The sequence below is a fragment of the Tympanuchus pallidicinctus genome, unplaced genomic scaffold, assembly GCF_026119805.1.
Source record: "Tympanuchus pallidicinctus isolate F22 unplaced genomic scaffold, pur_lepc_1.0 scaffold5, whole genome shotgun sequence".
Classification (NCBI taxonomy): domain Eukaryota; kingdom Metazoa; phylum Chordata; class Aves; order Galliformes; family Phasianidae; genus Tympanuchus; species Tympanuchus pallidicinctus.
The window spans coordinates 51382260-51454348 of NW_026294769.1; positions in this window are offsets into that span (position 1 = coordinate 51382260).

Sequence of the window (72089 nt, forward strand, 5' to 3'; positions counted from 1 at the left end):
TGATTTCACTGTATGTGAGAGTGAGTATACTATTATAATGAATACAGTTGAACATTTAAAATGATTTGTCATGGAAAGTAAAGTTGGATAGCCTCTTTTTTTTTTTTTTTTTTTTTTTTTTTTTTTTTTTAATACATTTAAAGATGCTCACATTATTTAAGTCTAAAATATTTTCAGGGAGTTCTTTCACTTCTCAGATGTCTGCCTGAGCCTTCTTTCACTAGACTTCTTGTAATCTAAGAAATACAAGAAAACTTCATAAATAAGGGGGGAAAAAAAAAGGCATAAAGCTCATTCTAATGAAACGGGAGAACACTTTTCATTTGATGTCATTGTGAATCAAACATCGCCCTTAACTGTGCTTTTTCTGTTACATAGAAGAAACAAAAAGCAAATAGACATTTAAAAAAGACTTAAAATCCAGCTGTTGCTCAGCTTCAGACATTGATATAGATGAATTATGCTATCTAACTGCAAAGAATTGTAACAGTAGGCTGAAAAAGAAATCCTATTCAAAACTGAACCTTCTCATAATTCAGGAACACAGAAGAATTTGAATGCCTTTGACTGTAAAGAATGCATAAGAGAACTTCTATTGGAGGGATGAGAATTACATTTAGTGGATCACAAAAGTTTCTTCTTTTTTTGGAATGCAACTGTAGCATCAGAGTAAGAATATAGCAGTTACAACACTCTGTAATTTGATTTCATGGGTAAAATTTTAAAACAGGATTATGTTCATAGACTAGAGAAGTCTTCAAAAGATGCCCTGCTGGAGGTACTCAAAGTCCACCTGGGCACTTTCCTTTATAACATGTTGTAGGGAAGCTGTGTTAGTGGAGGAATTGGACCAGATGATCTCCAGAGGTTCTATCCAACCTCCATGATTCTATTTGCTTTTTTTTTCTTACCCGTTCTCTGATTTTCCTCCCTCTTTTATTTCTGAGTTCTCTATGGTTGAGATCAGGCAGAAGCAGTATGATGAAGACCTGGAATAGGCCCATTCTGGGTAGGAAGTTTGTCCTTAGCCATCCTCATTAACATCAGCCAGCAGATATCCTTGTTATCACGTGATCTAGTGGCTTCTGGAGCCCTCATTTGTGTTGACAGCTGAGCAAGAAACAAGGAATATGTGGAAAACAGGAAGTGTTTGTCCCCAATGCTCAATATGAATTAACAAAGCTTTAAGCTATTTGTATCTCTGATATAGGGAATAGATAGCAGCTTGTTCAAAAATTTTTGTACCAGCCTCAGAAGCGCTAAGTTGTTCTGCCTCACTATGCTTTGATACCTGTTTTTATCCGAGTGTAATATTAATGAAATGACCTGGGTTGTGTCTGAAAATCATCAGCTGAAACACATCATCCATGGAAAACATAAAAAAAAAAAAATTACCTTATGGTTTGATTAAACACCCTGTTCATATTTACAAGACTAAATCAGGACTATATGCAAATAATTCTATTAATATAAACAGGAATCCTATAGTATATTACCAATATTTTTTCACTCAGAAAAATAACATGCTTTGAGTTCAGTGGAAGGCTTTCCATAGCAGAAACTAAAAAAGGTGAATCTTCATACTGTCACAGATATATTTATACAGTGCCTTTAACTTACCTAATAACACAGCAGGAAATCTCTCAACATCCTGAGCGTGTTAATACACAACTTCTTAGAAGGCCATATTTTCAGCCAACAAAAATAATATTCTGAGCTACTTCACTGAGACTGACCTCTTTCAAAATCACAAGACAAAACCTATCATTTTTTTCCATTTTCTAAAACTGAAAAAAATGTAACATTTTAGCTATGACGTTGTTTCCCCTCCCCAGTCACTCTACAGTGCTGACAACCAAGATGCTTATCGTGCTATTAATATCAGACCTACATACGCAGGGCAACTTGGGGGTTGTTTTGATTCAAATTCTGAGAAGACAAATGTGCTGAGAGTAGAAAAATTAAACTGGAAATAAGACAGAGCTTTTAAATGTTGAGGATGGGTAATCCTTCAGTACAGTATATCAAAACATACACTGTGTTTTCCAAAACTAGGCATTCTTTGTTTAAAAATAGATTTATTCTTAAGAGTAGATTAATGCTATGCCATAGATTATTAGGTTTGTTCATTTAAAAACAAGGTATGAACAATTATTTTCACTCTACAGACTACTAGGTGAAAATACATTGTCTACATACTTTTTCAGTAGTCGGTAAAATTAAGAATCCCAGAGTTCCAGGAAGACCGATGTTGGAAGAGACTTCAGTAGCTTCAGCAGGGACACTCAGAGCAGGGGGCACAAACCCATACCCAGGCAGCTTCTGAAGGTCTCCAAGAAAGAGACCTCACATCCTCAGGGCAACTTCTGCCAGTGCACCACTGCACCACACAGAAGTACTGCTTGATGCTCAAAGAGCAACTTCTGTTCTTCAGTTTGTGCCTATTGCCTCAGGTAAGGCTTTTTTTCTTTTTTCTTTGCATTCATTGCCCCTCCCTTCTGAGTGAAAGTCCTGCTTAGCCGCAATTGAAAAAGCTACAGGTGATTAACGATAAATAGCTACCACCTTTTTGTCATTCCTAATAAGGATAGCAGGAAGGATAAACATCTGCTTATCATATCATTAATTATTGTTTCTATTATTATTACTACATATACTTTGAACTTCTGCACTGTTCTTCATACTGTAAAAACAAATAAAGACAGTCGTTGTTCTTGGGAATTAATGATCTGAAAATAACCCACTAGTGGATAAGTTTCTGCCAGGTGGGAGCAGAAAAACTTTGGAAAAGGTAGCATAAAATTGTTCTCTGCCACTTCTGGATCAATGAATTGCACATTTCTTGAGTCTTAAAATCACGTGCAGATGCTTGTAATAGAAAGAGGGAGATTAACTTAGTTTAAAATATATATATATATACATGATGGCTTTGTCTGACAAGGTATTCTGGAAGACTTGCAATGGAAAAAAGTTGAGGACTACTCTTGTTAATTTTGTTTTATGTCAAGAACAAATAAAAAAACGTAATATTCCTTGTGTTCAACTTCTTTGCTTTTTGCGTGCTACATTATAAAAAGGTACGGGATTTCCTTTAGAGATTTCACTTACTTTTAGCATTCTCTTTTTATTCCACTTTAATTTTGTTGACCTTTTGTATGAATTTTCTATGAACTTTCTTCTAAGAAGGGGGATGTAAATATAAGGGGAATCAATCAACATAAACACAACGGTAATTTTTCCATAAGAAATCTTGAAATGTCACAGATGACTAACATTTCCATTTAACTTGGCACAGCATCTGCATTTTTGTCTATTTTGACTTTCTGGCTGTAACTACTGCTAAAATTCTTCTTGAAGTAAAAAAAAAAAAATATGAATAACAATTGTTATAGATCATGGAGAACTTAAAAGTACGCAAATATAAATATTGAAAATATTCTATATACTGTGCCTCTAATTCTAATTCTAACAACCCTCCTCTAAATCATCTCCCTGAGCACCACATCCAAACAGTTTTTAAACATTCAGGGGTGGTGACTCAACCACCTCCCTGGTGGTTTGCTTTCATTCAACAAGTGCATTCCAGGCACTAAGATTAAATTTGGTGCCATGTTTCATTTCACAGTAATAAAGATGACAGGTAAAAACTCCAGCCACAATATATCCTAATCATTATTACTATTTTTAAATAAATAAACATACACCATGGAAATTATTTTGTATTTGCTTTTACCTTTTATCACTTCTCTATTTACTTCATGTAACAATGGTATAAAAACACAATAAATTTTATATAGCAGGATTTTACAGCCATCTTTAATAAGCGTAAGACAAAAAATATGCACGTTTTTTTCATTATAAATACCCAAATGACCCAAACAGAGGTATTAATAATAGTTCTGACCGAATTGATGAATTATTAGAACATAATTTTCCTTTTGTCCTTGACACTACTGCTAGAACAAGTCATTAAGATTTCAATATTTAAAAAGCAGAATATGAATGGAAAACTGAACAGTTTTGTCAGTTCAATTATTCATCTATTCACTATAAGGAATGGAAAAACATTTAAACAAGAGCTTTTTCCCTTAAATTTTATATGGATTGAAAGTGGGCTCATTAAAGATCCATTATAGTACAGTAAGGCCATAGGAATAAGGCTGTATTGCTTTACAACGTATTGAGTATGACAGATTTGGAGGTATAGGGAAAGACTGCATTCCTCGTGGTCCTACTTGATATGATTGTCTCTTTGATATGAATTCATCATAGTTTTTGAGGTTAAGTTCAGGGAGATGAGGCACTGAATTATGCACTCGTGTAAAGAGGCTATGCCATGATTTTGTGAGAAGCTGAGAATAAATGTATAGCATTTGTGGGCAGGAGACAGGCAGAATGAATCTGAATGATGCACAGCCCAAAAAGAAATAATGGGGAGATTTTCAGAAGAATGAAGAATTTTTTATGAAAGTACATGAGAATATATGGAGGAATTCAAGGAAGAACTGGACCGTCCCATAAGCATAAGCAAGGAAAAATGCAATTGCTACCTGCCTCTCTGCCTGAAATTAGTTGAGATTCCTGGACTTGAGCAAAGCCTTTGACACAGTCCCCCACCACATCCTTATCTCCAAATTGTAGGGATGTGGATTTGATGGGTGGACCTCTTGAAGAATAAGAAATTGGTTAAAAGGCTGCAGACAGAGAGTGGTCATCAATGGCTCCATGTCCAGGTGGAGGCCAGTAACAAGCGGCGTCCCCCAGGGGTCTGTCTTAGGATCGGTGCTCTTCAACATCTTTATCAATGACATCGATGATGGAATCGAGTGCACCCTCAGCAAGTTTGCTGACGACACCAAGCTGAGTGGTGTGGTTGACATGGTAGAGGGAAGGGGTGCCATTCAGAGGCACCTTGAGAAGCTAGAAAGGAGGGTCCAGGTGAATCTAATGAAGTTCAATACAGCAAAGTGCAAGGTTTTGCACTTGGGCCAGAGGAATCCCAGGCATCCATACTAGATGGAGCAGACCTTGAGAGCAGCCCTGTGGAGAAGGACTTGGGGATCTTGATAGATGAAAAACTTAACATGAGCCAGCAGTGTGCCCTTGCGGCTTGGAAGGCAAATGGTATCCTGGACTTCATCAGAAGAGGGGTGGCCAGCAGGGACAGGGAGGTGATTGTCCCCCTCTACTCTGTTCTTGTGAGGCCCCATCTGGAATACTGTGTCCAGTTGTGGAGTCCCTAGTACAAGAAAGACAGGGAGCTGTTGGAGAGGGTCCAGAGGAGAGCCACGAAGATGATCAGGGGACTGGAGCACCTCCCCTATGAAGACAGGCTGAGGGAGCTGGGCTTGTTTGGCCTGGAGAAAAGAAGGCTGTGGAGTGACCCCTCATTGCAGCCTTTCAATACCTAAAAGGAGCCTACAAACAGGAGGGGAATCAACTCTTTGAAGGGGTAGATAATAGCAGGACAAGGGGAAGTGTTTTAAATTGAGGGAGGGGAGATTTAGGTTGGATGTCAGGGGGAAGTTCTTTGCAGAGAGAGTGGCGAGGTGCTGGAACAGGCTGCCCAGAGAGATTGTGGATGCCCTGTCCCTGGAGATATTCAAGGCCAGATTGGATGGGGCCCTGGGCAGCCTGTTCTAGTATTAACTGGGGAGGTTGCTGGCCCTGCATATGGCAGGGGGGTTGGAGATTCATGATTCTTGTGGTCCTTTCCAACCCTGGCCATTGTTTGATTCTGTGATTCTGTGATAATGCTGCAGTTTTCTCATAAAAGGTTCTATTCTAAGCTTATATCACCCTTTAGAAAAAGTGAGATGTACAGTCAAACCAGGCTGAAACACAGTGGTGTCTTTACATCCCCAAGTAGAAGAAAGTGATCAGCTGTAAAGAAATAAAATCCAAGAACTGTCTCTCTCCTCCACAGAAACAAGACATAAGCATATTTTTGTCTTTCACAAAGTGTGGGCATTTCAGCATGTCCCACAGTTTAGAAATATTAGGAACTATTAGAAATATTATGTAATTTGTTCATAATGGAAGTGAACATAAATCAATACTCTCAAGTAAAATGACTTTGTAGATGTGGGGTGGGAGAGAGAATTTTCCTTCCTCTAGAAAAAAAAGAACAAGATATGGAGCCTGAATTACAGGCCGCTTTTCTCAGACTGTTCAAGTTTGAAGTTCAAAAGGGATGATGCTGCATCCCACACTGCCTCTCCTGCAATCTGTTTCTGCAAGGACCATCCATCTGCTAGGTTTAAATAGACTTCCAGTTGCTTATGTGTTTGTTCACAGATGTAGGTAGGAGGTTTGACTGTAGGTTTCTAAAACTCGAATTCAAGATTATGAGACATTTGCAAACATACCTGCATAGAGCAGAGTCTTATCTGTGTGCTGGGAAATGCTCTATTGTTTGATTTGCAGTCAAATCCACTGACTTGCAGTTAGTTCCATTTAAATTGGAACATGGTGCTGATATATATATAAAATTAAATTTGCACAATATTGTATCAATTTAGACAAGAACTGTAAAGTATAGAATGAATGAAAACATCACCAGAAAATCTTTACATACAAAATAGAACTTATGTGACCCTATTTCTTAACTATGGAAGGTAAAGCTACTGAAAATGACATTATGATATTAACTGATTCCCAAGTAGATCAATTTATATATTTTTAACGGTGAATTGAATATAACTCTTTTTAAGAAAATTACTGCAACAATTTGATTACACTTGATAATTGTTTATAATTCTTGAAGGCTTTCCTCAATAATATTCCTTTCCTCTAAAAGTATGTTCTTGATAGTGGAAAGCATGAAATACACCAGAGACAGTATAGAACAAAATGCACGACTATCTTGTTTTGGCAGGAAGACACTTTGTAGGAAGATGTTACTATGACATTTAACAAAATATAAAGTGGGACTTTCTCCTTACTCCACCAAATGCAATAGATCATTAGACTATACTACATAAACAAAATTTGAGTTCACTTGCATAATTGAAAACATTTTGGGACAAGGCTACTGATGTTATGGTTGTGTGTTTTTGCTTTTTTTTTTTTTTTTTTTTTTTTTCCTGCTGCTGTTGTTTTTACTCTTCATTATTTCTTCTATGCGTAATTTGGCTTGGAAAAATTACTTGATTGATGAATCATGAGTCCCTCATATGGGACTGAATGTATGGACATATGGATAATTCCTGTCTTTATTTCCTAAAGATATGTTTCAATATGTCTAAGTAAAAATTTGTCATTTTATAACGAAAGAACAGGATCTCAATTATATGTGTAGTTTTTCATCATATCCAGAGTGATTCAGCTACAGAGCAAGTCCTACTGGCCCCATGTCCCTTGTGTGCAATCTTGTTCCCTGACACTGTTATAGAAGATAAGGCAAATGAAACGAAAAGAGAGGTTTGTCTCATGTGACTCTGAATGTGCCCTACACAGCGACTTGCAAAAACTACATCCAGAATGCAGAGCCCGGCAACCCAGACTGCTTTGGTCAGTGCAATATAAACATACAAATTAGAGGATAAATATCAGCTTTTGCTAACATTTTGTTATGATGGTCTCCATCTTGGTGATGTTGATTGTTCCTTTCTCCATTTTTATCCCAATGAAATTCCCTTTATATGAGTTCAGATAATCTAGAATCTAGATCCCAACCTTGCCAGGTACTGAACATATTTTAGAAATGCATGGTCTATCCCATTTGTGGATTAAAGAAGGAAAAGTATACATGTAAAATTTATTTATAGCTAAATGCTGCTGATAGCTGTCTCTGAGAAGAACCAAGAAGTCTTTCAATTGACATTTCTTTTATGCCAGCACTGAATTTACTTTAGCTACAAAGGATTTCTGAGCATTCCAGGTTGCTGGGTACCTGTGTACAGACAGGTTTAATTTAAATTAATTTAATTTAAAAATTTAAAAAATAAAACAAACAACAGATAATGGATTTCACTAAAAGACAAGCTTTTACCTTGTGTGCAACAAATAAAATTGAGGTATATTCTTGGATTGTAACTCTTTTTACATATTTTGGACATCTGGATCAAGAAGTGATCTGAATCAATGAAATAAGTCCTTATGTTCACAAGAATTGATGGAAGAGATTGTGCTTCTTTAGTGAAGCTATGCTTTTAGTGTCAAAGAATATAGGAATTTTCTTTTTGAGAGCTCTTCTCTTATCTATTTAATTGGCTTTTTAAGTGACAAGTACAAAACAAAGTGTATTGTCTTTAACTAATTGGTAGAAGATGATTCCAAACATATTCATAACCTAAATTGTTTCATATTATCAAATGAATTTTACTTGTACATGATTTCAAAGGGCTTAATTTGCTTTTACAAGAAAAAATAGGCACAATTAGAACAGATCAAACAATAAAATCCTTTGGTAAAATGCCTGAATAAGTCAGCAGAATAATTATGTGATTGCTTTCAGAAGTCAGACTCCCTTCAAAGACCTGTTTGCAAGTATAGAGATGATTTGTATTGGTGCAGTAAGAATATATTTGAAGCATTTTTGAACAAGCAACTAATCGCATCCAAGCACAGACACTTGAGACACTGACTGCATGAGCAATGGGTATTCTTCTGCCTTCACAACAGATCATTTGCAAAAAAGGTGATGAAGATTTTCCTGACTTCCATGAATTTACTACGCACCATAGAAGATGCCTAATTTTGCTGTAAATCAAAAAATGAAACTGGAAGGGGAAAGTAATTTCCAGTATTTTAATGATTCAATGAATAGATTTGCTATTAACCAACTCGAACAGTCAGTATTTTTCAGGGTGCTTTGAGATGGATAACTCAGAATCTAAAGGGGAATAGAATGCCTCACATGTGTGCACCAAGCATCCTAGTTAACATGCAGCTAGGACGTTCATTGTATGAGCAGAACAGCTGTGTAGACCAGCTACTGTGCAGTAAATTCCCACCCTGGCACTCCAACTTTTCAGTGTAGATACATTCAGGCATTTCAATGAAATGCTTGCTTTTATTGCCATTAACATGAGTTACAGCTCATGTTACAACTCTTCAGCCTGTCCTGTTTTTTATTGTTCCAAGATAGTCTAGATGTAGAAAGTAGACATAGTCAGCATTAAAGGATGATCCCACTATGAAATGTGTCTCTGCAAGAGTATTTGAAGTTCAGTGTCTGTGATGTTCTCTATGCTCTTGGATCTACTACTTTTAGCTGAAAAATAAAAAAGTTTATTCCATATACCACCCACGAGTATTCAGCTTGAATTTTTAAGAGTAGCTGCTGCTTTCTGTTTCCAACATATCTCACGGTAAAGATTCCACAAAATAAATTCTCCTTTGAGTTATGTTGATGACATGTGAATCAGAATACTACCACTGACTGTTTTGCTATGTGAAAAGCAGCAATATGGTAGAAAAATAGGAGTGTACCGTTGTTGCTTAAGTAGCCAGACATGGTTTCCAGCAAGAGCTAAGCATCTGTCAGTGTCAGGCACATTTTAAGAACAAAGATGCTAACATTCTTAACTTATTGTAAATTGCCATGATTGTTTCAGCTAATCTCTGTCAACATCAAACTCTGAATCACACCTATATGCTATCTGGTGAAACAATCAGCATCCATTTCATTCTCAATTTACTGCTGCAATACAACAAATAGAAACGTGGTAAAGTTTGAGTTGTAAGGGACATTTAAGGATCATCTTTATCATAGTCCTACACCCTTTTCACAGGAAGAATAGCTTCACTGTTCTTTAGGCAATCAGTATCAGGACTAGGTGCTGCTGCAAAAATGTTATCATTCATAGAAGTTTTTGAAAATCAGAGAAATGAGTCACTTTGACAAATAGAATTAAATTATTTTTTATAAGGAAAAACTGCCTTCCAGTACAAAAGGAGAAAAGATGTTGACAAAGAATGCTGCATTTCGGAACTTATTATAAGTCTGAATCTTAATGGCATAGAGAGTAGAAATCACTCTGTCATGAGAAAGATTTTGAGAAGATCACCATGGAGCACATCTGTTCTGAATCACAGAATTGCAGAATTGTAGGGGTCTGAAGGGATGTCTAGAGATCATGTCCAACCCCTCTACTCAGAGGTAAGCATCCAGACAGGTCTTGAGTATTGCCAGAGGACACTCCACAGATTCTCTAGGCATCTTGTTCCAGTGGGATCCCACTCCCACAATAAAGTTCTTGTATCAGTATAGAACTTAAAGAGTTTCAATTTGTTCTTTCTCTTGCTCTGTTCCTGCATGCCGCTGAATATGTCCAACCCCACTAACTTGATTTCCACACTTTAGATATTTATAAACAGTCATGAAATTCCTAGTCAGTCTTCTCGTCTACAGACTGAAGAGTCACAAGTCTCTCAACTTTTCACCATAAGGGGGATGCTCCAGGCCCCTAATCATCCTTGTGTCCTTCCGCTGGACTCTCTCGCTGTTTTTCTTGAACTGAAGAGCCTAGAACTGAAAACAATGCTCCAGATGTGGCTTCACCTGCGCAGAGTAGAGGGGGACGATCATCTCTCTCAAACATCTGGCCATGCTCTTTTTAATGTGCCCTAGGATACAATTGACCTTCTTTGCCACAAGGCTACACTTCTGGCTCATGGCCAACCAGATGTCCACTAGGACTTCCAGATCTCTTCTGTAGAGCTCATCTTCAGCAAGTCACTCTCTAACCTGATGCATGCAGTTTATTCCGCCCCAGCTGCAAGACTCTACACTTGCTCTTGTTAAACCTCATCAGGCTTTTCTCTGCCAAACTCTTCAGCCTGTCCAGGACTTGCTGAATGACAGCACAGCCTTCTAGTTGTCAGCAACTATCTCCAGCTTCGTATCATCTACAAACTTGGTGTGAGTGGACTCCATCCCTTCATCCAGGTCACTGATGAAGATATTAAACAAGATTGGACCCAATACCAGCTCCTGAACACTGCTAATTACAGACCTCCAATCAGGCTCTGTACCTCTGAAGACAACCCTCTGAGCTCTGTCAATCAGCCAGATCTCAATCCACCTCACTGTCCACTTATCTATTCCACACTTCCTAGATTTCATTACAAGGATGCTACAAGAAAGACAGTTTGAAAGGCCTTACCAAAGTCAAAGTATACAACATCCACTGCTCTCCTGAGAGAAGTTTTAAAGGGCTTAGGTGACTTCTACCTCTTAACATACATTTTTCTAGCTGTTATCTGAAAAAGACTACAGAAATCTAAAAGATATTCAGGCAGAATTGGAGGGGCTATAGCATAAGCTTTACAAGTTTCTAATGACTTTGAATTTTTTTTAGGGAACGTTGCTGGTACTGTTATTAAATTAACGTTTACCCCCACAAAATGATAACAAATTTATGAAACTGCATTTAGAAAGGAATATTCAGAACCATATTAGTATTTCTATATCAACTTTCTAATCTTTTCTTCCTTATATGTCAGTTCACAGGGGAGAAGGGACAGAGATCCGGCTCCTGATTTTCATATTTGTTCTATTACTTTTATGTGAAGGTTCAGTTCCTGAAATTATTACTATTTTAATTTAAAAATGAATATTTATTTATTTGCTTATATTTAAGTGATTACTAATCCAAGGATGTACACAATTTATACTCATGTACTATCTTTCATTGTATATTTCTCTGATGTGATAAAGAATATAAAAGAAGTTGTTAGACAATAAATCAATTTATAGAATTAGTTATTAAATTAATATGAAACTATTTTCTTTCCCCAGCGTATGTTATGAAATTTGGGGTGCCTATTAGCATTGAAATATGGTAGCGGAAAACAGATAGTGTTTGATAGATAGCTAGTCTTGTCTGGAAACACTAGCTAAAGTAAAATATAGTTTTCTGTATTTGTACATTTACAAAGTGTATGTTTATGAATTGTATATTTATAAAATGGCTTCAATTTCAAAATATTCAAGAAGAAATAAAAAATCACAGACCTTCCTGTAAAGATTCTTTCTGCACATTTGTGTACAGCTGATTGAAAACACTTAGCTTGTCACTTCAAGGAAACAGAAGCCCCTGTGATTATACTTATCTTTCAAATTATTAATAAACATCATCAACAGATACTTTGGCCTACAAAAATGCCTACATTACTCAATAGAAATTGTGGGATTTTGTGGATATATATAGATGGCATTAAGATGTCTGAAGTGGTACTTTTTATTATGACATGGCAAATTATGGAGGTTAAATACAAAATATAAGTTGTTCATTTGGCAATGAAAGAAAAAAAAAAAAAAACGACCATGCAGCATCATGTTTCTTCCACAAGGTTTGGTAACTGACAATCTGGAAATAGGTTACCACCTATACTCATTTTATTCTTCACGCCAAAATTGTTCCATCTTTACTAACAAATGCCTTGTGAAGGCACTGGAAAACTGTACTAAAAAACATGGGGTAAATATAAGCAGGCATTTTAAGATGTTCCAAAAGTGTTCTTGAATGTCCTCCTTGTAAGCAATTTCAGGTTCATGATAATCTTCATGACAGAATTGGGCTAAGCAAAGTTGATTATAGAGATTGCAATCAGATCAAGTTGAGTTTCAAAGAAGGACTGACATAACTCTTACAAAACAATTTGCTGAAGATTCCAAGGATTCTGTTTTTCATGGGAAACATAGTTGTATCTACTGTCTATGGTGGCAGAAGGGACAGGAGACCCCACTTGCATCCCAGGAAGGATGCAGCTTTTGCAGATCAGTGCACAATGGAATCCAAAACTGAAAGTTGGTAGCTGGCTGCATACAGTGAAGGGAAGGAAATCAGGACTGCAAATAGTTCAGAGGTGCAAATGGCCCTTGAGTAACACAGTCAAGTATGTGAAACTGTGTCCATGAAGTAGCAATCAGGGAGGCAATAGTTTCTTTCTTTTCTTTTGTTTCTTTCAGATTCTCAGACTGAAAACTCAGCAGTCTTTTCTATGAAAAATGACAAGTGAAAAAGAGATCTATTATGCTTAGTTGTTTCTAACTCTTGATCTAGACAGCTCTGACTCATTCTATTCTCGTATGTACTGTGCATAAAACCACTGCATACTGGCTGAACGCTGCCATAAACTTGCAGTCACTGCAATCATCTTCAATCAATTTTTACTGTGCTTACTGCATTGATATTGAAATGCAAACAAACTTAACATGTGTTATTAAAAAACAAGTTCAGTGTAAATTAAACACCTACACTTTAAACACTCTTGTGAGATCAGACTATGGCCATTTTCTTTGGGTGTGTAGACTCAGTGCTCTATCTTCAGGGACTGGTTACTACTTAAATAATAGTTGAAATTTAGACCTTTTTAAATGTGACTTGTTATGTTCAACATTGTTGGTTAGAGATAAACCTTATTTTCTGGGCATTTTTTAATATTGTGTAAATTTTGGGACAAATCCTCAAATGCAATGGGCTAAATAATGGAAGTACATTGTCTTTACAGGTATAGATCTATATATAAACATCCAATTTAAACTAATAAAGAATGTGTGATTTTGAAATTCTCTATGAATATGCTCACAGAACTATGTGTGTACATTTATCTGTTTATACCCGTAAAAGAGATATTTTATATGCTTCTTGTATAGGTATTACATATGTATACATCTGTGTGTATGTATAAATACATAAACATACATTCATGTATGTGTACACGTGTATGTATATGCACATTTGCATGGTTATCCTGTTCCCTATCCTAAAAAAAGAGACTGTATGGATCCTCAGATATTTAATTTAAAAACTGGAAATGCAACCACATATTCATCAGAAGAATTAAAGTTCAGATTAGAAGAATGATTTTTTTGATTTTAAGATATGTCTTTTTGTCAGTTTTGTGACTACAAATGTTCTGTTTACAATTTGCTTTTAAACTGGGAAAGTCTGTTCAAACATCTGGTACTTCATGCATGCACAAAGTACTTGGAAGGGCTACATAATATGACCTCAGACCATACAGCTATTACAGATACTCGATTCAATGTTTCAACGTCTGTTGTAAGATTTCACCAGCAGTGCTGCTTTGTTGCTATTGTTAGAGAGTAAACATTACCTGAATTTGAAAGGAATTGAATTTGTTTCAGACGGTCTTTTGTGCTGGTAACTTATAAATTAAGCGGTGTTTTATTTCTGAATAATTTCAGTGGTTCATATATTCTCATGATAAACCAGGTTCTATTAACCTTATACAAATCAAATAATCTTTCAATTTACAAGGAACTCAGGTGACATAAGCAAGATCTTCATGCAGCCAGACACAATTTCATTGGTATAGAGACCACAGGCTCTTGTGTAACTTGTAGGTGGAATAAAGAGAGTGAAAGATTCCTGTATTTTCCTAATCTTGTTCTGCAGTCCATCTTGTCCATTGAATAACAACATCAAAGTATCATAGAATCATCTGAGTTGGAAAAGACCTTTAAAGGTCATTTGGTTCAGTTTGCCTGCAAAGAACAGGAACACCTACAGCTAAATCAGAGTCCATTCTGACCTTGAAAATCTCCAGAAATGGGGCATCCATCATCCTATCACCATCATTCTGGAAAACATCATTTTGGCTTTCTTTAGTCCTGCAATCTATACAGTATCTCCAGTTTCACATGTCTAGGTATCCGATTCTTACAGACTTCTGCATAATTCATCTAGCAAACAGTACCATTCTTTCCCTAACCAGAAACCTCCCCAAAGATTCTACTTATCTGGTGTTTAAATGACAGAAATATATTTTTTCATTATCACTACAAAACATTCCTTTACTGAATTTTCCATAATGTTATTTCATAGACAGTTTTGCTGATTACTATTGTGAGTACATTACTTTTCTCCTCAATTTCCTATAGTTCCACATCATTACAACAAACATTTTTTTTTTGCCTTTGTTTCCAAGTTTCTTCATGATCCTTCTTCACCTTGAGCCTTACTTCTTACAGCTTGAGATCTTGAGAGGCTGATTCTTGTGTCTGTCTAACCCACAGCAATATCTTCCACCATTCCTGTGATTTTCAGACCACACTTTTCTGCTTTGTCTTTCAGTGTCCTCCATGCTTTAAAATACTTCGTATGGATATGATGTTACCCTCCCCAAGTCCTTGTTATAGAACTTAACACAGCCGGGTGGTTTGCAGAAAATCCTCATGACAACAGTGTTTCAGAGTACTCTTCCCTTATTTCTTATCCCATTGAACACTATTGTTTAATGGCTTCTTTGTCTCACTTTGTCAGTATCCTTGACCTTCTTCACAGAAACCAGAAGTAAGCACAATTTTTCTGTTTCATGTGCAGCACCAAGCACAGAAATCTCTACTCTTTAACTGGAATTCCAGGGGTATGACACAGTAGAGACTATAAATTTTAAAAACAATTTCTTGAAAGTGAAAGGAAAATTAACTCCTGATGCATGTAGAGAAAATACCATTTTGCTGACATGTTTTATGAATCACACAGCCACTGAGTTTATTTCTGCATCCTGAGCTGCTTAAGTCTTTTCAAACAGATTTGTTTCTGAGGCTAATTGAGCAGATGCTCTTTTTTCAGCTAAAATTAAAAAATATCTTTCATGTACTTGAGTTTCTCAATTCACTGTAAAAGCCTCACAATAATCTATTTGTCAAATTTACATTTCACAAACTAATTTCTTAGTTAAAAAAATAACATCTTACCAATTTACTGCATATAATAGCTTGTTAGTTTATTCTTTTAAACTTTCTAGAGTACCACACATGACTCTGTAACTCTAGAAGCAAGAGTCTCAAATTATTTATTATTAACATCTTCATGTTAATTTTTCACTTTTTGCAAATTTATACAAAATTAAAACTTTAAAATTTTCCTCTTGAATTTTACTGTTGAGTAACCAAATATATAGAGAAAAATGGAAGCTTAGCTGGCAGCCAAGTTAAACTACAGCAGATTGACAACAAATTGAAACTACTTATACAAGAAGACTTGAAAATATTCTGACATCTTTTCTCTTTCCCACTTCATTTCTTTCTTCATCTCCTGATTCCTATAAAAACTTTCCAGAAAGCAGAAAGATTATCAGAATATCCGGATTGTTGTGCCTAAGTGAAGCTGTGATTCTGTAGCACATATCTAAGAATTATCCAATTTTTTTTGTTTGTTTGTTTTTAGTGCTTGTTTCTCATTTGCTTTATTTCTGGTTTTGCTTCAGTTTTTTAAATGGAAGACAGTGATTAATGCCACTGCACTGTACTTGCCATGCACAACAATATATTTTCAGCTCAGGAGTAGCCAGATAACATTTTATATTTAAAAATAAATTTAAAAAAAACCCACAATTTAAACTGTGTTTAAATTCAACACAGTAGCAGTTCCAAAATTCTTCTGTTCTTAAATTCCTGAAGGTTTTCATTGGATATAAAGGTAGTTTCAGAAGCTGTGGCCTTATTTTCATCTTTATGTATGACTGACCACAGAAGATTGTGGCAAACAAACTAACAAGCAGCACATCAAAGATCTGAATATATTTACACAGAATCACTTTAGTGCTAAATAGCTTTTTTGACAGATTGTATGCAAACTACAGGACTTACCTGGTGTAGGGAACCTGCTTTGGCAGGGGGGTTGGACTCGATGACCTCTGGAGGTCCCTTCCAACCCCTACAATTCTGTGATTCTGTGATTCTGTGACTTGCAGATCAAGACTTCTCCCTGTTTTGTGACTTTAAACATTTTCCATCTCTTCTTCTATTCACCAGAGTACATCTGGATGCCATTTTTTTCTTTTGGCATGAAAGTAACAGCATTATCTTTACTTTCTTGCTTGGTATGAACTAAGCTGACATTTATTTGCTATGGCCTTGTGCACCCTACTATTTGTGCTGTAGCAAGTGAAAGCACTGAAAACAAGTGTAAAGAAAAACATACATCAGAAAACAGATATTATTTTTTTTTGTCTTTAATGTAGTTTATACCAGGCAAGTTTGAAATACTTCACTGTAAAGTAAAGCAGCACACTGCCAATAGCTCAGCCTCTTGATAATGTCTCTCAATAGGAATACAGATTAATTAAAAAAAATAAAATGGATTTAAATACAGTAGATTTGGGGTTTTAATTTCATTTCTACTCTCACCCATCTTTTTCCTAATAATTCTTCCTTTTTCTGGTTTGTATTTCTTTCTCTGCTATCTAAACTATATTTCTTATAGTCCAAAGTCCTGCAATGCTCCATGACAAGAGGCTTGCTAACAAGACTCTCAGGAAAAAATATCACAATAGTAAAATCATAGGATCTTTGTTGTTCTTGTTGCTGTGCATGTGTCTTCTGACAGAATAGTTAGTCTCAGAAAAAAAAAAAAAAAGTTGACTTTACATAGTTGAAATGATGAATATTAATATTAATTGAATGGAAATTTATTTATTTATGACATAGTTTACCCTTCTTACCCATTTCCTCATAATCTGTCTGCTAGGGGTAGCCTCAGTAGTTGTTCTCAAGTTCCACTGCTGCTGTTTTCCTGCATTTTACATCTCAATTTCAAACCAGAGATCCCAGAGCTTCTAAGCATCATATGCATCATTTGACTAATTTTATCAGTTTCTATACTAGAGCACTTCAGATCTTCTCTCTATATTCTGAGGACTTGAAGATCAGTTCTTGCAGACATTGCTGACTCTTGAGCTTACTGGCCAGCCAATGAAATTAAGCAGCTTGGATGTCCACAAGATCATAGTTCCACAAGATCAATAGTTTCATTTGGGTGCCATATAAACTCCTTTCTTGAGCCTTGCATTTCAGTCGTTTTCAAGGGTCAAAAAATAGTGACAACGGTGACTCCCTCTTCCTCACTTTCATGTAAGAGACACGGAGTCTCTTACTTTTCTCAGTTGCCTTTCTCAGTGATGGTGGTTTTTGGGAGGGCCCCTCGCCTGGATCTTCCTCTACTTCCTTCACTTCCTCTTACCATTTTAGATTTGAAAACATTTCCATTTCTGGCCTTCACAGGGGCAACTGGCATTGATAATGGTACTTCCTGTGATTGGTTGGGTTTGACTAGGAGGTTTCCCCTTTGGTTTGGATCTCAGTTTGGAAACTCTCTCTCTCCAGAATATTATTATATATAGCTCGGTAAGCACAAGCCAAGCCCCAGATAAGTAATTCCTCCTCAGATCTTTTTGAGCTATACCATCCCTTACACAAATGCTCACTTAGTTTCTCAGGATTCCACAGGTGTTCAAGTGTAAAATCCCATGACAATGGGGGTCCCCACGCTTCTAATCTCTTTCCTAAACCTCTTCATATTCCTTGCCACTCAACATTCTCTGGTTTAGGGAAAAGTTTCCTCCACATAATATAAAATACCATTGCAGAGAATACATTCAGAGAGACTGATAACACAATCCCTAACCTGGCATCCCGAACATGCATAAGAAACTGAGAAGAGCACCTGGAAATCAGTCCAAACATCACACTGTCAGTTACAGAACTTGTCACAGAACTGCATTTAGCCTATGTACCAAAATGCATATAATAATTTATTGTAATTAGAGATTGCCATAACATATGTTTTTCTTCAAATGCTGTTGTGGTAGGTAACTAGACAAAAAAAAAAAAAAAAAAAAAAAAGTTTGCTTTCCCTATCCTCTTACTTTCACTACAGAGCAGAGAGGTCACCTGGACAGTTCAGGTTTCTACCTCTTTATTATTTGTAAAGGATTTAAACCACTCTTAGATCACGAGTTGAAAGATAACAGTAGATGTAAGATGTTAGTGATATCCAAACACATGCACAAATGGACAGAAAGACAGCTTTGAACAGTGAGCATCTTTTAACATGTGCAGGAAGAAAGCTCTGCAACATGACACTGAGAGACAACTAATGTAGTTGAAAGTTATATTCCTACAAAATCTCTTCTGCATGAGGGAGTTACACGTGAGAAGAAGTGTTGCATTGTCCTACAGTCAAAGGATTTATAAAGTAATTTATCAAATGCAAGTTTTGTGTGCATTTAAGTCAGATTTAATTTGTGCAAGGTGATCTTGTATTTGTTACTACTCACCTTCCTTATTAAATGGTTGCAATTCCTAATTTGTAAATAATAAAAAGCCTTTTTACAAGTACATTATGCAAATTATTTCTACGTCTACCTGGCTTTCAGGGAGATTCCTATGATCAGTCATTTTCAACTTTCATATATAATTTACTTAGAGAAGATCACATTTATTCTCTCGCAAAATGGTAATGGCTGTAAGAACAGCATTTCACCCCCAAACACACCAAAAAGGGACAATAATTTGAACTTTATTGGTGAACAACTTTATTTAGAAAAACCCATTGATTAGTTGTTTGCAATTGTTATCTTTTTTCTTGCATTCTTGTTAGACTTCCTTATTTCTTCAGGAGAAAGGACTGTTCTTTGAAAGCTCTGGAAGTTGAATATAGAACCTGAGTTTTGAGGGAAGTGCTAAAGGAAAAACTAGTGTGATTGCACAGGGGACATGCAAAAGGATGAAGAAAAAATAAAAATCCCCTCCAAGTTTTGGCTACATCTGAACTGAAATCTGGAAATCTAAACTATCTAAACTAATAAGGAAAGAAGAGAGGATTGGGCAGCATTGGCATTACACTCTTGTGTGTGAGTTTAGCTTAGTTCAAAAAGGATATTATCAGTTGGACACATTTATTTGTGTAATATTCCCAGACAAATTTCCAGGGCAGCATCCTTGCAAGAGCAGGCTAATTCATTCTACCTCAACAAGTGCTTTTTCTCATCACAAGGATGCCTTCCTTGAACACAGACATGTCAAAATAGTTTTATTTTTCTACATAATAAACTGCACTCTACACATATCCTGCTGTTTTCAGAAATCTACAGGGCATTTGAACTGTATACTGATGAAAATAATCTAGGCAGCTGGGGAATCACTCACAGAAAATTTCAATGAAGGTATTAAACACGTGGATGGATGCTTTTTCTTAACTGCACCAGAGCACTCAAACTAAGATATTTCTCAGTGGACAAAGACAATGTTTCTGTCAGTTCTGTACATGATAAAAACTCTTATTGGACTAAACATTTCAAAAAATAGCATCACTGTCCATCAGAATATTTCAAAAAGTTTTATCCCTCAGATTCTATATAAAGGTATTACTTTATTGTAACTTTCTGTCTTAAATCTGTACTATGACTGAAAACTAAAACTGAACTGAAGCTTACCTAATTGATGCACAGCATCATGTTTAACTTATCTAATTGATGCACTTCTATAAAGGCATGAATAATTCACATAGTAATTTGTTTCATCAGAAATAAAATATTCTAACTCTTCCTATGAAAACTATAAAATTAATGAAAAAATACATGTTTAATCAAAAAACAATATACATGGAAAATAGTTTTAACAGAAAATGCTGATCAATCTTAATTATCCTTTGCTCATGCTGAATCATGATCATGGATAATTAAGATAATTAAATGTGCTAAGTAGGCATATTGCCTCACAGACCCAGGCAATACGGAAAAAAATGCTACAACCAAGTATGTTATTTTTATTAACAACATTAGTAACATTACTAACAACTGGCTCTGAAGCTCAGTTATCTTTAGTAATTTCCCAGCTCAACAAATTTCCCCATAGAAATGAGTTTTGCTGTCCAAAGTTCAATATGGAGTGTTAATTAATGACAAACTACTTTTTAATGTATCTAGTACTTGATGTGTTGCTGATTCTTTGCTTAAAATTCAAATCCTTTCTCACATTTGAAATTGGCCATCTGAACTCAACTAAAAAAGACATTCTAAATACCAGATACTTCTGGAAGAATTTTGCAGGATCAGAATTTCCATATCTAGGTACAGGGAAAATAAAAACGCTTGCCTGAATTCTAATTAAGATTTAGATATGTATATATATATACATTACAAATTTTACATTTTGCTTTGCTAGTTAGAAAACTAGAAAAACTGTAATCCACAAAGCAGGAAGCTTTGTGGTTGTAGAAATAGTCTGGGATCCCAATGCTACGCCTCCAGCATTTTCTCAAGAAACTCATGGATGTTTCTTATTTTTAAGCAACTCAGACTCTGGCACACATTAAATGATAGGTGGGGTCTTATAAAAGATAAATATATTGATCTTTATGCAACATTCCTCTAAATAAATACAGAATGAAGAATTGCAGGTGGAAACTGATATTTCTGTATTCAGTGCAGAAGTCATAATGGTGTGTTGTAAATAATGCATGGCAGTACACACTGAATGAGAAGGAAAACATTTTTTAATACTACAATTTCTCATTCAGTTCTACTATTCATTGTACGCCTTGAGTGAATCAGGAGCTCTGTGGAAAGAGCAATATGCAATCTTGAAATCTGTGTTAGTAAACACTGGGAGTATTAAAGTTGACCAGATCATCTAAATGAAGTTGACTCACATCCACCCACCATTCATTACAGGGAAAGCAAGCATACGCTTCTTTGATGTATAAATATCTTAAGTGTTCTCTTGTATAATTGACTGCAATCTGACAGCCACCCTAGTAAGATTTTGTTTCTCTTCTAATATGTTGAATGAAAGAAGCAACAAGGATTCTCTTCACTGATTAGCAAAATATGTATTCAGAAGTTTGAATAACCTCAATGTCCTCTGAAATGCTATTGATACTTCACTCTATCTACTAAGAACACTTTACACGTGAGTGTCTAGAATCATACTTGGTGGTGTTTTTTTGGGGGTTTTTTTTTGTTTTTTTTTGGCATTATTTTGACAAATATGACAGGATTTCCTCTTTTGCATCTACCAACAAGTGGATTCAATTTTTAACAGAAGTTCTTAATTCTTAAATATATGCATTTGCAATTTTTTATGAGATTTCTTTCCATCTCTATTACTTCAGTCTCATTCTTTTCTTCTGTGACATCCTTATTGACATTCCCTCTCTTGTGCACTGTTCATTCCTGAAGATGAATAAATTAAATAGTTTATTTTTTACTGTGCAGTTTTAAAACAAAACCTTATATTATCTATATGAACCAATAAGTTCTACATTCTATTGCAAGTATCTTCTTAACATATATATTTCAATCTGCAATCTAAAAATAACCCAATAATTTTACAAAAAACAAACACCGGATAAGCCTGGAACAACATATCATAAGTAAATACAGACTTTGTCTTATTCTTTGACTTTCTTACACTGGGAAAAATCCTCTCCCCCCAAGTTCGCTGTGGGGATCCTTGGTGTGTTTTATGGTGAAACAATGCCTTGTCCCCTTTGTCTTTGTTTATTACACAGTAAAAAACATGCAGCATGCTTTACCCTCTACATTTTGTGTGGTAATAAATATAGATCAGTTCATTTTATATTTCAATGCAAGTCATTCTAAATCTAATGTTGTCACTGATATTCTGAGATTGTTATCTTGTTTTATTAATTACTCTCAACTGTTTTATATACCATACATAAACTTCAGTGGTGATTACTTAACATGAAAATTCTGTACAAATAGACCCACAGGCTGGAGATGCAACAATACAAAAGTACATTTTGACAAAAAGTCTGTAAAAGAGAACATAACTTTCATTTCTTCATGCAACAAATCACTATGTAGAAGGCCAAACTTGTATCTTTGTTGTCATTTCCAGAAATAGAATGGCAATAGCTTTTTAAAATAGCTGTAAAGTGGCTGTGTAAATTATAAAATAATTTCATGGAGAGGATTTATTTTCCTCTACACAAGAAAAAGTGGTAGGAAAGAAAGCTCAGTTATAATTTTTGGAAGTTTTTCTCATTTACTGGAAGTGCTAGAAAATGTGCACTTTGTCTCTTTCTGAAGTCCTGACTCAAATCGAATCAACTTGAAGTGAAATGCTAAACCCAAACTGCTTGTTTCTGATTCTATCTTCAGTAATACTAATTTTATGGTGTTGGGAAAAGCTGGATCACTCACTGTCATTGTAGTTCAGGCTCATATTGCTGCTCAACCTTAAATACTACAGACCTCCAGAATTTTGCCACTATCTCTCTGCAGAGCTCACTTGTAGCAAAACTGACATGAGGTATGTCAGTATTCAGAAGCTTCCATGCAAAGTTTAGTAACTTAGGTTAACTATTGCCAGAAGTGAGTTGAGACATAGGGATAGGTAGTGTTATGGAAAACTCTTCCGGCACTCCTTCTGCTAATATGGACACACAAGATGATATATAATGACAGTTGAATCTCTGCAATTGCGTTCATGCTCTGTGCTTTTAGCTTATGCCATTTCTGGGGTAATGGTACCTTGGTTTAGATCATCCAGTCCAACTGTCCACTTATCAGCAATAGTACTCACTAGACCATGTCCCTCAACATAGCATCCTCATGTTCCTTGAACACCAGCAGGGTCAGTGACTCCACACTTCCCTGGGCAGCCCATTCCAGTGCCTGACCACTCTTTCTGAAAAGTAGTATTTCCTAATGTTCAGTCTAAATCTCCCCTGGCGCAGCTTGAAGCCATTCCCTCCAGTCCTATCACCAGTTACACAAGAGAAGAGGCCGACCCCCAGCTCACTACAACCTCCCTTCAGGTAGTTACAGAGAGCAATGAGGTCTCCCCTGAGCCTCCTCTTCTCCAGACTGAACAATCCCAGCTCCTTCAGCTGCTCCTCATAAGACCTGTGTTCCAGACCCCTCATCAGCTTTGTTGCCTTTCTTTGAACCCACTCCAGGGCCTCAATGTCTTTCTTGCAGTGAGGGGCCCAAAACTGGACACAGTGCTCAAGGTGCTGCCTCACCAGAGTCGAGTACAGGGGGACAGTCAGTGCCCTGTTCCTACTGGCAACACCATTCCTGATGCAAGCCAAGATGCCATTGGCTTTCTTGGCCGTCTTCTGGGCACACTGCTGGCTCATGTTCAGCCAAGAATGAATGATTAAGGGAATGAGTAGTAACTTATTGAGCCCCAGCAATTTGGTAGGTATGAAAACTTTTTTCCTATTTGAAAAACAGAAATAATATTTCCTCTCAGTTCCTATGAGGACACTGGGAGGATTAAAGTTTGCGCATGGCTTAAAAATGTAAACTACTACATAAAATGAATCAAGCATTAAAACGATGCTACGATGCCCTTTGGAAAAGATAAGTGAACATGTTCAGCCTGCCAGAGAAAACAAAGCAGTCATGCACAGCACAAATATTTCCTCTCCAAGCTGTGAAAGTATGGTCTGGATCTCTAAATACTAAGAAGTTGACAGAAGGGTCAAATCTGTAAAGTATGCAAGAATAAGCAAGAGAAGCAATCATAATACTTGTTGTCTAATTAGGGTATGTGTCTTTGATAAGTGTATGCGTGCATGTATGTCTAGTTGTATGATGTTTTTTGTGAATTTTAGACAAATTATCTGGCAGACAGATTGATATTACTGTGGAGGTAAACCTAACTTCACAGTGATTCTATGAACAGCAAGACTTATTTGTCATTTATCAAAGTTTAATATATTCAGTCTGTCTCAAAAAGAACAATAGCTAGGAAAAGGGAATGAGGAATAAGAGAAGAGTCTAGAAAACTGATCCTTTGCTTTTCAAAGTGTCCCAGCTTTACTCTACTTGCTCTGTTAAAAATGAAATGATCAAATGACTGGAAGTGCAACCTCCTTTGAGAGTTGCCTGGCAAGTGCTGTGTGATCACTATCTTTTGTGCTGTTAGAGCAGCAGTCTGTTCTGTGCTCTATCTGGACTCTCATTATCACTCATATGTCAAACCTGCTGCTGCAAAATGAGCAGGGGTGGAGGTCAGCTTGTAAAGTAGCAAGCAGCAGAAGCTAAGAGATGTGCTCTCCTCTGAGGCAGTTGTCAGTTCTCCTTCTCTAATGCCATTAATCCGCTCCCTAGGACTAAATAAGTCCGAATATTACTTCTTTGTACTCTGGTCAGTCCACATAGATGATAAAGAAAATCTTTTCTTTTGGCCATTTTCCTGCGATTCCTCAGGAATTGTTGGGAACCTGTGATTGAGGGATGACAAATTCAGAAGATTTATGTCACAGAGTAACTTTCCTATTTTTAAGAATCAAGCAGAAAAAAAGAAACTTATGTCTGGCACTTGTCACAGTCTGCCAAGGTAGCTTCACATGCTGGCATTAAACTCATATTTTCAAACTACAGAAGGGAAGAGCTCAGTATATCAACTAATCAGTTCTTTTGTGTAAGGGGGAAATGTTTTTTTTACCAAAGAACTTATGTTGACCAAAATGCTGTTTAGTCCCAGTGGAGGACACCTAGGAATAAATTTGCTTTAGGAAAACTATTGTCATCTATTTTTTGTCATTACAGTCCTGGTCTCTTCCTCTCAGGGAGTTCCACAATGGTTAAGCTATTTCAAGCTTTCTATAAATTCTATAAATTTCTATAAATTCTAATCCAAAGACTGAAATCACCACTATCTCAGAGCTTGATTTTGTTATAAACAAATACAAATATCAGTAGAAGATTAGATGTATTAATGGTTTGCGAGGAAAAAACCTCATAATACCAATCAAAGCCTTGTTATTTTTACTGAAATAAAATATAACCACCAGAAAACTGAAAAACGATTGAAAGAAGAAATAATTTGAATCTCAAGAGCTGCATCAGGAGCTGAGATCTTTTGTCTGAAGAATGTTTGTCTCCAGACTTTCCAAAGCCTTTTTGTCTGAAATTTCTCTCACGGACATAATGCTGATTCAATTGCTTTTCAAATTCCTTATGATTTCACCAAATTTTTGAAGAAAATGTTTTGTAATAAAAATGAGGGCCCTTGTATTTCGTCGGGACCTTGGTCTTGTGTAGGCCAAAGATGCAGGCTACATGAATTTCATTTTCAATCTACAGAAAGAATAATAATGGTGGGGTTTTTTAGCATGCTTTTAGTCAAACAGTTAACTGGGAATTAAGCAAACCTGTGTGCAGTTACTTCAGTTGTCTAAATGAAGTCAGATTATTAGATGGTCAAGATAATAAACTCTTCCACATGTCCTATTTCTAACTTTTGAAAAGAACAAGGAATCATTCTGTCTACTATTTTCTCACATTACTTAATAATCCTCATGTTTTAGTCCAAAAATCTGTATCATGTTTATCCAAAATTACCAGATAAAGTAAAATAACTTTTTACAGATAAGTTGAATCTTGTTAACAGTGCAATTTGATGAAACTTCGTTTGATCATGACATCATAATGTAAAATGTCTTTTCCTTTTTCTCCTTTTGAACCAAAATATATTAAATTTTCATGTCTTGCTTAGATTAATGATTATTTACATAGCAGATAATGAATAAATAAGAAGGAATTGGCACTGAGAATTAGAGAAGCAGAATGTGATATGCTTATTCCTCTGACTAATGTGAAAGATAACTAGGGACATTGGCGAGATAAAAGTAATAAGTTCACTTCCTATAGCTTGACTCTTGTACTTGACCAGTACTCGATGTCCATTCAAATCACCATTTTTATCTCAACACTGAGAGAAATCGTGGTAGGTATTGAGAGGTACTGAGCACCTAATGCAGGTAGCGTTTAGCCAGTTCCCCTTCTTTCAGCCAGTGATAATTTCAGTCTGTAACTCCAAACATAATGGCAGAGAAAGCACAAGCGCTGTTCCTATTGGATTTAGGAAATTTTGTCCCTCATCTTCTGAGGAATATTCATACTATCATTATTAGACTAGATATTAGGAAGGAATTCTTCACTCTGAAGGTGGTGTGACACTGGAACAGGTTGTGCAGTGAGGCTGTGGATGCCCCCTTCCCTGGAAGCATTCAAGACCAGGCTGGATGAGGCTGTGAGCAACCTGGTCTAGAGGGAGATGTCCCTGCCAATAGCAGAGGGTTGGAACTAGATGATCTTAAAGGTCCCTTTCAACCCAAACCATTCTGTGATTATATGAGTCTATGATTCTATGATTTCCATGACCTCATGGATATTATTTCATCACCTAAGACTGGAGACACTCATGGCAGGGTCTGGGGCCATACTGCTATTAGGGTTCAGGATTTGTGGTTGAGGTAAAATTCTCTTGATTTGAAGTTTTTCATCATAGAACAGATTTCTTCATAAAAATTTCACAAACTTATGGTGATGCCAGTTACAATTTGTCTGAGATTTTTTTTGGATACAGGATAGATTTTATGAGAAAATCTTCATAGATTAATTGCCCCAGAGGAAATTGACACTTAGCGCTTTCACTTTATATATAGTAGCTAAGTTTAAGTCCTTTTTTCCCAAGAAACAGATTTGAAACTACAATTTTCGTATGTAATGTGAGTATTGGCTCCTCTGAAATTGACCCTGCTTCTTTTTCTTCCCACAAACTCTTGAAAGCCTGTTTTGTTCATGTCAGTATCTGAAAACAAATGCCTGAACATATATCATAAGATGGAAATCTTGTTTTCTATCCAGCAGTACTCAATACTTCACAGAGAAGAACAGACATTCATCTTTATTTTTTTGTGTATAAATTGAGAATGAGACACATTAAAGAATCGTTTTTCTGGAGACCTCTGTGAAACTTCGTGTTGCCAACAGAGATAGTTATTGTCCACAAGAATCATTCTCCACAGAAAAGAAGTGAGACAGGTAATAAACTGACTTTATTCTGTATCATTTATTTTATGTAAGTAAAGACCTCTGTTAGAACAGCTATCTCTGATGTACTCAAGTATATAACATATCCTAGTAAATTATTCAGCAGAAATAAGTGAATGTGGCTCCTTAAGTTGTACCATTTTGTACCCAGTTGACAACTGTCCCCTGTGCCTTACTGATCTTCTTGGTTTAGTTTAGATACTCTGTATATCACTAAATTCAGGTGTGATGGGGCATCTTAAAACTCATGGAGAATGATGGTAGCAAACTTAGTCTGAAAGGAATAGCTGATTGTCAGAACTTCAAAGGGCAACTTCCCAATTTCACCAGCCTGAAAATGGTCTTTATACAGTTGTAGAAACTTGGGCTTTTGTGAAACGCATATAAATTAATTCAATCAACCATTTTTCTGTTTCTTTTTCATTTCTCTAAATTAATGGGTCCTTTATTTATTTTTATATTATCTTTTAAATGTTTCTCTTGCTCAAAAAAAAAAAAAAAAAAAAAAAAAAAAATCATAACTATACATCTGTTAGAACAGATCTGCCTCAGCAAACAGATCAAAGATTAATAAAGACTACTGAGACACCTGAAAATTGAATCTCTGCAATAGTATACTTTATGAATAACAAAAGTGATCTTTGAGGTAATCTAAGTACACTGTTCGTCTTCCTATGCAAGACCGGTTAAAGAACAATAGGAAGAACTAAAGATATTTCACACTAAAGTGGTAACTGACAGCTGACATCATTATTTTTCTGAGTGAGAGCTCTTCTGACATTCCCTTGCGTTTTCCTCTATGATAAAGTTTTGATAGGAGAAATGTTAATTAAAGATCATAAATCACACTCTAGTGACTTGAAATTGAGTTAAATCCTTGTCTTAGAAATACTGAAAAAAACTGTATTTCCTCTAAATAACCTTTTTTTTTAAAGTATTTGCATTTATTTATCATCAACAGGGTTTTAATTTCTGCAGGATTGATGGGAAAACCTGAATTTAATTATAAAATAAATTCTTAAAATGAATGTGTTAGGTGTGATATGGTAATATTCACAGCCCAAAATATGTAATAAGAGGGAGTCGATCTTCCATAGTCAACCATAACACCACGTTGCTCTCTTACCTACAAGAATATATTTTACATCTAAAGAAAAAAACTATGGATGTGGATCTTGTGAATCATTCTACCACACTGTTGTAATACTTGTTTTGTTTTGTTTTCACTCTATGTGAAAATATTAAAGGCAAAATAGTCAAACAAAGAATTGTGATTTAATGACATTTCTGGTCAAAGACAACTTTCAAGAAGTTTGGGTCTAGCAGCCACTGAGATCCCAGCAAGTAATGTCATTCAGCACAAACTCACTATTGAGAATACACAACACAGCCATTAAAAATGAAGATAATATTAAAATAATAGACTCCAATGTAGTGACTGTAGTTAAGCAATTGTTTTTATTGACTGAATTTGTGGATTTACCTCAGCTCACTGATATAAATCACTTTAATTATCTTTGTTACTCTCTACCATCTAAATGCTCTCCAAATACTTCTCTAGTTATGGTGCAGTTCTGTTGCTTACTGTAGTATTACAAATTTGCCCAGTGATGTTCTTCTGCGTATTCTGAATCATCCATAAGAAAAACATAACTGAGTCTTAAGGGTTTTGATATTTTGATTTTTATTGAAACAATTAATGAAACTACAATCTAACCTTTATGGTAAAATTTCACTGGGTTTCTTGTGTCTATTCTACTTGGTAAAGCAAAACCGATCTTGATCAAACACGAATGAGTCACCAGAATTAAAATTTTGGAGGACAGCTATGAGTAAAAAATTAATAATGAACAGGAAAATGTTCCTATTGATATTATTTATTAATTGTTGATATTTCATGGCTCTCTATCCTCTTGAAAAGGTACAAATATGTGGTATTTTCAGGAAAAAAATGACTAGTGTAATAATGTCTCAATACAGCTCTTTTGTAACTGTTATGTACTTCAAATATGAAACATTCACAGGACCACTTCTGTGGTTTTTGTGGGGGAAGATGTCACTGCAAGCAAGTCGGCAAAGAGTTTATCAGACTGCCTGATAGACCCCATCACTGTGAAACCTTGGGAATCTGGAGTGTAACACAGAGCAAAAGGTATCTGTTTGCTTCTAAGGGTAAACAGGAGGTTCTATTTGTATGCATTGTTAACCTTATCACACTTAAGAAACCTTTCATCCTTTATCACTGTTGTTTGGGAGAAGCTAGGCCAATTAACTGATTAGGGGGACAGGAATTCCTGGCTTGTAAGTGAATGGTATATAAGATGTATGTTGAACACAATAAAGCAGAACTATTCGGAGAACTATTCTGATGTTACAAGAAACTGTGAGAGCTCTCTAACTCAACTGAGCGCTGACAGGTTTTAAATTGCTGCTGCATTTTGCAAGAAGAGTCCATTTTCTATGGAGTAAAAGTAGCTATTGAAATTCTTGATGTTACAAAACTTTTAGACTATAATTTTCCACCTCTGCTAGTCACAGATTGTCATGAAAAATATGGGAATCAGAGAAAAAATTCCTTTCTATTTTTGTTATGACCAGTGCTAGTGATATGCCATCTCTAAGGAACTTCTAATGATCTGAAAACTTTTCTTTGGGTAGTGCATTGCTATTGTATAACCGTGTTCACACACACACAAAAAATGAATGACTAACTTCAGGTCATTTTTTTTGCCAAATGGAGGTAGATTTTACCAGGAATTGTTGATTGGTACTTGAAATTATTGCTGCATGAGGAAACCTGGGGTACTCCTGGGCTCACTGACTAACGGGAATGTGCACTGTCAAATAAAGGATATTTGATGATGGCTGTTCACAGAATTGTGTGAATAATGATTTTTGGGATGTTATGAGGCCAAGAAAAAACATTTACTTTAAGAATGCTGAAGTGAAACAGTAAAGGCGAAAAAGCACCTTATTCTGGACCAAAGCTGTTTATCATATGAAATGCAGGTCTGTGATTTGTCTGTGTCGCATTTCTTCTCCCACTCAAATTTATCTTTTCCAGAAAGTAGATTTTCTGATAGAAAAAAAAAAACAACATAGTTTTGGTTACTAACACTCAGTACTGCTCCAGTCAGGAAAGTCTTTATTTATTGGCAATCCCCACACATTAGTTATAGGTACAGCTACATGTAGTTCTTCTTAAGTTAGTGAAGATTACAGATTTTACACATATGTTTCTGAGGGTGTTTTTGCTAACTCAATGTTTGTATAGTAATTCACCTTTTTAATAATGCTCTCCACATTTCTCTGTAATGAAAATATGAACTCAACTAGAAGTTCATAAAAAGTTGTTTTTGCTAGCTCAGTAGGTCTATTTAGTCAAAATATAAAAATGCATTCAGTAAAGCCACCCATGTTTCCAATAAGTCATTTGAAAATAGTTTATTAAAAATAGTTTTGGTGTGTTTCTTGTGTTCTTCAAGGCAACTATGAGGTCTGCAGGAGAAACCTATAACAAACAATGCTTTAGAGAGTGCCATCTATCCTCAAGAGGCCCTGTTAAGTTTTAGGCTTATGTAGACAGCTCCATTAGATGCCTTGATTATCTCTTTGCGATTACTTAACAATCTGAATCTGCTCTTATTCATACATTCATTCTTTCCAAACAAATTCAGTTTTCTCATCCCTTGTTTTAACAATTTGCAGCCTGAATCTGAAAAGAACAGCCAACAGTTTTCACAGTTGATCTCTTCTCTTAAATTTACTTCTATCTCCAAAGACATTTCCAGGTTGCCCCTCCACTTTTACTTGTGTTTGCAACTCTCTACCATTCATTTTCAGTCAGAGAAATGCATTTTTCTCTCTCTCTCTCTAAAATACTGAGTCACATCTTCCTTTCAGATTTTTACTTTAAGACATTCACACTTTTTTTTTGTTTTATGATTTACATTGGATAGAATATTATTATATTTCATTTCAATTATGCTATATAAGAATAAATGGCGCTGCAGATACAGAATTTGCAAGGGGATGCAAACACTGATGCCCTTTTCAGCTTTCAGTAGGGAAGAATCTAAAGTAATTTTTTTTATTATTTTTATTTTTAAAGTGCTCTGAATGCTTCTATCAGGATGTTAATGGAAGTATGCTCATACTAATAACTTTAACTGAACTTTAATTATTTAAATCTCTTTGTGAATATGAAATTGTAAATATAAATAAACATAAAATGGTTGTCCTGAATTTTTATCAGATCCTTTTTGCATTTATTAAAACATTAACAGCATATGGCCATCAGTCATAAGTGTAAGTGGGTGTGGAAGGTCAAAAAAAGGTCAATTTTTATGACAGGCAAGGGCTTATTTAACATTTAATATGTGCTCTTTAAAAATACTGTATTTTTTTTCAACTATCACATAAACAAGCTGATCTCAAATAAAGTTCTTTTTTCAGGTGCCATTTGCCACATTTTATGAAATGAGTGTTTTATAGATAAACTTCTCTAAAGATAGAATCATATGTCTTTAGCACGCATTAAAGGACTTTCACTGGCTGTGATTGATGGAGAAGGTGCTTTAGAAAAACTAGAATATGAAGACTCATTGCCTCCAAAGATCTCCATCTTTTATGAAATCTCTTATTTCGTATCTAATCTGATGTCAGTATACTACTTCAGGTGAAATCCAGTGGTTCAGCTGATGTTTAATCTTATTTGTGTTTTGCCACTTGAGTATCTTGCACACCACTATGTACTTTGGAGAATTTTTTTTCAGCCTGAATTCTTTCAATGATTTGTTACACTGCTTTTCAAGACCTAGAATTTCTTTAGCTGCTGCAAGAAACCTTCAGCTATGCACAGCCCTGGACAATGTATAAAATAGCAATTTAAGACTATTCCAACACTGTGAAAGCAAACTGTTCTGGATGATCTCCAGCTGACCAGGGACTGATTCTTTAGCAATGGAAACAATTGTTGCTTAGACTACAGATGGTGAACTACAGGAAACACTGCTCATTTCCAGTTCTCCACAGGAGTCACCAGTGAGCAACAACAAAACAAAGCTTTAGAATTTTGGATATAATGTAATGTTAGTGCATGCATACTGTGTGTGCATATTTAACTGAAAAGCAATGCACAAGTGTCCCTGCTAGTCCTCTGCAGGATCTAGAGTACAACATAGGAACAAAGCAAATTTTGGAGTTTGGCAGGACAGAAAGCTTTAATGGCTGGTAAAAATGTGTTCTAAAGAAAGTATCAGTTGTTGATGACTCTTAAGATTGACTGACAAGGAATTTGCTCAGTTCAGGAATAAGAAAAAAAGACTACTTTGTAGCAATATATTAAAAAGACAAATAGGCTTGCAGAAATGATACCATACATCTTCGCAAATCTTCCTTTTCCTCTATGCCCCCTCTCCCTTCAACAACTTGGTCAGTTTGAGCTCTTGTTTCATTTTGAGATCTTCACAGTTATCATTTTTACCTAAATTATGCTTGCAGGTCATGAGAGTTTTATGATTTCCATAAACACAGCATATTATGTTCCACCAGGCTGAGTGACCTTGCACTTAGATTAAAGAAAAACAAGGAAATAAGACAGAAATAAGTGAGCTCCACATGACAGAGAAAGCACAGTGTTTGTCAGTCATTTTGACAGCAGCTGTCATAAGCCAGTCTGCCCTAAATAAGAAGGATAACACTCCTCCCACAAAAAATGAGCAGAGAACAGCATGAGCATTTCACTTCAAAATTCTATTGTTGTAATTAAAAAAATAAAATAAAATAAAAAATAAAAACAGGAAAAAACAATACAAAGTTGATACAGAAAAGGTCATCTATTGTAGAGAAATGCCCAGTGGAATACAAGGAATCACTCAGTGTGAAAGCTGTAATGGCCCAGTAGCTCCAGACAGTAAGCCTACAGTGCTGTGAGGTGAGAGAAAAGAAAAAGCAAGACAGAAGAAATGTTTAAGATTACAGAAGTATGATGGAGATGTGTCAAACAGAGCAATGTTTGTATCACTTCTTCATTACAGCTATCGAGGGATTAAAAAAGGAATTTGATCTGTACTTTCTGCTTTGAGACATTAGAAAGAGCCCTTAAATTTCTTCTGGCATGGCGTATCTTCACATTTTTACAATTACAGTATCTAAGTTTGTTTTGTTTTATTTTCTACAGGACCCATGAAATCTCCCTATATCTACTGATCTTAATTTTCATACTCCTTAAGTTAGAATCTAAGTGTAATTTAATCACAACAAACTCTTAAAATCATGGTAATCATTTGCAGGCACTCATTACAAAACCATCTAATTGACTGTGGAATTAATATTTATGAGTCCGTTTCAGATTTTATCCTGATTAGAACTACTCTGTGAGGTTAGAAAAACTGAAACTCAGAAGTCTTCTAAATAGAAGATTGAGAAATCACTCAAATCCAAAGTTTAAATCATGCAGAATTAGCATTCAAAATGAACACGAGACAACAAAAAAAGGACAGTTTGGATAGAAAAGTCAGTACTGATTAATGAAGAAAGTTAGATTTTTTATTTGAAAAATACAGGGCTAAAATGAAAATTACCAAACTTCCACCTGAGTCAGACCTTGAAAAGGAAATAAAAACATTTAGAAAAGAGCAAGGAAAGATTTCATTGAAAACAGATTCATTGTCCATAGGATAGTTATAAAGAAAATTAAGGATAATCTGAATCTGGTCCCAAAGATAAATGAACATTTTCCCCCCCCAAAAAAAAAAAAAAAAAAAAAAGGCTTAGGTGATCATAATAGAGGCAAGTAGCTGCTACTTTGACATAGTGAGAAAATTTCCAGTCCACTTCACATAGTTTTCTGGTTTGTTAATTATCAGTGCCATGTGACTACACAAAAGGGAATGTGATGTTTACATTTAAGAGGAAGTCATGTTCTATTAAACTACAGGCTCATTTCATAGAATCATAGAATCACAGAATCATAGATGCATAGAATGGTTTGGGTTGGAAGGAATTTGAGATCACTTAGTTCCAACCCTCCTTGCTATACACAGGGGCACCTCCCTCCAGACCAGGTTGCTCAATGCAGTCTGGCCTTAAATGCTTCCAGGGATTGGGCACCCCCAACCTCTCTAAGCAACACGTTCCAGTGTCTCACCACCTTCACAGTAAAGAATTTCATCCTAATATCTAGTCTAAATCTATCCTCTTCCAGTTTAAAACCATTTTCTCTCATCCTGTCATTACATGCCCTTATGAAAAGTCCCTCTCCACTTTTCCTGTAGGCCCCTTCACGTATTGGAAGGCTGCTGTAAGATCCCCTCAGAGCCTTCTCCTTCCTAGGCTGAGTAACCTCAGTTTTTCAGGTGCTTCTGCCATCTGATCATTTTTGTGGCAGTGACAGGACTGTGTCAAAGGCATTGCTCATTTCCAGGTAGATGACATCTGTTGCTCTTTCTTTTTCACTGAGGCTGTAACTGCTATGATCACAATAATAAAAATGGATTTACAAAGTGCTTTACAGATGATAATAAAGATAGGATTAAAAGTCCACAGGATTATGCTGAAACATGAATTTTTGCTTTGTGAGAAATAATGGATTGCCTGTTTTTAAAGAATAATATTGCAGTAAGACTAATTTGCTTCGAAGGAGTCTTTGATGTAGCATTGCATGGACATTTATTTATTATGCTCTAGACAGGTAGGATGGGCAAGAAATTGGTTAAAGTGGAAAAGAGACACTTGGTTACATTGAAAGAGGAATTATCAGGCTAAAGAAAGATTACTACAGGAGTTCCTCATGGAACAACCTTGAGATTGGTCTGATTTAATATTTTCATTTATTATCTTGGCACACACAAACATTCTAACACATTTTCTGATGACTCAAAGTTATTAGACTTTATCAGTGTAAAGGTGATTTGAAAGAATTTAGGAGACTCAAAGGACTTGGATGACCCTGAAAGCTCAAGCAACAGTAACAGGATAAAGATAGTAGTACAAAGTGCAAAGTCATGAACTTGCAGACTAATGATAAAGGACTTTTCTATGAAGTGGAAGATTATCAGTGGAGAATGACAGCAAGAAAAGAAGAAAAAAAAAAAAAAAGTAACTTGGTTAATCAAGGAGAGAAAAATTATCAGCCACTGTACAGTCTGTGTGAAAAATGGATGTAATCTTTAGCAATAGTATGGAAGTTTCTAACAGAGGTATGAAGAACTCTACCAGAACGTATAACTATGTCTGATACTAAAGAACGTATAACTGATTTTAAAGAAAGTTCAGTTTAAGGTTAATCTTCAGATCTAAAGAAGGGAAGATCTGTACGTTGATGGCAAATCTGCCTTATCAAAAGACCGAACTAATTTAACAAGTTAACTTCAGTGAGACTAAGAAGACGTGGCACTCACGTCCAGCAGTAGAGATACGTTTGAGCTGATGTTTATATCAACCAAAATCTACTACCATTATAAGCCAGCAGGGTGCGCTTGCAGCCCAGAAGGGCAGTTGTAGCCTGGGCTATGCCAACAAACGAATGGCCGGCAGGGTGAGGGAGGTGATTGTTCTCCTCTGCTCTCTAGAGATCCAATCTGGAGTATCACATCCAGGCCTGGGCCACTCAGTATAGAAAGGATGCTGTTAGAGCAAGACCAGAGGAGGCCACAGAGATGATCCAAAGACTAAAACATCTCTCCTACAAAGATAGGCTGGGGAAGCTGCAGTTGTTGAGCCTGCAGAAGAAAAGGCTCCTGGAAGAGTTCCCTGTGGTCTTCTAATACTGAAATGGAACTTACAATCAGGAGGGAGATAATGATAGGGCAAGGGGGAACAGCTTTGAACTATAAGAGGGGAGAAAGATTAGATATTAGGGGAAAATTTTTCACTGAGGGAGTGATGAAGCATTGGCACAGGCTGCCCAGAGAAGTTGTGAATGCCCCATCCCTGGAGGTGTTCAAGCTCAGGTTGGATGGTACCTTGGGCATCCTGATCTAGTGCCAGATTTAGTGGCTGTCAACCCTGCCATTGGCAATGGTTCAAAATTTATAATCTTTAGGGTCCTTTTCAACTCGAGCCAATTATGATACTGTATGTCTGTGATCAGAGAAAAGATTTTCTATATTATTCTCACAAATTTAACTGTTTTTAAAATTTAACTATGTAGTTTAAAGATGCCACTAAATAAGTGATTGGAAAAAAAATAAGCCTTTATTACATATAACAATGGTGGACTGGATGCAGCAAAAATGTTTTCAGTTATGTGTTTGTCATATGATCAGGAACTATTGGAAAATCAATCTTCAAAGGGGTCACTTCAAGAGAAACTGTAGCTGATAAATATACAGCACTGACAGTCTATTTGTAAAATTACCCTAATCAAATGCTTCTCAACATTTGTAACATCTTTTCAGTATGAAATGAATAGATTTTGATTGCTTACTCTGTAATTTTCTGCACAAGTGCATCTGAAGTTTCTGAGAGCAAGATATAGTGAAACAGACACAGAGAAACTGGCAACTGTTTGTTTTGTGTTAAGGAAGCATTCAGCACAGTGGATGCATGGGATTTCATTGCTGAAATCTGGATTCACAATTTGCTCTTCCAAAGCTGAACTTATTTTTCTCACTCTCTAAATTGTAACATACCTTAGCACAGGTATCCATGTCTCTGAAAAAATAAGAGCTACCCAGGCTGAATAGCAGTGAGATCTGGTGATAAGACTGATGCAATTCTAACCTAGAAAAAATCCATTTTCTGATGAAATTATAAGAAGTCAATATAACCTACAGGAGTAAAGAAAACATGAGAAAATAATAATAATGATGATAATGATAATAATAATAGTAAAATAAATAAAAATGAAGCATTGGATTGTGTTATTCTGAACAAAAATTAAAAAAGTATAGTAACAGGAGTTTTTCATGAAATTTTCTCAAAATATAGAAGGAAGAGAAGAATTATTTGTTCTTCACTGATCATGAAGGTTATGAAGTAATGGACTTAAGTCTCTCTTACTGAAGAACAGAACATCATTTCTAATGGCTAAAAGTCTTGACAAGTATCTTTTGCCTTGCTTAATGATAAATCAAAAAAATTTCTTTCAATATTCAACTTAATCTTATTTGCCACTCTATTACAATTATCCATTCTTTTTTTTCTTTTTTTTTTTTTTTATAGCATATTTTGATGTATTAAATGCAGCAATTATCAATCCACACGACATTTTTAAAATGTCAGGCATAGTTTATTTTGTCTGTGAAAGCATACCCAGGAAAATGAAACATTCAGTAAGTCAGTCAATGCACTTACTTCTTGTTGAGTCTCACGAAGAAAAATGAAATGCAATCATTGAAGCTACAGTATGTGTCTGATATTCTCAGCCCAGGATAAATCTTTTTTTTTTTTCTTATTATTTGCTAGAATGCTTCATGTTTGAAATATATAACTTGTCATCTTTGTTTCATTTTTCTTCATTCTTCTAGTCATCTGACTTCAGCCTATAACATCCAGACACATATCCAGAAAAAGCAAATATGTCCTTTTTAGGAAAACCCTGCTAAGCACGTGAATGGATTTTCACAAGTGAGCTGTTAAGCAAGACTTTATAACTGGAAATATTACTTACCTGGTAAAAAGTCCAATAGGTCTTCTCTGTTTGGTGTGCTAAAACCAAAAGCACCTATAGCTGATAAAGGAACGTTCTTCCCATTACAGAGATTTCTCTACTGAGCAGGAAGGCTCCCATTGCTGAGAAGGAAATTTTTTAGGTCCCTGCCAATTGATTAAATCTTCAGAATTTTCCTTTTCCTTTCATTCTTATCTTTTGTCAGTTTTTGCACATGACTTAGCTTCATTCAGTACTTCGCTTTTCAACATTTAATCTTCCAGCCCAGGTACTTCTATTTTTTTGTCCTCATTTGAATTTCTCTTCCACATTGAATTCATTGCTTTGTTCACATTAAGAAAAGTTCAAAGCACCTTTGGACCTGAACCACAGTTATTCTTTGACTTCCAGTCAAGTGATCTAAATGATTTTGTTTTCCTTTCACTTTCATGCACAAATCTACCTCCATGCCATTTTTTCTATTTTTCCTTTCTTTTCTTTAACAGTCCAATTTATACTGCAAATTCCCCTGAGCTTGAGTTAAGTTTTATTTATTTATTTATTTATTTTATTTATTTATTTTTTTTCCAGCGTAACATAATTACTTGCATTCTGGTGCTGCAGCAGAACTTGCAGAGTTATGCTTTGTGTTCCACCATAATACTAAACTCAAAACTTATTCTCTATCACTGAAATTCATGACTGGCTGAGTGTCTCCAGACCAATTGATGAGCAACACAAAACTCTCCGAAGCCCTTAAAAACCAGCTAAGGCAATGGGTAAGCACTTGCACAACTACTTTCATTGATGTAAATCTCATTTTTATGTACAGAAATTATGTTTTTATTTAAACCTAAACCTCTGCTTAGATGTAGTGATGTGCTTAATGAATACTATACCTATGCCAGTGTCAGCGTAAATGTCAAAATCTTAAAATTCCCTAAGATACAGGAAGGAGAATTAATTTTGCTTTAGTTAATTTGTAAGATTGTTCCAATGCATATTCTGGCAAAGATGGATTGTAAATCTTTATGTCACTGTCACATTCAGAATTTCATTATAGTAAACAATTATTACTAATGCAAATAATCCACAAGTTGTCCTAAATGTAGCAGTTAAAATTTGTCAGTTACTAAAATACAAGGTTGAAGTACTATTATCATATTTTATCTGTAGTTCATTGGCTTTCAGCCTCATTTCAACAAATTACTACATTTATAACCTACTTTCAAGATACCTTTCTGAGTTAAACCATCCCATGTGGCAGATAATGCATGCTGGAATTCTCTCTAAAGATTTAATCCAATCAATAATGAAGCTAATGTAGAATGTAGCCCTTTAATAAGTTGTGTGTCACACAGTACTCTCACGCACCAGTTCCCTGCAGTTTGCACTGACTATCCACAGGTTGCTGGAAGCAATTCAGTATGCTGATTTAGATTTCAGTAATTCTTTTAAATTTATTTTTTTATACATAGAATCACAGAATCACAGAATCACAGAATCACCTGGGTTGGAAGGGACCTCAAGGATCATGTAGTTCCAACCCCCCTGCCTAGCAGGGCCACCAAACATACACATTCAGATCAGGTTGCCCAGGACCCTGTCCAACCTGGCCTTGAACACGTCCAAGGACGGGGCATCCACAACCTCCCTGGGCAGCCCGTTCCTGGGCCTAACTACTCTCCTTGTGAAGAACTTCCCCCTAACATCCAACCTAAATCTTTCCTCCTTCAACTTGGATCCATTTCCCCTAGTCCTGCTGTTATCAGCCCTTCTGAAGAGTTTACTCCCCTCCTGGGTGTAGGTTCCCTTCAGGTATTGATAGGCTGCAATGAGGTCACCCCGCAGCCTTCTCTTCTCCAGGCTGAACAAGCCCAACTCCCTCAGCCTGTCCTCATAGGGGAGGTGCTCCAGCCCCCTGATCATCTTAGTCGCCCTCCTCTGGACCCTTTCCAAGATCTCTATGTCTTTCTTTTACTGAGGGCTCCACACCTGGACGCAGTACTCCAGGTGGGGCCTCACAAGAGCCGAGTAGAGAGGGACAATCACCTCCCTGTCCCTGCTGACCACCCCTCTCCTGATGGAGCCCAGGATCCCATTTGCCTTTCGAGCTGCCAGAGCGCACTGCTGGCTCATGTTCAGTCTCTCGTCCATCAGGACCCCGAGGTCCTTCTCTGCCGAGCTGCTCTCAAGGACCACTCCTCCCAGCCTGTACGGGTGCCTGGGGTTCTTCCGGCCCAAATGCAAAACCTTGCACTTTGCCGTGTTGAACCTCATTAGGTTCACCCGAGCCCAGCCCTCAAGCCTGTCGAGGTCCCTCTGAATGGCATCCCTTCCTTCCACCGTATCAACCGCACCACTCAGCTTGGTGTCGTCAGCAAACTTGCTGAGGGTGCACTCAATTCCTTCATCGATGTCATTAATAAAGATGTTAAAGAGCACCGGTCCCAAGACAGATCCTTGGGGGACACCACTTGTTACCGGCCTCCACCTGGACATAGAGCCATTGACCACCACCCTCTGTCTGCGGCCTTTCAACCAATTGCTTATCCATCGGGTCGTCCACCCATCAAATCCACTTCCCTCCAATTTGGAGATGAGGATGTGGTGGGGGACCATGTCAAAGGCCTTGCTCAGGTCCAGGTAAATGACATCGGTCGCCTTCCCTTCGTCCACCAATGCCGTCACTCCATCATAGAAGGCCACAAGATTAGTCAGGCATGACCTTCCCTTGGTGAAGCCGTGCTGGCTGTCTCGGATCACATGCTCATTCTTTATGTGATCGAGCATGTTGTCCAGGAGGATCTGTTCCATGATCTTCCCAGGCACGGAGGTGAGACTCACCGGCCTGTAGTTCCCCAGGTCCTCCCTGCTCCCCTTCTTGTATATGGGAGTGACGTGACCCTTCCTCCAGTCATCCGGGACCTCACCTGACAGCCACGACTTCTCAAATATGATGGAGAGCGGCTCGGCAACCACCTCAGCCAGCTCCTTCAGGACCCTGGGATGCACGCCATCTGGCCCCATAGACTTGTATTCATTCAGTCTAAGGAGGTACTCTCGGACTTGCTCTGCCCTTACAGTGGGGAGGGATTTACCTCCTTGGTCCCCACATAGAGGTTTGGGGATGCAGGGTTCATGGACGTGAAGAAGACTAGAATCCTGGCCACCAGCGAAGACTGAGGTGAAGAACTCATTCAGCACCTCAGCTTTCTCTTCATCTGTTGAAGCCAGTTCTCCTTTTAAATTTACCAAAGTAGGTACGCCCGTTTTGGCCTGTCTCTTCTGGCCAATGTACCTGTAGAAGGTTTTCTTATTGTTTTTCACGTCCCTTGCCAAGTTCAGTTCTGCCTGCGCCTTGGCTTCCCTGATCCCACGTCTGCAAGTCCGGACGGCGTTCCTGTACTCTTCCCAGGTGACACAGCCTTGTTTCCAGAGCTTGTACACCCCTTTCTTCGCCCTCAGTTCTCTCAGCAGGTCCTTGCTGAGCCATGCCGGTTTCCTACCTCACCTGCCCACTTTCTTATTCAGAGGAATGGAGACCTCTTATGCTTCCAGGAGGGCATCTTTGAAGAGCCGCCAGCTCTCCTCAACATCCCTGTCTTTGAGGGCAGCGCGCCAGGGGATCTTACATAAAAAAGTAATCTCGTATTTTATAATGGCTAGTTATGGGATGAAATATTGATGCTAAAAACTGACATTTGTTTGTGAAATGTTGCTATCCATTTCTATGGTGTGTTAGATGACATGTTTGATGTTTCTTATCTCACCATTTCTTATATTGTGGTTTCTAGTTAGCATTCCAAAATCAACTACATTTTTTTAAAAATATAACAATAACTCAGGTGCATTTACCAATATTTTTTACCTTCTCTCTATAAAATAATGTTGCTCATTTAGCTCTCTGAAAAGTATTGGCATGTTGTATTGTGAAAATGTGGAACATCTGAAACTTTGAAAATTCATTACAAAATGCAATTTTATTTTCTGTTTTTCTAAAATCTCACCTACGTACATACATTAGCATTCCCAAGAGAACCTCAGCTCTCCTTACAACTTTCATTCCCAGATGCAAGTCCTATCAGACAATAAAATAAGTATTCTCAAAACTTTCTGGCCACCAAAGTTTCAGAAAAGATCTTGAAAATGTAAGATTTTGGAACTGCAATTGTAATATAATACCAAAGTAACTTTTTCCTCTTCTTTTCCTAAGAAATCTTATGATTTTCTAGTTTAAAACTGTAATGCTGATTAATGCTGATATTTCTTAATCTACTAGTTTTTGCTATTTCATTAATAATGTTCCATATTCTTCTTTCAGAAGACACTATGGCAAATGCTTTACTATCACAAATGACTCCTGGTTTAATTTGTCTGATTGAACACTGCAAAAGAGTAGACATAATGTACTTTCACTAACATCTCAGAGAGATTTCCCAAAATGAATTAAGTGTAAATTCTACAACATTATTTGCTATCCTTTCTGAAAACAAATAGCAATGATAATATTTTAATCATAATCACTATTCATTGTCCCTACTGCAGTATCATATGTTTTAAAAGGGGTAACAATTTACTTTCAAACAATATTTCTGTTAAATGCGTCTGAGCTATCTTCAAAATCTTATCCAGAACTGCAGGGAAAAATTCATTTTATATCATTAGAATCTGCACTCTCATCCTGTAGAGACTCAGAACATTCTGCTTCTTGAAGAGGTTAGTATTTAAAAGTTTTAAAGTCTTGAGTTGTTACATAAAATTATTTTAGGTCATTTAAAGCTACAAAAAGTTAGACTTATGGCAAGTAAAATAACAAATATGAAAATTCAGGAAAATTTGTCCATGTGTAAAGAAAAGAAAGGTATATATTCTGTGTGCACAGAAAACAAATGCAAAGCTATAAAACTTTTATTGGCATTTCTTTTTTTAAGACTTACGTAGCTTGTAGCTTATCCACCCTAAAAATTCTGTTTGTAAGATTTTGCAATATATAGTGCTATCTTGTATTCTCTAGCTATGAATCATAAAAGGCAGTGAAATAGAAGTGACAAATTGCTAAATCACATGGAAACTATATTTTGTCATTTCTTTTTGCTCACCTCATTTTCATTCTGCTAGTTGGTCTATCTCAGGTTAAACTTTGAACATTTCACAGTTCTGAAAAGCTGCAAACAACTCCTTTTTTTTTTTTTTTTTTTTTTTTTTTTTTTTTTTTTTGCTTTTAAAGCAGGATGCTGTAAAAAGTAATGTTCCTCCTGAACAAATGCAGAATTTCTCTGCTTATATTTAAAGCCAAAATTAAGTCTTCTTGAAGTCTAAGGTTGTGCTTTCTCCAAGAAATATAAGTTATATGTGCATGGAAATACCAACACTAGCTGTGGTTTTCAGTTCTATCTATATTATCTTTGCTTTCTAATGCAGCTATTAGACTCAGAGTGTAAGAGTTATATTGCTACTTTGCAAGATTCTAATGCAGCTATTAGACTCAGAGTGTAAGAGTTATATTGCTACTTTGCAAGAAACTCTCCAAACACTAATTCTGCTCTCTGTTCTTCAAGTCGTGAATTTTACAAAGGCACTGGATCCAGCATGACTGATTTTACAATCTAAAAGTAGAAGATAACATGCTTTTTTAGCAGGAAAACATCTACAGCTAGATGTTTTACAAACCTTTGGTTCTGCTTTCATTGAAGCCGTTGCATCTGCTATTTGTTCAAATGCTTTTGCTGTTCAACTAACACGATATATTCATTTAAGTGCCGCCTATATCAACTCACAAATGGTTCCCTACAATTATTTGAGAGCAAGCTGTCAAGATTTCAGAAAAATGACTTCTGTCCTTCCTAAAGATGGTAATACAAATAATGTGATAAAACTTCAGTGGTTATTCCTACACCGACATTCATAAATGGCACTAGAGTATTTAAGCTTGTTCTAAATCTGATATGTGATAAAAGTGAAAATCTGCTTGAAAAAAATCTAGAAGTAGATTTTCTCCAGTTTAATCTATTTTTCTTTATGAAAAAGATGTGAGCAGATCTAAAGACTCCACAAAAATCTTGTGAAGTTATATGAGTTAAAAATGGTATATAGAACTGGAACGTTCTACACACTTAGATTTCTCTCTGTAATTAAGTAATAGAGTATCCTGTGTCAGTTTGGAATATGTCTACCACAGCAAGGACTTGACCCTGATTAATGATCTCAATATTACTGACCTTGATATTATTTGCTTTATTTTGTTAGTACTCCAAATTATAAAAATACCTTTTATGTTCTCTTCTGAACAGATCACCGAAGATGATCTGCATCAAATAATATATGCTTTATTCTCATAAACATTATGTCAAATAGAATGGCAAAATCTTAAGTATTGATAATTGATAGATATTCAAGGTATTAACATTAACAAAAAATCATAAAGTCGTAGAATTGTAGAATAGTTTGGGTTGGAAGGGACCTTAAAGATCATCTAGTTCCAGCTTCCCTGCTATAGGTAGGGATATCTCCCTCTAGATAAATATTTGGCTTCATTTCCAAAATGTGTTTATGAATTTGTATACTCTAAGGTCTAGTGAATGAAAGAATATTTCAGTAAATTTTATCTCTTCTCTACGATATTCAGAACTACTCGCACTACTCGTGTTATATTTGTAATATTCTTCCATTTTATAATATACAAGATATTATTTCAATTATTGTATCTCAAAGAAAAGAAAAATCATGTGAAAATCAGTAAGATAGATGAGTTAGAACAGTGATTTTCACTTTGCCTCTGCTGGAAAAAGTGCAGTCCTCCCTCTTCACAGACAGTATATGATCTTATCAGAGAGCACCTGGTCAGCTCATGAAACCAACAGAGTCCATAGGGAACAGGCTGTGCTGGTGTAGGGTGCCCACCCTGGAGTACTGTATCCAGTTCTGGAGCCCCCAACACAAGAAGGATATGGCATTGCTTATAAATGCTTTATTGCTTTGCAGTTATTCAAAAATTTCTCTCCTGATATTTATACTCCTATCAATATTCACTTTCAAGCTTAAAAGCCAATATTACAACTCTTCTGGAAGAGCTCACCAAAAGGAAAAGTTCTAGGCACATCCACTTCAAAGATTTGGCCAAATCAGTGTTCCATCACATCCAGCTTAGGTATGAATTTCATACATATTCACATACGGGAAACTGTCCAGGTTCATTAGAGAACTACATTGCTTAGGAGAGGAACAGACAATACAGTCAAGGACAGAGTTCAGTAAAATTGTTTTTCTATGGGATCCAGGCTAACTCTGATATGGTGCTCTTGGATACATCAGTTCTTCACTGTCTTATACAGGAAAAAGCTCACTCAACAGGAAAATTATGCAGGCTATGCAGTTAGAAAAGCAAATCAAAGCAGGCTGTGAAGTACAACATGAGAATATTATGTCTTCACCTTTAGTATGAAAACGTATGAGTCATTTTCATCTGTTGTCTTCAAGGTATTTAAATGTTCCCCATCTATGCCTATTGAGGGTTAAATACCTGACTTCATTTGAGAATTAAAAGATACCAGGTTTAAACAAAATCACTGGGCTCAGTATAAAGGTGAACTCTGTGGAGTTGTGTAAGAACTTTATCCCAATTCCTATATCTGTATCCTCCACATGAATGAAAACATCTATCATTTCCTTCAGTCTAGAGTACAGCAGAACATTCTCTATCCTATTTCTAGCCAGAGAGAATTGAAACTCAAGGGCAAACAGAGCCCAGTTGGAAACATCTGAATAAGTTCCTAATGGATGGTTGTTATCAAAGCACTCCCATTTTGCCATCCTCCGACAACTTTATGTTTTGTAGATGGATGACAGCACTTTTCTTTCATTTCCCAGCTTCTATAATTAACATTTAATCTTATTGGTGTTTCCAAGTGCTCTCTCTAGGGTCATGGTACTTGTAATATTGGCTCTGTGGAAAAAATAAATTTACTTATCAGAAAAGTATTCAGGTAGCGATAAGAATTCTGTGCAGCTGAGGGAAGAAGTGAGATAGCTGAAAGCTGGAGTGTCTTGGATTTGGTACAAAAAAGAAAAGGAGATGAATACTAAAGGTTTTTTTTTTTTTTACCTTGTCCCAAAATACAAAGTATATAGAGCATGTTCCCTTACAGGGTTACACAGAGAAAATCTCCAAGAATCTACCAGGAAGGATGACTCTACACTGCTGCTGGGGGGGCTTGTAATCAGACACTCTCCCAATTTGTGGCACTAGCCTTCTTTCCAGTCTATCTTGTCTTTCCTCTCAGCACATCATTTGTATTTCCAAGGCTTAATTTTTCTATAGCAAAACCATTGATCATTGTTTCTTCATATATCTTCCAAAATTTTAAAACCTTGAATTTATTCAACAGCTTTCATTTTGCTGATAGTTAGTGAATGTAATAAATACCTTATGAAAAACAGATCAAGTCTTTTCCTGAAATGTATTCCTTCTTTTAAAACACAAGTTGAACTGTCAAGTGAAGTAAGCTCTTAATATCTTAAATTGCACTGTTTTCTAGACAAAGGTAAATACCCTAAATATCTAAGGTGTGGGGGGGGCAGAACGGCGAGGCCGGACTCTTTTCAGTGGTGAGTGGAGACAGGACAAGGGGAAATGGCCGGAAACTGCAGCATAGGAAGTTCTGCACAAACATGTGCAAGAACTTCTTTACAGTGAGGTGACGGAGCACTGGAACAGGCTGCCCAGGGAGGTGGTGGAGTCTCCTTCTCTGGAGATGTTCAAGACCTGCCAGGATGCCCACCTGTGCGACCTGCTGTAGGGAACCTGCTTTGGCAGGGGGGTTGGACTCGATGATCTCTGGAGGTCCCTTCCAACCCCTACAATTCTGTGATTCTGTGATACCCAAATTTCTTCATCATTTTTAAAGTAGAATTTCAGTGTCATAACCATCAAACTATTAAAAAATAAAATAAAATAAAATAAAACCGCATTATGTCTTTCTAATCATGTTCTCTGTAATTATATTTTTCAGTTTCTTTAAAGAGGTACAGTGAAATCTGACTAAATTAGTAGAATCAAGACACTGAATTTCTTCTCTTTTTTTTTTAGAATTACACATGACAACTAGAAAACATACTATGAAAAAAAAATCAAAAGAAATTGAAAAATATAAACATTAAAGTGTATTTGAGGAAACATTTCAGAATTCTTCTCAGAAAATTTGGTTACAGTCTGTACAAAATATTGTTAGGGTAAAAATGAAACAAAGCAGAAACAGAAACAAAAACTGTCATTCTGCCTAGAGCAAAATTGGAAATATGTGAAAAACAAAGTTTTTTAATTTGAGTTTCAGCAAGAATTTCCATGAACTAATGCATGTGCTTGGCAAATCATCAAGCTCAGTACAGGTTTTTTCATACTTAATGTCTCCCTGATAGCAGCACTAGCAAATTCTACTTGCATGCATTCACAGTATTTTTGTATATCAAGATGAAAAGCATGAACAGAAATCTCAGCTCACATATTGTGTTTTGAAAAATAGATCCAATGCTCAAGCTTCTCTGTGTATTTCATTAAATCTTAATGAATAATGCTACTTGCTGCTTCATAAGATTCTGGAAAAAATGTAATTGTCTAAGCGATTTCACAAAGAAATCTAATTCTCAGCTCAGGAGGAGCAATTTTTGTCCTTCAAAATTTTTTCATATTTTATTATTTTTATCTTAGAACATAGGGCTAATCGTTTTTCACAGAAGGTTAGTGCTCATCCAATTTCATGGGGTTATTGGTTCACATCACAGATGTAAAAAATGCAAGTGTTGGTTATTTCATCTTTTCTAAAAATACAGACTACTGCAGGACAGAGTAATGGTATTTGGCTTATCTCTCAAGCACAAATATAACTAGGAGACCACTGGTGCATTTTAGGAAAATAATACCAATTTCTCTTGTAAAATGCCAATCTCATTACAGCTGCAGTCCTTCTCAAAGGAGTATTAACATCAAGTGCTTATATTCTTTCAAGAAGTAAAATATGTATGCAACATTACTGAACTTTTTCTACCTATTGATAGGTCACCTGAGGGCAGTTCTCCATCTCTCCAACTCCAGAGGAGGTAAGATTTCACCTCAGAAGGGGACAGATTCTAGGGACAGAAACAGGTGAGACAATGTCTGTGCTGCCCTATGGATCACCCTTTTGTCTTTCATTAGATACTCAGGAGTGAATGATGGAGAAATTAACCTTTCCTACACTTAACTGCCTGAAAATGAGGTGCAGAATCTGAACAAGTACATTTCCTTCACTTGGGAATTTCAGTTTAGTGCTACAACAGTGAAGTTAATTTTAACACAAATCTCACTTATTTTAAAGATGAGTGGGAAACTAATTGGCATGTCCAGCTGGAAAATGACTCTTCTATTAGTGTTTAAGTTTCAGTCACGCTTCAGCGATCATAGTATGCAGATAAAAATTCAGATAGTTAAAGATACCTGCAAATAGGAGCAAAGAATTTGGGATCTGCCAGTATAAAATGCTCAAAAAAAAAAAAAAAAAAGAATAATAAAAATAATAATTAAAAAAAAAACGGAGAATTTCTATAATCTTCAGACCAAAAAAGAATGCAATAATTCTGTATATGATAAATGTGTAGTTCACATAATACATACTAATTAGTTTGTGAGTAACAGGAATAGAGTACATGTTTCTCTGCTTACAACGGCCTCACTAAATAGTATTTTTCATATTAATTGTAGAATGATTCTTTCATCTCAGATGATAATAAGGCCTGTATACAACAGCAGACTTTACACTGCTTTCTGCCAGCCCCTGCCAGGCTGAATGTAGGCCAAAGAGTTTGTGGATGTCAGCAATGAATATGTATCCCTGGATGCTGGTCCTGACTAAGCATGAGCAAATTAGGTGCAAAGCAGCATTAGCTTGAGTTCCAAACAAAGAAAAAACAAACAATCCTCCAAGACATTATGCAGATGCTTCTCAGAAAATCCAAATTCATTTGAAAATAAAGTTTATTTACAGAAGTCTATGTTTTGTAAAAATAACGCAATTAATCCTGGTCTAGAGATTTGTATCCATCGGCCATTTCAATCCATTTCTATGGCATTAGTTGCAAAGAAATCTGCATTGATATTATGATATTGATTGATATCTGCATATATCTGATAATCTGCATTGATATCAATGATATTAATTGAGTTAAAACCAAAAATGCCAATTATTTCTGTCACCAGTAAGAAATGACTAGAGATAAGGTTTTCTTGGTTTTGTTGTTATTTGTTTCATTAGTTAACTGCTTCATGAGTTACCAGGTGATTCATTACTGGGAGTGGAGCAAAACTAAGATTTTCCAGTAGCTCACCCAGATAAAGATCACCTTTTAGTCTGATAACCTACACTGAAACCAAATAGAGGAGTAATGATTGTGGCACTCTGTGATCTGTAACAAAATGCCACAATTTAAAGGAGCAGAAATATAGTTATTTCTTTCACATTGAATGGCCAGTAAAAATCTATGGTCCTGTGATTTATTTTGGTTAGGATAGAAAAAGTAGCGATGGAGTTTTTTTTTACTTTGAAATAAGTCTATTCTCATGTACGTGAGGCATTGAAAGAAATAGTTTGCACTATTCCTGAAGAAATCAGACATCAACAAATGACCAACACTAACCTTTAAATTCTTTCATCTCAGTTGTGTTTTGTCTCATCTTACTCTTTTTTTTTTTTTAATCTTTTTCTTTATTCTTTGTGTCTGATGTTATGATTTGTCTCACTTCTTTTGTTTTGTCACATTTACCTATGCAAAAATAATAGGTTGCCCCCAAAGGGTATTGCTTATAACTTCTTGATTAGTGAAGTGATTTACAACAAGAATCACACTCAATAATGCAAAGTTCTAATCAGGTCACACTGCAAATTATACTATATTATTAGCAACAAAATGTTATGTCAATTTGTATGTATTTATTTGGAACTGAACTAAGCGAGAGATGTTAAAAACAAGAAGGAATACTATAGATACATAGGTCGGAAGAGACAGTCCAAAGGGAGCATACCTCCTCTGCTAAATGAGAAAGGAGCACTGGCTAGAACAGACATGGAGAAGACAGAGGTACACAATGAGTTCTTTGCCTCAGTCTCCTCTGACAGCTAGAATTCTCACATCCATGAACATCACACCACTGAACCTCTAGTTGGCAACTGGGGGAGTAAATTTCCCCCACTTAAGAGCAGAGCAAGTCCAAGATGAACTTATGAGACTGAATGTGCACAAGTCCATGGGACTGGATGACATGAAACCCATATTCCTAAGGGAGTTTGCTGATATGGTTGCTAAGCCACTCTCCACTATATCTGAAAAATTGTGACTGTCAGGGGAAGTCTCCAGGAACTGAAGAAAGGGAAACACTACTCTTATTTACAAGAAAGGGAGGAAGGAAGACCCAGGGAATTACAGGGTGTCTCGCTCCAATTTATAGGAGGGAGATGAGGTTCTTTAATATCTGTATACCCGGTGTGAGATTAAGAAACAACGGTTCATATGTTGTTCCATCCAGTTTATTACTAAGACCTAATCAGGGAGACGGGGAAGGGAAGGAGTGCGATAGAAAAGATGGAAAAGAAGCAGGAGTTGCGTAAAGCGGGGATAGTCACCAGCAGGATCCAGCAGTGGTCCCGTTGCACGGTGTTTGAAGGTCCCGGGCAGAACGCAGCAGAAGACGGGGAGCAGCAGCGTGGCCGGCACTGGGCAGCAGGCAGGTAGACGAGGAAGGCGAAGTCGAAGGAAGTCGAGGAGCCAATTCTTGAAGCAGCAACAGCGGTCAGGCAGCAGGCTCAGGAGAGTTCAACAGTATGCAGGAATCACCCCAATCTTCAGGAATCCTTCTATCTTCAGGAATTCCTCTCTCTCTGTTCTTCTTCATGAGGAATCTGTTGTCAGAAACCTGCCGTTCTTCATGAGGAATCTGTTGTCAGAAACCTATCCTCGTGGTTTTCAGTTCCTCTTTTATCCTCCTTGTTCTCCTGCCTATGTGACAAGGATGGGCTTCGAGCAAGAGTCATTGAGTACCCTCTAAGATGGCCCATCATCCTGAGATAGGTCCACACAAAGGAGCACTTCACAGCTATTTAGCTGCAGCTCATCTAGCTCTCGTTGCCCCTGGCCTTGTCCATCTGCATTCCCCCAGACAAAGGATTTCACAAGCCTTGCTCGGGACTTGTCTGGACTTGAACAAGTCCATCTGTGTCCCCAGCAAGCTTTGAGACACAGAAGTTAACAGAATAATAACTTACAGAGTAGTATCTTACACAGGGTCATGAGCCTCACTCTGTGCCTGAGAAGATCATGGAATAGATCCTCCTGGAAAGCATGTTAAGGCACATGAGGGATGAACAGATGATCCAAAACAGCCAGAATGATTTCACCAAGGGAAGGTGGTACCTAAGCAATCTGGTGGTCTTCTATAATAGTGATGGCATCAGTGAACAAAAGAAAGGCAAATAATGTCATCGACCTGGATTTCTGCAAGGGCTTTGACACAGTTCCCCACCACAAACATATCTTTAAATTGGAAAGATATGGACTTGAAGGGTGGACTATTCAGTGGGTAGGGAATTGGTGGGAAGGTCGCAGTCAGAGGATTGCGGTCAATGGCTCAATATTCAGATGGAGGCCAGGAAAGAAAAATGTCCCCCAGGGATCTGTCTCGTGTCCAGTACACTTCAACATCTTTATCATTGGCATAGATGATGAGATTAAGTGCACCCTCAGCAAGTTTTCCAATGACACCATGCTGAGTGGTGAGGCTGATACAGCATTTAAGGAAGGAATGCCATCCTGAGAGATCTTGACAGACTCAAAAGGTGGGCCCTTGTGAACCTAATGAGATTTAACAAAGCAAAGTGCAAGATTTTGCACTTGGTTTGAGGTAATTCCAGATATGTATACAAGCTGGGAGAAGAAATCCTTGAGAATACCCCTACTGAGAAGGACTTAGGGGTCCTGATAGATGAAAAACAAGCTAGCAGTGTGAGTTTGCAGCACAAAAAGCCAATAGTATCCTGGTTCCATCAGAAGAGGTGTTGTTATTAGCGCAAGGGACGTGATTGTCTCCCTCTACTCTGCTCCTGTGAGGCCTCATCTGGAATACTGTGTCCAAGTCTGGAGCCCCCAACACAGGAAAGATGTGGAGTTTTTGGAGAGAGTCCAGAGGAAGTCCATGAAGATGACCCAGGGACTGGAGCACCTCTCTTATGAGGATAGGCTGAAGGAACTGGGCTTGTTCAGCCTGAACAACAGAAGGCTGCAAGAGACCTCCTTGCATATTTGAAGGAAGTTTATAAGCATGAGGGAAGTAAACTTTTTACATGGGTTGATACTAATAGGAGAAGGGGGAATGGCTGTAAACTGAAGGAGGGGAGATTTAGATTAGATGTCAGTGGAAAGTGTTTCTACTGAAAATGTGGTGAGGTGCTGGAACAGATTCACAGCTCAGAGAGCCTGTGAATGCGCCATCCCTGGAGAATTTAAGGTCAGGTTGGATGGGGCCCTGGGCAGTCTGATCTACTACTTGATCTAGAGATTCTTCCCGTGGCAGGGGATTTGGAACTTGGTGATCCCTGTGGTCCCTTACAATACGAGCCATTTTATGATTATACGGTACCGTACTTATCATTATAAACTATATAGACAGAATAGAAGGTAGCTCATTGGTCCGTATTTATAATACCTTGAACTGTCTTACTAGGCAAATTCATGATTGCCTTTCATCAGATGCTTATATGAAGAAAACCAAATTGGTCAGTATAATCAAATAATCAGCACAAAAATTCAGAAAAAAATAATTTTTAGCACATGTATAACCATTTCCAGAATGAAGATCTCAAGATTTCCAACAAATTCAGCTGTTGAAATAGTAGAAAGTATTTGATAATGAATGTAAAATTTGTTGCAAATAGAAATATTACCAACATAGTATGGCATCTGTATACATTCAAATTCAGTGGACAGTGATTATCAATTCATATGAAAGAAAGGAGAAAATACCTGATATAGGAAGGAAGTTCATAGTGAGTATCACAGCAACAGGAGCACAAACATTCTTGTCATTTGTAAAACAGATTCAAAGACTCATTTCAGTGTTATCAGTGATTGATCTAATGCCCATATTCTTAGATATGTATTAATTTCCAAAGCACGTAGTAGCAAGAACAATGCAGATCATTGTGATTTGACAGCATAGCAATAATATACAACAATAACAACAGTAACAATAACAACAACATAATGCTTATATGGAGCATATTCTATATTGGAATAACTGTACCATATTAACTAATTAACACAAACTAATGATATTCCTTTACTATCTCACAATACTAATAAAAGCACATTACTTCTCTGTCTACACTTTCATGTTCTTAGCTCTTTGCTTTTGAGCATATTATGGTAAACTTTAGAAATCAGTTTTTTACAGATTCCACCTTAAACACTGTCTGATGCAGAATGTAGACAACTGTCCTTAAAATCGGGTATGTCATAAAGTTTGCACCTGTGCGATATTGTGAGTTAAACATTAAAGGAACCAAAAGAAATGCTGATAAAATTAGAGCTGGTCAGAATTATTCTGAGAGTAGTTTACTGCCACAGAATGACAGTCTCTCAAAAATCTTCTATCATGCAGTCCAGTTCACATGATGGGATTTTCTGAGGAGGAGAAGCCTGGAGATAAGGTTCAAGAACATCCAGAGACCTTAACTCTGAGTTAAGCCCCATAGTTTTAATGTCCAGAGATTTATAAAATAGTGTAGTAATTTCTCTTTGTGCCTAGGGCTGAAAAATTATGAATTTTTCAGAATTTTTCAGAATTTTATGCTTTTATGGCAGTGCCCTTGAGCTGTTGTCCCTGACTGCTTACACTGCCTGTTCACATGAGCTTGCTGACTCAAGATCTGGCTTCCAAATCCAGGGTAAGTCAGCTAGATCTGCTGATGGGGATATTTGGAGATAAAAGTAATGGAAGAGTTGCTTGTTCCCTATCAGTGCATTGTAGTCAAAGCCAGCTGGTGCAGGGAGTTCCAGCTGAGTTGAGTTTCAACAGAGTTACTAAGATCATTGGTGAATGACATTTGGACTTTGATGTCAGTGAGGACATCCAAAAGATGTCCAATCCTAAATTTCAGAAATCCTTAGTCTAAAACTAAGTTGTGCATTCCCTAACTTTATGCATGTAATTCAGATAAAACCCTTCAAGAGTTTTGATTTACTTTCTTTTTAAACTTTTGAAATAACATCTTATTTACTAGGTAGATGGGAGCTTAATTAAGCAGACACTGTAGAACACTTCTTAAAAGTTCAGATATATCTGCCAAGATTTATTTCCTATAATTTCAGTTTCATTGCCAGCTCTTGTTTGCTAGTAAGCCTCTTGGACATGTCTCACAACTTAATGCTATTCTTGCTATACTTTCACTGCCACCTTGTGTAACCCCAGTTTGTCCCATATTTTGCAAGAGAAAATATGGCAAGGGGCTATTATTTCTATGTTCATATAATATTGAGCAAAATAGCACCCAGTTGGCTTCTTTGAAACACGCTCTACAAATGCTAAGTACCAATATTACAATTGTTATTATACTGTGGTTATTATTATATTTATTACGATTATTAGTATTATATAATGACATACTTAACATTTGTAAGTCATTACATGTGCATTGAACTTCTGTTACACTGTAATATAATATCTTAAGATTGCACAATACACATGTTGATTATTCTATCCATGCACTCATGTGGTGTTTAAAGATGTATTTAAATTATCCATCTGCTGTACCAGAACCAAATAGCATATATTAGTAGAAAATAATTAAAAGACCATATATATCTATATGTTTGCATTAATTATCTAGGTATTGTTGACTTTCTGGAAACAACCTTATTTTAATCAAGCTGGTTGATCCTGTTGCAAAACTTCAAGAGTCGAGTTGGCTGATCTTATAGGGATAGGAGCCAGGCTGGCAGAGCAGTGCCCTCACCAACATGGACACAATCCCAGTATGTACAAACTAGAATAATGTAAGTCCAGTGAAGGGTAGCCTGGGGCAACCAGGACCCCAGGCATTCCCATATACATCTGCAGTAACCATACAGGATTGAGAAGGAAGCAGAAGAAACCAGCAAAGCATGGTCAGAGCCATGAAGGCTGTGGCCAGGCACAGTTACACATGAAGTGTATCAGGGGCAGAGAAGGAAAGGGAGGAGCTAGGATGGGCTCTTGAGAGTTATGCTCAGGTGCAGCTCTCCAGCTTGGAGGAGGCCCTCTTCCCAGGGCTCTGTGCGTATCTATGTGCCCAATGACTGTGCTGTTCCAGCACTCACAACAGGCACTTCCAGCGAAACCCTACATGGGAGCACAAACTTTGTGTATTCAGGCTTAATACTTGTACCTGGAAGTTTCCCGTGGGATTATCTGGATGTAGCCCATGTGTGCTCTGACTTGCTAGACAGCTCCTCCTGAAAATGTGAACTCATTCCCAAGCAGTCCCAAGAATAAAACAAAACCCAAAATGTTGCTTGAAATATCTGGGAAAGGATAATGAAAAAAAAAATTAACTCAAACACTGATGTAGTGGACATAATGAGGACATAATGACATGTTCATGTGTTCATAATATTTTCTTTGCTCCTTGTCCTTTCTTAATCAAACGATGAGCATCCAGAAGAAACTACTTCCAACATTACAGTACCCTCTGGCTTCTCTGTCACTTCCCGATCTCACCAGTACCCCTCACTGACGTCTCCAGCTCTGATGCCAATGTGTTGGATCAAAGACCTTCCAAATGTGGTATTTTCTTCTCTTTCATCTTCCCCAAAATCCTTAATAACAGTATCAACCTCTTTCCATTGAATTTAATTTCTATCTTCCCTTGTTCTTGCCACCCTCCCTTCTAAGTAATTGAAAGGATCAGAGGAAAAATCCAGATTTTTGCAATGTTTTACAAATCTTTAAGGGTTTGATGGACTCAATTCTGAGTTAGATGATAAAGTTTGTCCTGATTTGAGCCCAATTCTATTATCATCTGCCTTAGGAAATTCTAATTCAGAAGGTAAATTGGAAGGAAAAAATAGCGCAGAGAAAAGAAAAGCTTGTACACTCTTACACATGTGCAAGAGCCCAAACCTTATTTGTAACTACTGAAATTTGGCAGCTTTATGTCTTTGGGAGTTTATTATAAATGTGAAGTGTGTGAAAGGTATTGTCCTCAGAGGCTTGTGTCTGCTATTCATATCACCTTCCTAAACATGGGTGAACATGGGAATAAATATTTTCATTGGAAAGTGAGACGAACATGCATATATATAGGTTAGTAAACAGATGGTGGCCCTGAACTCCTGGCTTTAGAGATGAATTCATAGTTCACCTTTTGATTGAAATAAGAAATCACAGGAAGAAGGGAGGACCAGGATATCACAGCTGCTGTTTCTGATATCACACTTAGTCTTCTCTTATTCTAGTATCTTGGAATTATGTTCAACTTATGCTGTGCTCCACTGTCTCTTTTGTGGACTCGGGCCTTCGTAAACTGATTTTTTAATGGCATAGGTTGCTGAGAAGTATATACTTGCAATATTTCAGCTGTAAAGCTGGATAGGGATTTTTAATGTAATATATTTTTTAGCTGTGCTGGTATACATTTGACTGATTTTAAGCTAGTGGGAAATGGATGAACAACTAGAAGTTGCATGAACAAATTCTGCTGTTTATCCCTCATCTGGACTGGACTCAGTGACTTAAAAAAACTTGCAGTTAAGTTAAACTGCATACTTCCTACTCTCAATTTGTTTTTGTATGTATAAAGTTTAAAAGTTTCTACTTTAACAAACTGACAAAATGCCCTTATAATATAAGCATCTCTCAGCTCATAAATATATATTTAACAGTTCTTTGATAACTCTTTACTTGAAGGATGTAATACTTAGTTTAAATGATTTTTTTAATCTCATATTACATCCTTGTATTGCTTATTTTTTACTATTTATTGTATAGGAAGTAACCTTGATGAGAATTCCAGAAACTCATCGTTCTTAAATAGATATACTGATTTTCAGGTTTTAACTCTGTCTAGAAACTATAGCTCTTTGATAGCATATACAGGATTAATACATTAGCTGGAAAAAAAAGAAAAAAAAAAAAAAAAGTGTGATTTAAAAGGAAACAATATAAACACCTAATAGAAACATTCCAGATACAACATAGAGATACCAGAAAATTCTGGATGCTATTTATGGTAGAAGTCTCTTCTGCAAATTAAATCTCAGTGTAAAACCATTAAGGAAATGAAAAAACTTTCTGTAATGAACTTGTTTCAGAAGACATTAAAACATTTTACAGCAAAATAAAAGTATTTTATTACTCACAAACCAGGCATCATAGCAACCCTAATATTTCTATTCATATGTGAGTATTTTTATGTGGTAACATGATCTATATAATCCTTTTTAAAATAAGAATATTTAAAATTTAATCATTTAATGTATATATTTAGAATTTACTGCTTGCTTTAGTGTTCTTCTAAAGCTGGGTCATATCATGCTAAAGCTCTTTCAATTTCTTACAACCTTGACATTTCTTCTGCAGCTGTTGATATCATCAGCCTGTAAAACTTAGAAGAAGGAAGTTCCATTTCCAAGTCCAGAGAAGAGTGATTATGAATTCAATATGCCAACAGAGAAATTCAGACAGAGGTCAAGTATCCGGTATCCTATTAGTATGTAGGACTAGTGTAAGTCTTCCAGAATTTTTTAAGTCATCTCAGTTCAGCTTTAGGAGAACTTCTGGACACATCTGTTTTTAGGTTTAAATTTTAAAAAGACAGCTTCCAAAAAAATATGGTTTTTTTACAAATCAGACACTGTAGCAACCAGCTTTAAAGGAAAATCATTTTTTTTCCAGAAGTAAACCAGTCTAGCAAAATTCTGTTCATACTGAAATGAGCTGCAAATCTCCAGGTATCTTTATAGGAGTGAAAGTTTTACCAGATTATAGAAAACTGAGTTGGAAGCTGGAGGAAAGTGCATTCCAACTTGGCAATCAATGAAAAACCGCTGTTTCAAACATATTGAAACTGGTGAAAAACTAATTGATTATGATGGAAAGAAGGCATTGACTTTTCTCCATATGATAACCTTTATTTAAAATGTCAGCTAGGTTCAGACAAGGGATGAGCAGAGAATGAGAAATCTTCTATAGAGTTGCCACGTTAAATTTCCAATGAGCTGAATGCTATCAGATTTGTTTCTTTATATAGACATTACTCTAGTGTGCAACTAACCAAAGAATTGACTTTAATATTTAGATTCAGATTTCATATCAGCATAAAAACCTGGAAATTTAGTACAATCAATGATCAGAGTGCCTTTTTTTTCCCTGAATGATCTACAGGCATGCTGTAAAATTGGACAATGTTTTAAAAATATTTTGTCTGCAGATTTCCTAGGACTGAACATTCTTGGCAAAACCTAAAGCCATTACACTAGCTATAGGTTTCTTTCAGTAGATAATTACTGAAAAATATATTTTCTAGAGACATTTAAATCAGAAAAAGACGCAAAAGGTGATTCACAGGCAGCATGTCTCTGTATGCTTTGTAGGCACTTCCACCATTTGAATTTTGTAGATGAAAATAAGTTGCAGTCAAGATTGAGTAAAGATGACTGCAAGCCATCGTTCCTACTGTGTGATTTATTTTACTTTACTGTCAATAACACTGAGATTCTATCAAACCAATCAGGCTGGTTGAAACAAAAATACAAGAGAGGAGAAAAAGGGAGGTCAATAATGGCAAGAAAAAGATGACATCTTCTGATATGCTGAGTGGTGATCCTCTAATTGTAGTTTGGCAAGTAGATAGATATGAAAACTGACATTATCCTAGCACAGAGAGACACAGCACAAGGAATGCAAAAAGGATAAAGCACTTTAAATGAGCTCCAAATTCTATTCAAACTAATAAGAGTTCTCTGACTGAATTCATGAGGGTGTAGCTGAGATTTGGATTGATGCATCCACTCCAAATGAATATTGCTCTCTTACAAAAAAAAGAAAAAGTTACTGATAGGCCTTGATTGCTATCTGTTTTCCATATGACTACTCTTCCACTGTTTGATAAATAATGAAAAGGATTTTAACCTTGAAAGAAGCTGGAAAAACTTCTGAGAGATAAAGCTCCATCAGAGAACAGTGTCTATTAGGAAGTCTGTACTATGGCAATGACTGATTCCCAGATGAATCACCTTCATATATACTTTTGAAACCCATTTGCCTGATAGAAATCTTGGTGACCTCAGCAAGGCGATATTTCTGACATATTTTTGTTTACATCCTCTTTATTCACAGCTCAATGTATCACTTCTCTTGGAGTATTACTAACTTTTTTCCTATAAGCGTATGTACGGGCTTATGAATTTTTAATACCACAAGCCAACATTCATAATAAGAAAAGTTTTGTTTATATGGATATAGATATGATTTGAAATGATAGCCCTAGAAAGAAAAGAAAATGATGTAACTTTCATAATGATATCAGGTTATAATACCGCTCCCAACTGATCTTTGTATAGATTAAAATGCAGAAGCTTTACTTTAACAAATGGTGAAATAGAAAAAAAAGCAATGCACAGATGTTTGTCATTTAAACACAGACACAAACACATTTAAAGCACAAAATTCTGCTGTAAACCTCCCTCTACAAAATGATATTTCACTACAGAGCTGTTTTTTATCTATGATGTGAAATAGAAATATTGTAATATATGTCAAGCTTTTAAAGCAAGTTACTGTAATAATTTCCATGCTAACTAGGTGTTTTCTGTTTCTCCATCACTACAGAAAATAAACCATGGAAAGAACTGAAAAAACAACCCAGCAATAATAGGCTCACTTTTTAACACTGCTAATTTGAGATAATAAGTAGGACTCTCCTGATCATTCATAGTTAGTATAAATTTGACATATTTATCATGTATGAAAGATAACCCTACATTAACTTTTGTTCAATTAGATTATTTTTCATATAAAAAGGATAAGGTTTGCAAATTACAAATTGTCCCATAACCTCACTAACTCAGCTCGTGTTCCACCTGAATATACTATGTTTATGCAAAGTTGTCTAATTTAGCCCTTTTTCCTGTAAGAAAAGTTTTCCCAGTATGTAACAGAAATAATCACCTACAATATTGGACACAAATAGAATTTAATCATTTAATGCTGCAAGAATAAGATGCACAAATTTCAGATCTTGAAAAGTTGCTTTCAGTTGCTTCCAATTCCTTAAGGAAACACCTATGTTTTTGACATTACTTCCATCCAGACAGCTGCAGTTGAGATCTGGCCTCTTAAAAAAGACAGTCTTTGCAGTTTTTACTATTCTGAGCAGCTTCATCTTTCTTTGTGATTCAGTGTCTGTGCTCCACGCACCTTGCCTGCATGTAGGATTTACTTACCCAGTATTTATTAACTACTTGGATTTGTAGACTTCTCAGTCATGACACGTGGTAAGGTGCTCTAGTGAACGCTTACCATGCCCCACAGAATAAGCTTGTAGACATGGTTCTATCCCTGTAAAGTGCATAATATTATCAAGTGTGGAAATGAAAGCAACTGTACATTTCAGTTCAGCATTGCTTTGGCAGGGGGGTTGGACTCGATGATCTCTGGAGGTCCCTTCCAACCCCTACAATTCTGTGATTTGCGTTTAAATGAAAACCACTACTGATGCTGAAATACTCCTCAGGTACCTTGGGAAATGGGGGTCGAAAATATATGTGTAAGTATTCCCTAGTGTTACAGCAGTGACTCTTTCTTCCTTGAGAATGCAATACCCTGCTGGAAGCTGACTCCCAGGTCTGTTGCTTTTGTGCAGGGTTTGTACCCATCCAACACAGCAAGATGCTGAGCACTGCCACACTCCAGAACAGGCTTCAAAAGACAGAAATCTGTGTCATCCACATTAAATACTTTTCGTATTTATTTTTAATCCAATATCTCAGAGATCAGAGAGAAGGGAATTGTAGCACCCTTCCTTTGGACTCAAGGTTGGCTGGGGATCCTGCCTTCCAGAATAAGATCTCTGTTAAGAGAACTTCTATAACAGTAAACTCTTATCCACTTTTCCAGCACTATAAGTGTAAAAATTATTAAAATATGTAATAAACATACATTAGTTATGTGAAAGAGGGAGACATCAACAACCTTCGAGTTATTTGTTACAACACTTTGTGAGGGATCCAGCAGAAGAGAAAAAACAAGAGTACTAACTTTTGAAAACAGGGCTTTCCTTTCCATAATGGAACAACAAAAAAAGAAAAGATGTAGATAACTTGTTTCTGAGTAAGTATTCTCATTCCAAAATGCTGATTGATGCCTTTCATTTAAAGTGAATACATAGTGTAATTTTTAAGGACAAGTATGCCTTTTTTAAAAAAAAATCAAAAATAATTGTTGAATAAAAAAATGTTTTGTGACTCCAAAAACAAATTCAGTATTTACATTGCCTTCCAGTGTACTCTGGATGAATATTTTCAGCCATTGTACTGTTTTATCTTTTTCAATAGAAAAATAGTAAATTTCAGTAAGTTCTATAGATAGTCTCAACTGTGTTTTTCATGTGAATTCAAAATTAAAAATTTCAACTGTTTGCTTGACGGATCGTTAGAAGATTTAAAAATCAAATTCAGTTCTAAATGCCTGTTTTTACAACCAGAAAAAAATTGTGTTTTGGGAATCAAGTTTTTAACATACTCAGTAAAAGCACGTGCTTTTATGAAGTGTTAATCAAAAAGCATGTCAGATCTGCCTGGAATGCAATCTGTGGATCAAAGGACTAGGAAGAAAAGTAACTTTTTTTTTTTTTTTTTGTCAGCTATACTTCCTGCTTGTTCTTAATATAAATATCTTAAATATCTTTGTTCCTCTTTTCTATTTAAAACAAAGTTGCAAAGTTTTGACTTGTCATTTCAATTAACTTCAATACATAAAAGCACACAGTGATTTAATAAGGCAGAGATCAGGAGCAGAATGTTCAATTTTTTGCTAGCTTACAGTGGATGCAGCTTGAACATAGATCACTTTGTCATAAACTGTATTTAAGTCTGGCTTTCTGCTTCAAGACACTAAGGAGAAAAATCCGACACTGGCTACATTTTACAAATACACACTGGAATGAAACCTGCCACAATTAGGGATGAACAGATTTTAAAGTGAGTTGCACTGAACCATCAGAAGGTAATAAAAGTTACATATTCTCTAGGATAATCAATCCTTCTACTGCTCACCAAAACTTGGACCTGGATGTCAGCTATCCAATAAAGTATCTGCTATTTGTCAGGAAACCCTGTCAGAAGCATTTCTTTCGCTTTGCAGATATAAATATGAAAAACAGACTTCAGACACATGGGAGTGTCATTTCTTTTCATGTCTGCAAAATGAATTTCTGTGTCTGAAACGTCCCTTCTGCAAACGGTTTGTGCTCTAGGAAGGAGATTTCAGAAAGTTTTTAACAGCTCTGAAGGTGGATAATGATAGAGAGAAACACTCCTTTTCCAGAGTTATATTATATTTTCATGAATTGTGGCCACGTGCCAGAGGTCTTGGAAATCACTATTCTGAGTCTTCAAATGGTTTCTAGGGGTTAAATGCAAAATAATTGCTTTGAACAGATCTTTTCACCCTGCAGTTAATTTTCCCATGAGATTTGTGAAAAATTGGACACATAAAAATCTTATTCTTAGGGAATATGATTTGAGTAGTTCAACTCATCATTTGAAACGGCTTTATGAAACTGCAGTGATTTACCAAAATCCTCCTGTTATTTCCTAGAATTTGTGTTTTTATAATTGTTTAGAACTAAAAAAAATATTTCCTCTATTCCATGTTTTTTGTGCTCAAAGATACTGTTGAAACCCTGGGGGCAAAGTTTTGGGTGGAAATGGTCCACTAACTATATCTGAGATTAACTTGAAAGTCTGCATATGATTACCAGTTGATCTCAAGTTCACTGGCTTTAGGACTATGCAGTAAGTGTGAACATGACAGTCACCACCACATGCTGAAAAGCAAGAGTAAGTCTAAAGTCCTTAAGAGATAATGTTCTCCAGATTTGAATATGCCCACAGAGAGGAAGCATTTAGCTGTAGAGGATGTGCCAGTTGTCTCCAGGAATGTGTTTGTCACCGAGCATAAAGGCTTTTGTCACCTACAAGCAGCCAGCGAGGGGTTCAACATCCCATCCATTCTATCCCAACCATGAAACATATGCTCTTCCTCACATCCAGAAGTAGACAGATAAAATGCTGGGGAAGCTCTTTTAGTGAAATACTTTTTTGTTGTCAGGTTAGAGCAGAATCTCTATCAGCATAGTGTGGAATTTGTAAGATGTACTTTATTTTTAATTATTTAGAAAACCAGATAAAATTGCTTCTTTTAGGAAATGTTCTTTTTTTTTTTCCCCTGTAAAATATTTTAGTTTCTTCACTGAAATTCCAAATATATATATATATATATATATTAAAATTAAACAAAAATAATTCTGCTCTTAAATGGAAATAGGCCATTTTCTTTATGTCCTCAGGTGACCTGTATATTAGTTACCAACAAAACAATTGTTGAAGATTAAAATCATTACAAATACAATCTACCAATCCAAACTGGCAAAAGAGCAAACATGGAAGGCAAATGTGAAAATAAAAATAACAAATGAACTAACATGCATGGTTTTACTGGTTATAAATCAACATTTCTGGTCATAGCAGCACTCTAAAAAAAAGTTCTCAGATATTTTGCAGAAAGATTAAGGGGCCCTTGAATTTATAGTGCTTGTGAAAAATTTCTTGTAGAGATGTACTATTGGGATTATAAAGATCCTTTAGCAATGATTAATTGATATCTTTCAAAATGTAAGTATAGCTGGTTTGGAAACTGAATTTCACAGACAGAGATATCAAGTACAATTTCATTTCAGGTTTAAATCCCTTTCAGCAATTTTAGTATTTACTGAAAATTATTACCTAAGGGCAGGTCTCTGCAATCTCTCACATGCGGGGAAGTTTGAAAAGAACAAAAAAAAATTTTAAGACAACAATTATATGATATACTTTTTCTGGAAAGCTAACTTGAGCATCAATTTCTATGTCAGAGTTGACAGAATGTTTTTGAGTTTGGGAAGTAGGATGAAAACCCCACTTTCCCTGCTTACCTTGAAAAAAGGGAGGGGGTAAGGGTAGCAGGAGGGGGAATTCTTGGTCAGCTAATGATGAATAACTCCAAAGTATTGCTCAAGTCCAAAGTCAGTCAAGTCAGTGTACAGATTTAGCAGAAAATTTCAGAAAGGATCTCATCTGAAGGGCCAGAGTACGCCTACTTGACTTTGCATTGCAAGCTGGAAAAGTTACTGATTCGTTTTGCTAATTCTAATTTGTTATGTGGTTTAAATTGATGATTCTAATAACAATTTGCATTTTAAAGAAGATGAGACAATGGCATCAATTCCCATCAAAAAGTCATATTGGAAACATTTATTAAATCATAGTATTGGAGATACTATAATGTTTTGTCATCCTTAAACAAGAAATGTCACAGAAATAGGATATTTCAATAGGAAGTATTGATGTGGTGGTGGTTGATAAATGCTGATTTATTTTAAAAAAGTAACCACAACTATCACTAATTATAGACAGAAAAATAATGGAATTGCCATACTGAGTGTGTTATTTGTTTCATGATATATAAATGTTAATTATATACTGTCATTTACAATATATGAAGATATATTAACTACCCTACCATCAACAAGTGATTAAAAGGGAGCCGTATTGCCCATCCTTTTCTAGAACCGAGAGCTAATATAATTATTTAACAATTCTACTTCTTAACGCAGTGAATGTAGAAAAGTTTTTTATTTAAATTATTCATTTTATGAGAGACAGCCCCTAGCATTTTGCATGTGTTTATGGGTAGGACCTTCTCAGCCATGAAGCTTGCAGTGGAATCTGCCTTTAAAAGGATCTTCATTTGCCCCTCACTTATTTTTGTGTACCAAAATGAACTTGAATAACCATTTTTATCACAAATGTCTGATCCTGTGCACCTGTGAGACTTTGGCAGCATCTTATCTGAGCTAATCCAATGCAGTATGTCTACCATCAATCTTGCTAATGTTATCGCTAAAGACTTTTCTCTTAAAAACAGGGCTCTCCAGACATCTTTCTTGTCCTTCATTTTAGTATACGAAAGATGAATCAGGCCTCTGACATTTGTCATTTGTAGTGGATACCAATACAAATATTCTATTGCTTCTTTATTAACTTTAATTCCAGTTACACAAAACAGGTTTTCAAAAATCTGCGGTTTTATTTGAAAAAGGTACCAGGAGAACTGAACTCAAAGCATCTGTTTTATACCAAACGATCACACATCAATATTCTGCACTTTTCAAAAACTAATTTTTTTATTGTAAGGGAAAAAGATTGCCATAATGAGAAAATTCATTGTTTTTTCTGAAAAAGGTTGTCAATTATTTCTCTATAGTGTCGGACCTATTCTTAAGGGTTGTGATGAACAAAGTCAGGCTGTGGTGTAAGCAGAACAAAGGCACACTAAGAAGCATTGTGTCTGAATTATTTTGCACAAGAGCAGTTGAAAGATCAAGGTCTGTGCATTGAATACTGGACTACAGTCTAAGGCCTTTACTAGTATATGTATTTTATAGGTTTGGCTCAAACAAGACAAATTCTATTATTATCAGCTCTTTAAACAAGTGAATGGAATATATACTGAACCAGTACACTTTGAGTTAAACCATTATTGCTTTCATAGTATTGTATTGACTTCATATGTTGGGCCCTATGGACACAATATGGATTTGTGACCATTCAGTGGAGTATTTTTAATAAAATGTAGAGTGCAGACTCAAATCATGGTAAACGCTAATGGGTTTTATGCATAGCTCACACAGAAAATTTTAAGAGGTTGTTCCTATAAAGACCACGTGATCTAGTTTGGTAGATGCAACAAGGCAAGTAACTTTAATTCTCCACAGTGTTCAAGTTTCTAAACCTCACCTGAGAATTGGGAGAGTACTGTTGCATGAGAATGTTTGATGTTTTGTGTGCTGTTTTATTCTGCCAGGAAATATTAAAATTTATTATTAAAAAAAGATTTACTATAGCTGTTTATTTCCCACAGCAGTGATAATATAACCTCCTATTCACCTACCTCATCTTGGATGAATCAGGATTTAACACAGTAACATTCTGCACCAGCTTGAGGCTGAACACAGCCGAGAAAGGACTTTTCTTCAGCTCCCTGTTTGTCAAGGTCTGGCAAGACCAGCAGTAATGAAAAGTCACTCTCCATTTCACTGTACTTTTCTCCAATTCCCTCCTCACACCACTACCTCAAAATGGAGTGTGAAGGGGAGGAAATTGCCTACATTGAGAGCTTTTCAGACAGAAGGGCATTTTCAGTGGTTCAGCCCTGATGCAGTTTCACATGAAGCACTGTCACTTGAGGTTAGAGAATTTCTTGTATGATAACACTTGTGTTTGTTTTCAGGTGGAGGAGATCGGAAACAGAAGATGATAAACACATAAATTTATTCTCCAGTTCTTTCACTACCCAGTACTGACAGAGACCTAAATTACAGCCTCTAATCCCCAAGCATGTCTTTCTGGAGTTCAGTCTTAATCTACTGACAGAAACAAAGGAAACAATTCACTTATTTTCTTCCTCTGCTCATTGCCATTTCTCCTCACTTCCATGTGTTTAATTTCTTCTTATTGTATGCTGCTTCTTTTATTTTAGAAACCTGTCTCACACATCCTCAAAGGTTTTACAACAGTCTATACTATACTTTTTATTACATGTGTTTATAGCCTCATGAGCTGATTGATTTTAGTGGTGACTGGAATTATTTCAGATTAGATAAGAGAGAACTGTGGGACAGCAAAGTGAATAAAGAGAGCTGCAATAAAGGGAACAGAAAATACATTCTTCTGAGGAGTTAGGTAACATCTGTTAAGAGGAACACTTTTGAAAATGGACAGTTGAAGTTTTTGTTGTTTTCTTTTTTTCTCTTTTAACATACAACTGCTTAAAATAATTTTGTTGCCATAAATACACTGTTGACCAGTTTCATAATCTTTAAATAGTTACTTAAAAAAAGATGAAAAATTAGCATTAACCCTTTCCAAAGAAAAGAGAGTTTTATTTTCCTTACAATACCATATTCTTCTCATCTTTTTTCTTGAAAAAATTATTTAAGCAATCAAATGAGAAAAACTTATTTTTCACATCAATAGACAAAAGCCCAATTCAAAACCAATAATAATAATGATAATGATAATGATAATAATAATAATAATAATAAATCTCCTTCTTTAACTGCTTGAAAATTAAAATTCTGAAAACTGATAGTAGCCATCTTGTGACCTACTGCTGAGATCATAATGGTATTTGAAGCATTGTTTTCATGAGCAGAGCCTGCCTAGACAATGCATCATTAGTTCGTTGCAATTTCATCATCTGTTAGAAACTTAAATCCTGGGTGAGCCTGAGGCACAGCATGGTCTCACAAAACAAATCAAATTTTTGTGTGCACATGTACTACAAAAGGATGTAGAATAAGCTACAAATACACCTGTCTTAAAAAAAACATTGACTAAGCCGTTTTAAGCTACAATTCCAAACTCTTACCCTGCACAGCTATGCTTTAAAATGGCCTTCATTTCTCATTTAAGGTTGCAGGAAGAGGGGGGTAGAAGGGTGGTGGAGTTGGGGGGGACAGACAGGTAGGAATATAAAGCAAAAATCTTGTAAAAAGCACTGCCATTTTCCTATTGCAGTTTTTCACTGTGATTCAGCATCCTTGGGGAAAATAATTGTGGGCAAGGTATTAAAATTGCGGTTTTACTGCTTTTTTCATTGTGCTTTGTTTGGCTTTTAATTCAGAAAACACTGTGCTGGAGTAACAAAGGTGCAGAGTCCTGCAAATTGACTGCTATCTCTGATTTCTGTGTTTTTCTGTAAAGAATTAAAAATCTCAGGTCTCCACCTTCTAAAGAGTTTTAAATGGTGAAATAACTGTTCTTTCTAAGCAAGAGGCACATCTTTGCTTCCAGTGTAAAGGAAGATATTCATCACTGAGAAATCATGGAAGTAGTTTGTTCTTATGCATAGAAACTGTATAAATGTAATGTAATAAAAGGCACGCAAGAACAGATAATCTGGCTGCAATGAACCTTAAAACAAAGGTGTCACGCCAAGATAACAAGTATCTTCTGAGTATGGACAAGCCAGATACAAAAGCTTTTGCACATTTGATAAAGATATAATTGGGAGTTATTTGCAAATTCTGCAGATGAATTCGCTATGAGCCCTTTAGGAGTGAGTGCTTTGCAGGATCACGGAATGGTTAAGATTGGAAAGGACCACTGTAAGTTATCTTGCCCAGTGCCTCTGCTCAATTGGGGCCACCTAAAGCTTGGCTGTCCAGGTCAACTTCCAAATGACTTTCGAATATCTCTAATATTAACATGTATGTTAATAGACGTCTGAAAATTTTGAATTCTGGATTTTGGTTGCAGATGACATTCTGGAAGAGAATCCAGAATGCAGCCCTTAGTAGGATGAATACCATATTCATGGCTGAGCATCTGCAGCTATTGAGATGAGATATCTGCAAGAAAAACTAGTCAGTATTGCTTATAGAAAAGCTCAGAGAATAGTACTCTATGGATTAAAAAGAAAAAATCTGGGATAGTAAGATTTAGCCCAAGCTGAATTGCTGACTGAAGCAATCTGTATTACATCCTTCATCTGTAGCACTCATAAAAGTACCCACACCTTCAGAGTTCATCTGATTCATGACCTGCCACTCATGTTGTTCAATTTCTATCATGGGCAAAGCTAGGGTAGCAAATGAAGGTGTATCAGAGCTGGATGTTAGCTTGACTACATAAGAGCTTAATATGAATCTCTGCAGACTGACATATTCTTAATTTTCAAATGATATTTTCAAAATAAATTACAGAAAAAAAATAGCCACGTAACAATGTATACTGACATACATATAATAAAGTAGGATCAGTGAATGCACTAGAATAATGCGTGTGACATGTTCCAGCTTAGCCCAAAATTGTTCTGTATCATACCCTCTGTTTTGAAGGGTTTTTTTGAAATCATAACATGAAACAAAAGTTGCAATAAAGCTACATTCTCAGATAAATGACAAGGTATTCTGCTTTCAGATTTTTTTCTGTTTTTATTTTGTAATACATTTTGTAATACATTATGTAAGACAAAGAAGAAGGAAATATTAAGCTGATGATAAAAAGGATCTTGTACATGTAGGACAAGGCAAATTCAGATATTATAAAGTCAAAAAGAACGGTTATTTTGACTTTCTGCATAATGCAAACCATAATGCATATTTGAATTGTTTGTCACTTGATATGAGATGCACTTCTAAAAAGCACTGAATTTTGTTTAAAAGTTGTCACTACTCAGTTTTCTGATGCACTTCTTCTGAAAGATGTTCCAGTGGTTAACTATGTGGATCTAAATAAATAAATAAATAGTCCAGTCCGCTGTTTCTGCGTTTATTTTTCTTCAATTTCCAGTCACCTCAGCCTGTGTTTTCTCTGACTGCAGAAACTGCAGCTGTCAAATATTTCTTCCGTAAGCAGGTACTTGCAAACTCTAAGTTTTCTTTCTCTTTGCTAAACTAGTGCATTTATCTAAGATTTATTTCTATATCAGAACAAAATAAGTTCCAAATGCAGTTATAAATGTGTGAGTAATATTTGGTGAAACTTACCCCAGGTGCATCTAACCTTCGTTATTGCTCAGAGCTATATATTGAGATGTACAACCCCTTCCCTGAGATCATTCATATGTACAAATGAACTGCAGATTACATGAGTTTTTCTTACTAAACCATAGTTTTTCAATATGTTTAACTATCAAACACTGCAGTTCTGCTTACCCCTATTCTTTCTATAATTTGCATGTTATGCTGAACAAGTAATTGTTCAGATGCCATTTTAACTTCCTGTCTAAAGAACAATGCTTCCTTACTGATACAGCATCTTTTCTTCTTTTCAAGGCTGAGTCTGAAATTTAGCAAACCACTGTCAAACACATGTTTACTATGGTCTTTTTATGTACTATTTACTTCCCAAACTTGCTTTCAGTCTTGTGAAAACACTGCTTTTAAACAGTAAATGTGCACAGGTGTGTGAGCGTATTTGTGTAAAGAAAATACACACATTTTCTCTAGTCCTTGATATGAAGTGTGAACAAGTCGTAATCACTTGACTTTGTGGCTCTGGGCAGCCTGGTCTAGTGGTTGGTGATCTTGCACATAGCAGATGGGTCAAAACTAGATGATCACTGTGGTCCTTCTCAACACAGGCCATTCTATGATTCTGTGATTCTGTGAGTTCAATCACTTTACAGATCTCTAATCCCTTCTTTTATTTCTGTCAGGATGGGAGAAAATACTGTTTGTTTTCTTGTTGGAGGTCATATCCCTTGCAGTGTTTAGGAATAGCGCTGTCAGTTTCTCCTCTACTAGCTGTCCATGTTGTTATGTATTGATATATCATCTTTTGCCAGCTGCTCTCTTTCAATCTATGATAAAGCATTCTATTTTGTTGGATGAATAGTCATACAAGAAATACAAAATGCCTCCTGAATTCAACTCAGAACAAACATATTCTTCAAAAACATAAGACTTAGTTCATTAAAATATCACTGTAAAGGAAAACAAACATTTTTCTACTTTTTTTTCAGGCAGTGAAATATTAGTTTTTCTTTCAGTCATATCTCACAGCTTTTTCAACTAAATTGTTTTGTAGAACTATGTCACTGCTACTGCAGAAATTGAAGCCAGTTTTAAAACAAAACAAAGCAACACTAATCACTATCATATTGTGAAACTGTTGCTAGCTTCAAGCAAATTCCTGATGATCAATGCTCCTGATCATTAGTAAGATGCTATGTGTATTTCCATTTAATTGTCTCTCCATTCAAACCTTAAAGTATTTTCCAATTAATTTCAAGACATGCTGCATTAACTAATTTCTTGAGGCTGGCTTACAGGCTCACTGTGGTCAGATTACTCCAGAAAGCGCATCAGGACAAGTCTGCACTTGTGTAAATTTCTCCTTACAGATTGACGTAAATTTGCACCAGCCAAGCTTCTATATATAGTCACCAGTCTCAACACTTTCCATAATTTATAAAAAATAAGGTTATAAAAAAATATTCCTCCTTATATAAGGTATCTTTAAAATGTGGCACTTACATATTAATGTTTCATGCAGTTAAGTTTGATCCAACTCAATAGGAGGGATTTGTATTGCTGGTGGGTGAAACTATGACCTAACAGACATTTTATTTACATCTTGGGACTCATAGTTTGTCAGGTAAGAAAAGGGGGTATGTGACTACTCCCTAAATATTGAAATATCAGGGAAGTGAAATTCTAACAGGTATCTGGAGCTGTAGGAATGCTATTTACAGAACGGGTCGCAATGAAAAGACTGTCCAGCTCTGAATTTCTTTTTTCATATTATCTACAGAGAGACACGTGACATAAAAGATTTTTTTTTCCCAAACCACATTCACTCTCGGCATCCTTAATCCCATGCAATGTTGTGGATTTGCTAGAATGAGCGAGCACAGTTTTGTTCAACTGTGAGATGTATGGGATCAATAAAATGTATTCTTTGTACATCTAAGCAGTGTATTGTAGACTTCAGATGTAAACTTTACTGTCTAAATATAATAAAATTGTACAATTAAGTGTGTGAGTCCCATAGCTCTTACCCTTGAGTTGATGATAATTCACTCTGCCTCTGT